At 42.9% G+C, this 58,429-nt stretch overlaps 1 protein-coding gene and 2 long non-coding RNA genes across 5 annotated transcripts in view; 2 read left to right on the plus strand and 1 right to left on the minus strand.

The window, feature by feature from the left end:
* Positions 1–1,533: 1,533 nt before the first annotated feature.
* LOC133480058 (uncharacterized) lies at positions 1,534–41,043 on the plus strand. Its single transcript, XR_009789164.1, has 2 exons — positions 1,534–3,038; positions 36,052–41,043. It is a non-coding gene; the product is annotated as an uncharacterized LOC133480058 (long non-coding RNA).
* A 9,400-nt stretch (positions 41,044–50,443) lies between these two features.
* ctps1b (CTP synthase 1b) overlaps positions 50,444–58,429 on the plus strand; it is a 37,153-nt gene continuing 29,167 nt past the window's right edge. The window contains exon 1 of the mRNA XM_061777030.1: positions 50,444–50,510. The gene's annotated coding sequence lies outside the window, so the exon portion shown is untranslated. The remainder of the gene's footprint in view (positions 50,511–58,429) is intronic.
* The window catches only part of LOC133479712 (uncharacterized), a 3,166-nt gene continuing 1,420 nt past the window's right edge, over positions 56,684–58,429 (minus strand). For 2 of the 3 annotated variants that reach the window (XR_009789045.1, XR_009789047.1), the window contains exons 2-3: positions 57,960–58,030; positions 56,685–57,877 (exon numbers count right to left, since the gene is read on the minus strand). This is a non-coding gene — a long non-coding RNA (uncharacterized LOC133479712). Of the gene's footprint in view, positions 57,878–57,959; positions 58,031–58,150; positions 58,225–58,429 lie in introns of those variants that run through there. The other variant, XR_009789046.1, reaches the window with a different exon arrangement.

Below are 58,429 nucleotides of genomic sequence, written 5' to 3' on the forward strand. Positions count from 1 at the left end.
AGTGATTTGAAATTCATAGATCACAGCTTCTGTTGTCTTTCGGAGGCATTACCAACAATCCTGCAGATGTAATTTGATTGAAATATTCCCCCATGGCTTGCCATGTTCATGTATATCTTTATCTGTTCCATGGCGATGTGTGACAATAAAACTCATTCAGCCATCCAGTTGAAGAAAGACAACGAAAACGAGCACATAAAAAGGAAAAAATATTCTTCACTAACACAACATGACCTTTGGCAATATTGCATCATCGTGTATTGTGGCAAAAGTCAGAGAGAGAAAAAAACAATCTCTGCTCATTTTTTCCATTGATTAGTCACAGTGCAACGCTGCCTCCCAGAAATAACTCAACAACATAAATTACAAACCACAAATGAAAACATCATTCTCTATTTAGCGATTGTTTGTCCGCTGAGGTGCAATATGTTACGCAAAAGGGGAAGTGCGCCTGTTTTCCCTCCATGATCCAGTGTAGCGGCCACTCTGAGCAAGCCAAGCATGATTAACATCCACATAAACATGACAGCCATGTCTAAGCACTCGCTTCATTTGTATGCACGCAAGGTAAAGGTCACTGCTTTTGGAAATATATAATAAGTCAGCCCCTGCAGTTTGTAAGCATGCATGCATTATTTAAAACCTTTTCACTTCACCCAAAGCGCTGTTTTAATTTTTGTTATGCCACATTTTGGTTCTTAGGCGTGCATGAAAATAAATAGTCAATAGATTTACAGTACTTGATTCAATTATATCCTGTCATTAAGCTTGTAACAGCCATGTTGTTGTTGTGGAAGGATGTGTAGAATTTCCACTATTAGCCAAGCCTGTCGGGTACCTTGTTAACCACGTCCTGTTATTTTCTATAACAGGAGCTAGATGGTCATTGCACTGCAGGAGTTCAATGACAGACTGTCAAATGTCCTCTCTCTATGTGTTCACATTCTGCAATGGATCAGCGTAAATGACCACTCAAGAAGCCGTGGGAAAAATAAGAGCACTTAGCCGAGCATAGACCTCTGTCAAGGCTGAACCGTAATTCCAAATAATGGTAGATTTCCCCGCTAGTTTAGTGACTAATGTAATGTACATGAGACAAACGCAGCAAGAAGCAGCACAGTACTTTATGTAGAAGACATTCAAGTCATTTGTAAAACTGTTCCACCTCATGCTGTTATAATAGTTGTTGCTGTTCTACTCCAGTCCTTTAAGTGAAAACAATGTGCACTGTGGTTAACAAATGCCAAACCAAATAAGAAGTCAAGAAAATCCATCCATCCATCCGTTTTCTGAGCCGCTTCTCCTCACTAGGGTCGCGGGCGTGCTGGAGCCTATCCCAGCTATCATCGGGCAGGAGGCGGGGTATACCCTGAACTGGTTGCCAGCCAATCGCAGGGCACATACAAACAAACAACCATTCGCACTCACATTCACACCTACGGGCAATTTAGAGTTGTCAATTAACCTACCACGCATGCTTTTTAGGATGTGGGAGGAAACCGGAGTGCCCAGAGAAAACCCACGCAGGGACGGGCAGAACATGCAAACTCCACACAGGTGGGACTGGGATTGAACCCCGGTCCTCATAACTTTGAGGCAGACGCTCTAACCAGTCATCCACCGTGCCGCGTCAAGAAAATCATCATGTCCAATTCAAGGTCTTCCTTTGAGCTCTAGATCGCTGCTATTTCTGTTCAAATATGTGATGTTTCTTATGCCGATGAAAAGTGCAAGCCATTAGGTAGCTCGTGAACTAATGGCGAATTCTCTAAGCTGAGAGACGGACAGCAGGTAAGTCTGCTGCGTCACCTCCCTGCTTGGTGTTATGTCAGTGTGTAGGTCCACATAAGACACACTTTAGGGCAACCATGCCCAAAGTCCGGCCCCCGGGCCAAATCCGACCCCTGTGCAAATTTCTTCCAGCCCAAAGCATCTTGTCATAAAATCAATAATATGTGGCCCGCCAGCACAGTTTCCCACAGTAAACAATACACATTCAAAAAAAGCAATTTTATATTTTACCAGCGCGTGGCAGTAGACCTGTGGCCGCACTCCCGCCACGTGACCCCTGTGTGAACTTTTACCCCTGTGGTATATTTTTAGCCAATTTCTAAAATGGCAACTGAAACTAAAAAGAGTAAAGTTGACAACAAGGGCCACAGTTTCCAGGACAAGTGGAAATCGGAGTATTTTTTTCCACTGACATACGAAACAACTGTTTCTGCCTAATTTGCCAAGAGACTGTGGCTGTTTTCAAAGAATTCAATATTAAGAGGCACTACCAGACGTAACATGCTAACTACGACAAGCTAACGGCGAAGGAACGCGCCGAAAAACGGAAGCAACTGGAAGCTGTTTTGATAGCACAGCAGCGTTTTTTTCCACAAGAGCCCGTGACTCAAATGAAAATTCTACAAAGGCGAGCTACGAGCTGGCAATGCTGATTGCCAAGCACTGCAAACCTTTTACTGAGGGTAAATTTATCAAAGACTGCGTGATGAAAATGGTGGAGAAAATTGAGCCTGAGAAAAAGCAAGAGTTTGCCAATGTTAGCCTGGGTCGTAGCACTGTGGCACGGAGGATTGGAGAAATTTCATCTGATATCAAGAGACAGTTAGAGGCAAAAGGAGTGGAGTTCGACTTTTTCCGTTAGCCTGCGACGAAAGCACGGATGCATCTGACACCGCTCAGTTACGGATTTGTTTTTGAGAGGAGTGGACAATGAAATGAACGTGTGTGAAGACCTGCTCGACCTTCAGAGCCTTAAGAACCAAACGAGAGGAATATATTTGTTTGCTTCTGTTTGTTCCACTGTAGATGACATGAAACTACAATGGAATAAAATCACTGGGATTATTACGGACAGCGCACCGGACAATTCTTGGCACGGTTATGAACATTAACAAGAACCGCGTGAGGACAAGACTAAGTGACTCTCACCTGCATGACATCTTGCGCATCAAAACCACTGCTTTTGAGCCAGACCTGGCCTGTTTACTGCAGTCGAAACACCAGTATCAGCCTTCACATTAATGCAGGTAAAAAAAAATTCTCAGTGAATTGATTTTTTTGTGATGATCAAACCACAGTTTTGTCAAATTTCTGTCATCTGATTTGACAATAGTATAGTTAAATCAGATGACAGAATAGTATAGTCACTATACTATTATTTGTCAAAATGTACTGGCATGTCAAGTTTCATAAAATGGTTTATTTGTATTTAATTTATTATTACTTTAACCACGGCACGGTGGACGACCGGTCTGCCTCAAGAGTTCTGAGGACTGGGATTCAAATCCCGGCCCCGCCTGTGTGGAATTTGCATGTCCTCCCCGTGCCTGGAATTTGCATGTCCTCCCCGTGCCTGCGTGGGTTTTCTCCGGGCACTCCGGTTTCCTCCCACATCTCAAAAAATGCGTGGTAGGTTGATTGAAGACTCTAAATTGCCCTTAGGTGTGAATGGTTGTTTGTTTATATGTGCCCTGCGATTGGCTGGCAACCAGTTCAGGGTGTACCCCGCCTCTCGCTCGAAGATGGCTGGGATAGGCTCTAGCATGCCTGCGACCCGAGTGAGGATAAGGCAGTACGGAAGATGGATGGATGGATGGATGGATTATTTTAACCTTTAACTATCCTGCTAATGCAATTGACAACAGATTCTCATTTGCAATATCGACCAAGCTGCAGACAGCAAAGTGCTATAGTAACATATTTACATGTTAATTTGCAATGGTAATGCTTCGAGGAATGTAAGGCCGAATGGTCGGCCCCCATACATTTTCATCGGACCAAATCTGGCCCTCTTTGCAAAACGTTTGGACACCCCTGCTTTAGGGAAAGTCTTTTTAAACGATGTATTAAACACAGCGGCACATGACATGCAGCCTGTGACTCACACTACATGACAGATGTTTGAGTACATGCTTCCTGCGAGTTACATACCCACAATACTTTACGTTTCAACATATTACAGTAGCCTGAGTAACAAAAAATACTTACTGGAGAATTAACAACACCAAGCCATTCTGTAAATTGTGGGATTCAGGTAAGATGCATTTTCAGGGTGTAGGCAAATGTAGTTAGCTACCTGCGCACTGTAGAGGTAGAAACGGGTTATGCTCGACACCCAAGTGCATCACTGGGCACTGTTTTAGCCACGCCCCCCAAAATGTGCTGAAAGTGAAATGGTGAAAAATAGTTTAATGCTATATCTCCACAACACAGAAATAAATTGTTCCTAGTAATTGCTTGTTTTCAGCAATTATCTTCAAACATGTATAATGTACTGTATTTAGAAACAAATCTGAATTCAATTTACAAGCTCTTTAAACAAGCATCGAAGCAACTTTCAAAGGCGGCAAGGGAGCATCGACAAGGTTCTCTGACAGAACAATGCTAATGGTTGCTAACATAATTAATGGCAAAAACAGTTACTTTGTTGGTCTATAGCACCACCCTCCTTTTTTCCCGTGGAAATCCAGAAGTATATTATGTGTTATTCTGGTAACAAACATACAAAGGCAGGGAGAAACAACTCCTATTGCCTTAAATTATAAAAGACCACAACAAAAACAATCATAACATGCATGATTGTAAACTATAATTGAAACGTTTTGTGAGACATGGTCGGGGTTAATATCATTAGTCAAAGGCCTCTAATGTTGTACAAGTTAGGATTCAACCTAAGTTTTCATGAGTGTCTCCAAAGTGGCACAAAACTCAGAGCCAAAACTTTCCTCAGTAGGGGTTTAACAGTACATTTCTGCATGGAACATTCAGTACATTACAGAGGGGTATCGAGTTCTCACACAAAACACTTTCGGTATAGTAAGAGACAGAAAGTACAACTGCCTCACGCTCTGGCTACACACCTGCTCCATAACCAAATACAGTGCAGCTCAGCAGTATGTCAATTTTGTTAACTTGTTTAAAATGGCATTACATGAATGTGAACATCAGTGCAGCACGAAAAAAACAGCCAAAGTAACAATCAGAATCATCTTTATTTGCCAAGTATGTCCAAAAAACACACAAGGAATTTGTCTCCGGTAATTGGAGCCGCTCTAGTACGACAACAGTCAATTGACAGAGAACACTTTTGAGACAAAGACATTGAGAAAAACAGTCACTGAGCAATAAAGGGTTGCTAGTTATCTGGTAATGCCGGTAAATTTATTTTTTATTTTTTGACAATTGTGCAAAAAGATGCAGAGTCCTCTAGCACTTAGAGCAGTTCGAATGACGAATATTACAATAGTCCGGTGCAATGACCCTTGTGCAAAGGGTGCTGAGACTTCAAGCGCGTAGTACGATAGTCTGGGACAATGTTGATTGTGCAAATGTTGCAGATACTCCTCAGTAAGTGTGCAAATGGGGCAGATGCTACTCTGGCATGAGTGGGCAGTATTGGTCAACAACAGATATGCAAATAGTGCAGCATGGTGAGACTACTACAGTGAGTGCACGAGTAATATATAATTGGCCCGACAGAAATGTGACAACAAACTCAAGACAAAAAATTGCCAGCATGTTGCAATGGAATTGTAGGTTAGGTGTTTAAGAAGTTGATTGCAAGAGGGAAGACGCTGTTGGAATGTCTGCTAGTTCTAGTTTGCATTGATCGGTAGCGCCTACCCGAGGGAAGGAGCTAGAAGAGCTGGTGACCGGGATGTGGAGGGTCCGAGAGGATTTTGCACGCTCTTGTCTTAGTTCTGGCAGCGTACAAGTCCTCAAGGGTGGGTAGGGGGGTACCGACAATCCTTTCAGTAGTTTTGATTGTCCGTTGCAGTCGGAGTTTGTCCTTTTTTGTAGCAGCACCAAACCAGACTGTGATGGAAGAATACAGGACTGATTGGATTTTATTTTATAGATTATTTTAAATTTGATATTAATGTATTGATTGGCGACTTTACTGCTTACTGTTTGGAGTTTTTATTTTTTTATTTTGTTGTTTTATTAAATCTGTTTCTGTTGATAGAAAAGCAGCTTTGTTTTACATTTTGCACTTATGGGCCTATCTCACTGGCAGAGATGTCGCCGAGACTGCCAAAGCTGTTCTGTCATGGCGATTCTGGGACCCGGGAAATCAAAATATTCCTTGCACTCTCACCAGGACGATGTCTGGGATATGTCCCCAGACAATGTGACAACCAATTCACCGGGGAAGTAGCTGATATAGGCCTATATACAGTATATATGTTCTTTAAATGAATATATAACATATATTGTGTGTGTTTGTGTGTGTGTGCTGCGCACTCAGCTGGCGGACCACGGACACCGGGACAGTCCTCTAATGAGGAGAATGCTTTAGGGTCCATAAAATCCCAAATATTGGGGCAATCATTCTGATATTTTCAGAGGCTAAAGTGGGTATAAGTAGAGATGTTAACTTATATTTTGGTGACAATTGATTGCAGTTTTGTGACATTACACTACGGTACACTACTCTGATAGGTTTTTCTGTATCATGAGCAGACAGAGGAGTTGCCAAAAGGTCCCCAATAAACCTGAACATGTTCAATTTCACCGCAACTCCTTGGCTCGTCTCCAGGAGACGTCAAAGAGACATCTCCACAACCATCAGAGACTCAAGTCGCCATCATGTCGGCAACTAGTCTGCAGGCCAATGGGGTAGATCTTATCGTACCTAATATGAACCAAACTGGGACCTTGAAAGCAGCGTATGTACCGAACCATGATTTTTAAGCGTACCTTTTAACCGTTAGCGTGACGTCACATGAAATGTTACTACTGATGTTCGTAAATAAGGATAAGGTGTGTATGAAGTGTTTTATTTACTTTTAGCTTTACTATTAACAGTCAGTAACTTGTAAGCTCACTTGTACGACTGTTAAAGACTGTTAAATGTAACTTTCACATTGTCTGTACAGATAGAACCTGGAACACATTATTTCAATTTCCACATTTCCCATGGGACAGACAGTTTAGTAAATTCTAACAAATAACTAAATCCCATCTACCCAGAACGGATTATGTTCAACCTTAGAGGTTCCACTGTATGAATTATTTTTCCTTACAGTGTTGCAAAAGAAAAGTAATGCAGCAGGATTAAAAGCACCTGACATGGCCTCGCCAAGTTGCAAGTTGTTGAATTCATTAAAACAGTTAGTTTTAGTATTGTGCATCAGTAGGGACAATCCTCTGGGTGTTTGCCGATTAAGTGCTGCACAAAAAAAAGCCAAAAGCGAAAAACAAGAGAAGCATTTGACCGGAGCGCAAGGAACAGAGATGAGAAATCATGATAAAAGCCAGCAGGGATGCGATTAAACTGGATCAAGGCACCTTTTATGTACAAAACAGTGATGAAAATCTACAAAGCATTTCTAACAAAAGAACACGTTGGTCAAGGTGACAATAAAGTTTGAGCAAGTCACCTGCATCTCATTAAAGAGACGACATTGCTGCTAAAATGCCGCATGCAATGGGACGTTTAAACAAATCAAATCAGTATGAATGATTTATGATTCAGTCGGAAACCAATTCTTCACTTTATGGCTCACCTGCCAAGGGGAGGATAGGTACAGGCTTTTTTTGCTTTCTAGTTTCAGGAAAGGCGGTAGCGTGTAATTAGAGGCAAACACAACCAGCAACGTAGCGAAAGCACTAAATCATATCTCGTGGGCTTTTTTTTTTCTCCCGTTGCATCACAATCTGCAAGTTTATAACGCGTGCCCACCACCTTAATATTTGGTGTAACAACGCAAGCTTGAGCGCTGATGCAACTGAATGAAACTGTCCAATTTCCCACTCTCGGCATGCTCTCGCTTTGTCCTAAATCCACATTGTTTTTTGTTTGTTTGTTTGAGTTATAATCCAAGCCAATCATCATGTTGGTATTGATTGTATTCCCCTCCATCACACTATTATTAGGGCTTGAGCACCAGGCGGTACCAAGGCCTTCTTGGAATTGCTGTGTATACTGTATTATGAATTACCTTTTTGGCGGCCTCAACCTACTCGCAAACTCACCCCTTTTTGCAAGCAAAAATGTATGTATGTATGTATGCATGTATTTTAGGGGTCCGCCCACCCCAAAGTTGTTTGCAATCTATGTACTGTATCATTGAGTCAAAAATGTAATAAAATGGCTAGTCGAAAAGTCGTAATTGGTGTTCTTACAGGTTGCGAATTGTTGCCAGTCCTTGCACTAATAATTCTATGCACTAATTCTATATAAGCAGTTTCGCTAATGTCACTCAATCAAAACTAATGGGCGCGAGGAAAAAAAATGTTTTTAATATTTTCGGAATTCTGCACATTTTGCGTTTTTCACCCGATAGTTTAGTGTTTGACAGAAAAAAAATCTTTAGTATTGACAGCTGAATTAGGCAAGGGTTGACTAAATTCTTAAATTAAGAATTATTATTTCAATTATTAGTCAAGCCACAGTGCAGCTTGAGGTAGACAGAGAGGGAGACGAAGGAAAACATTTGTTGGTAAAGAGGATAGGGAGTTGGCTGATGTAATTGAGATAGAATTAGATAGTATCAGCACCGGGGTCGCCATGAATAAACAGAGGGAGGGCATAGAGGACAATTGAGTGTGTGAAGGAGAAAAAGGCGTCCTCCTGTCGGTGTGTCTGTGTGTGCGTGCATGTCATATGCCTTCAAGCATATGTGTAGCTTGCATGAATGTGTGTGTGTGAGAGAGCGAGAGTGTGTTGATCATTGTTGTGTTGTGTGTGTGTGTGTGGGGGGGGGGGGGGGGGGGGGGGGGACTTCAACATAAGCCTCAGAACTGACAGACTGCTGCTTTCCCCAGTGGACTTTTGCCTGTTTGTGCTGCACAGAATAAAAGACATCGCTGGCGGGAGGGGGCGGGGTTAATACCTGAGGGACACTCACCTACACAAAACACCATCACACAACAACGTTTGCCTCTCTTTGTCTCACCCATATGTCTCTCAGTCTCCCCCAACAAACTCAAACTCAAACATGCACACTTATCGCTGCATCATCCCCATCAACAATCAGCAGCCAGTGCACAGTAAAGACTGACAGCACACGGCAGTGATTATAAGAACAAAAAATTATTTATGAATATGGAAAGCAGGTGCCAATCAACAAGTATTTGCAAGTAAACAACAGCATTTTTCGCGATGTGTTAAGAGGTACCACATGGGGCAACGTAACACTAATTAGTTATAATGTTCTCAACATCGTATTTTAGGCCAAACAACAATTGCTGAAGGAAGGCTTATACTGGAAGCTAACTGTCACAGGATGTCAGGTTGTTTGTTTCTTTAGCAGCACAATAAATATGTGGCATTTAGCTATAAAAGGATATACTCTGTTAGCGGATATAAGAGAAAAATAATGTTAGCTGTTCTCCCTCCACTGTTGCATTAGGATTTACATTGAATAGCTACTAGCTTTAGTGGTCGCTTTTGTTCACCTCAGAGACTTTGAACATTGTACTTGAACAAAAGAAAAGCCTGCGACACAAAGACTTATAACAACACTTGCACCAGCTCAAATGATCCCAAGAAGTTGGCTTACAACAAAGGCAAACGAACATTAGCAGTCAACTGCCGCTAAAGTTGTGTAACAATTTGTTTTCATTATTAGCTCTCGTTCAGTCTGCACTTTCTCATTCATTTACCAAGCCACCAATAGTAATTGTAAAAATGCTTTAAATTTTTCATATGAAGACAAGGTTATGCTACAAATAATGTGTTATGAAAGCAGCGTGAATTTAATCATATTTAGCATGCACTTATAAAGGTCAAGTAGATTTCTTGTCACACATGTCAGAACATGTAAAGGCAGTTGTATTTAACAATTTCAGTACGAGCCTGGCTTTCACCAGATTTAAGACAAACATGATGGCTCACATATTAAATGCTGAAGCTGTTTTTTAATTAGAGTATTTGGTAGGGGTAGTAATAGCAGAAAAAGTCAATATTATTATATTATAATAATATAATAATATACAATATTATTGCCATACAGTATTTTGTTGATGATGGCAACGACACAGTGATAATCCATATAGAATACTATCCACACTACTCATCTTATATTTAGCTTTTGGTCCAGCAGCCAGGTGGTCAAAACTTAATTTGAGAATGAATTGCTCTCCTCTTACAGCTGCAGCATGACCCGAATTTGGACATAAATTGGAACGTGCTGTAGTCTCTATCACTAAGCCATGCTGTCGCATTAGTAAAGTCATAATGACAGTAAGCAGCACGTTGGACGACTGGTTAGCACATCTGCCTCACAGTTCTGAGGACCCGGGATCAATCCGGGCTCGCCTGTGTAGAGTTTGCATGTTCTCCCCGTGCCTGCGTGGGTTTTCTCTGGGTACTCTGGTTTCCTCCCATCCTGTAGGTGCGAATGGTTGTTTATTTATATGTGCAGTGTTGAAAATGGATGGATGGATTTTGCGTTTCTGTAGCAGAAAATAATCATACAATAATTACTGTGTCAACAAAAACAATCTTAATGATAACAATTGCCACGAATGAACAAAAACTCTTTCCAAGGATCTCTAAGCTGCCAAACAAAGTGCCTGACGTAAAATACACGCACTGGACAATGCAAGAACAAATGCAGTAATAATAGGGAATGACTCACTCGGATATTTCTGTCTGATATCTTCATCACAAATGCAGACAGGGTCCAATGATAAAAGAAAAAATAACAGCTGTCTGCCGTGACTGAAAGCCCTACATCTTCCCGAGGACCCATTAGCTGTCCAACAAGTTGCCTGACATTAAATAAAGTTCAGCAACAAGCCAGTAGTGCATGCACAAAACAGCATAGTGAACTTACAACAATTGCCTCTTCTGAAGAATGCATCTTTTTTCCCCACTGGCTGTCCTTCAAAACATAATAAAAATGTTGTGGAACATTGTAGAATCATCACATACAAGGGGCGGCCACGTCATATCGAAGAGACGGTTTCTGTTGTTGTAATACTGAATTCCAGCCTAGGGAGCAACAGCGCTTCCATATCATAGCTTTAATATTAGAAGAGAATTATTAGAATATGTGATAAAATACATTTTCATTGGGTGTTTAGGTGCAATATTCAAAGCACGTAAAAATTCCCATCATATTAAAGGTAGGGCTGGGGGAGACAGTATATCTAATACACTCGATATATCACGGCTTGTTGCACGTGAGCCATATGAAATGACAATATTGTGAGTACAAATCTTCACGTAATGTTTTCTTCTTTCACTCTCTGCTGGTGGCCCTCTCACAGTAAGCAGCACACTATCCCCCCATCCAGAAAACTGCACGGACGGACGTGTTTTTGGATCAGCTTAAAGCTGAAAATATTTAATGTTCATGTTTAAAATCCAACTTTGGTGTCTTGAATCATTATACTGGTGTCATTTTTATGAGTGGAAGGGTTAATTTTAACATTTATATAGTGATTTACATGAGAAATCAAAATCTCTCTCTCTCTCTCTCTCTCTCTCTCTCTCTCTCTCTCTCTCTCTCTCTCTCTCTCTCTCTCTCTCTCTATATATATATATATATACACACACACACCCCCGCGCACACACACACACGGGGTCTCCTATCTCTGGGGTTGAGGTCACCGAGGTGGTTAATAAGCTCCTTGGTGTCAAGGCCCCAGGGGTGGATGAGATGCAGAGTTCCTAAAGGCTCTGGATGTTGTAGGGCTGTCCTGGTTGACATGGCTCTGCAACATCGCGTGGACATCGGGCACAGTGCCTCTGGATTGGCAGACTGGGGTGGTGGTCCCCCTTTTTAAGAAGGGTGTGTTCCAACTACAGGGGGATCACACTCCTCAGCCTCCCTGCTAAGATCTATAAAGGGGTGCTGCAGACGAGGGTCCGTCAGGAAGTCGAATCTCAGATTCAGGAGGAGCAGTGTGGTTTTCGTCCTGGCCGTGGAACAGTGACCAATTCTTTACCCTCGGCAGGGTCCTCAAGGGTGCATGGGAGTTCGCCCAATTAGTCAACGTGTTTTGTGGACTTGGAGAAGGCGTTCGACCATGTCCCTGTGGGGGGTGCTTTGAGAGTATGGGGTACCGAACCCCCTGATATGGGCTGTTTGGACCCTGTACGTCCGGTGTCAGAATTTGGTCCGCATTGCTGGCAGTAAGTTGGACTCGTTTCCGGTGAAGGTTGGACTCCGCCAAGGCTGCCCTTTGTCACCGATTCTGTTCATAACTTTTATGAAGAATTTCTACGCGCAGCTGAGGCATAGAGGGGGTCCGGTTTGGTGGCCTCACTATTGCGTCTCTGCTTTTTGCAGATGATGTGGTTCTGTTGGCTTCATCAAGCCATGATCTCCAACTCTCACTGGAACGGTTCGCAGCTGAGTGTGAAGCGGCTGGGATGAAAATTAGCACCTCCAAATCAGAAACCATGGTCCTCAGTCAGAAAAGGATGGAATGCCCTCTCCAGGTCGGGGATGAGATCCTGCCCCAAGTGGAGGAGTTCAAGTATCTTGGGGTCTTGTTCACGAGGAGGGAAGAATGGAACGGGAGATCAACAGGCGGATCGGTGTAGCGTCTGCAGTGATGCAGACTTTGTATCGGTTTGTTGTGGTGAAGAAGGAGCGGAGCCGAAAGGTGAAGCTCTCAATTTGCCGGTCAATCTACATTCCCACCCTCACCTATGATCACGAGCTGTGGATCGTGACCGAAAGAACAAGACCGGCTGAAATGAGTTTCCTCCGCAGGGTGTCCGGGCTCTCCCTTAGAGATAGGGTGAGAAGCTCAGTCATCCGCGAGGGGTAGAGCTGCTGCTCCTCCACATTGAGAGTAGCCAGATGAGGTGGCTCGGGCATGAGGATGCCTCCTGGACGCCTCCCTGGTGAGGTGTTCCGGGCACGTCCCACCGGGAGGAGACCCCAGGGACGACCCAGGACACGCTGGAAAGACTATGTCTCCCGGCTGGCCTGGGAATGCCTCGGGATCCCCCCGGAGGAGCTGAATGAAGTGGCTGGTAAAAGGGAAGTCTGGGCTTCCCTGCTAAAGCTATTGCCCCCGCGACCCGACCTCCGATAAGCGGAAAAAAAATGGATGGATATATATATATATATATATTTATATAGTGTATCGCGATATAGCCTAAAAATATCGAGATATTGGTTTTGGGCCATATCATGCAGCCCTAATTAAAGGGCCAAAATCATCATGAAGTACAGTTGGCTGTTTAGACACAATATTCATAGTACATACAAATTCACATAGAGTAGTAAAGGGCCAAAATCATCATGAAGTACAGTTGACATCCATATTTGGCACTAATGTATCGATAGTAAAAGAAATTGATATTGATATTTTGCCCTAAACCTAATATTTAGCATGAGCAATAATTTTTAAAAGTAGCAAGTGTTTTTTTTAGTGTTGTGATTGTTCTGGGTTCATGCAACAAGTTATGGCACTGACCTACTATTTTTCATACATGTTTCTTGATGAGTACGTTGATACTTGATCTTGGGTATCTGCTAAATATGGGGCTTCAGCATCAGAAGCTTAGCATAGCCACGTGATGGGAATAGAACATACGCTTCCAAGCTGATGGTAGAGGGTACACATGCACACTAGCTTGTCCCGAACAGCGATAGACATGTCTGTGTTGAATGAGAGCATGTCCTGGCTAGTCTCCCTAGAAGCAGCCCTTGAGGAGCCACAATGAATCCCCCCCCTCCTTTTGAGTGGTGGCCGGTGAGGGGCAGATCCATTGTTAAGGACAGCTGGGCCTCCTTGTTTCTTGGATACTCTCTGGGGGTAATGTGCACCCAATATGAGGGGATTGGGTTTCTACCACCCACACTCCCTCTATCCTTCCATGCTTCCCAACCCCCAACACATCTGCAGCAGCAGCAGAATTGGCTGTGACTGTGCTTCCAGTTTAGGACATCTCAGGATGAAAAAGCTATCATAAATAAATGTGCACCCAGTACCCTCCTGAGACCTAAGCCTTTTAATATAGCCTTGCTCGTTGAGATTAGAAGGATAATGATAAGTATTCATTGTACAAGTAACTACCACTTGTAATACCAGTCGTATGGCTATGATAATAATATTTTCATTTGTATGATTCTGTTTTAATTCAGATCTTATTCGATCCTGATTTCAATCTAGCTCTGGAATCGTATCCCATATAATTTTTGGAGCACAAAGGATTTTGATTAAATTTACTGTATGTTTCAAAATAGCAGTAGTATGGCTATGATAATCATATTTTCATTTGTTTGAGTGTCTTTTAATTCAGATCTTATTTGATCCTGATTTCGATCTAGCTCTGGAATCGTAATTCATGTAATTTTTGGAACACAAAGGATTTTGATGAAATTTACTCTCTAAGTTTTCCCACATGGTTGATGTAACAGGGGACAAGTTACAGACTTTGTCAATGCCGGTTTAAGTGACAACTACTTTTGGACACATGAACTGTCCAGACGGTCTGTTACTTCCGATATCAGTTAAATCGGGGTCTGTTAAATTGAGGTTCCACTGTACTCCCATGTTAAAAAACAGACATGCAAACACCAAATGCATGAAAAAGGTGACCAAAAAAAACATTGTAGGGAGAGTCTGGGGGGGATCCCGGGGCCCCCCGCAGAGAATTTACTTTGATTTGAACATAAATTAAGCAATCTGGAAGACTCTGAACAGTACAATAAGGCCAAATAATAATAATAATAAACCTGCGTGGGTTTTCTCCGGGCGCTCTGCTTTCTTTCCACTTCCCAAAAACACACAGGGTAGGTTAAGTGAAGGCTCTAAATTGCCCGTAGGTGGGAATGTGAGTGTGAATATGTGCCCTGCGATTGGCTGGCCTCAGCATTGCATCTCTGCTTTTTGGAGATGATGATGTTCTGTTGGCCTCATCAAGCCGTGACCTCCAACTCTCACTGGAGCGGTTTGCAGCATAGTGTGACGCGGCTGGGATGAAAATCAGCGCCTCCAAATCTGAGACCATGGTCTTCAGTCAAAAAAGGGTGGCGTGCCCTCTCTAGGTCGGGGATGAGATCCTGCCCCAAGTGGAGTCTTTCTCCACGGCCTCACCTAACTCCTTCCACACCTGAGTTTTTGCTTCAGCAACCACCAAAGCTGCTTTCGCTTGGCCAGCCGGTACCCATCAGCTGCCTTAGGAGTCCCACAGGACAAAAAGGCCCAATAGGACTCCTTCTTCAGCTTGACAGCTTGTCCACCAACGGGTTCTGGAATTGCGGCCACAACAGGCACCGACCGCCTTATGGCCAGAGCTCCGGTCGGCCGCCTCAGCAATGGAGGCGCGGAACATGGTCCACTCGGACTCAATGTCCCCCGCCTCCCCCCGGAACATGAGCAAAGTTTTGTCTGAGGTGGGAGTTGAAACTCCTTCTGACAAGCGATTCTCCCAGACGTTCCCAGCAGACCCTCACAATACGTTTGGGCCTGTCAGGTCGGACCGGCATCTTCCCCCAGCATCGGACCCAACTCACCACAAGGTGGTGATCGATTCACAGCTCCGCCCCTCTCTTCACCCGAGTGTTCAAGACATGCGGCCGCAAGTCCAATGACACAATCACAAATTCGATCATCGAACTGCGACCTAGGGTGTCCTGGTGCCAAGTACACGTGTTGACACCCTTATGCTTGAACATGGTGTTCGTTATGGACAATCTGTGGTGAGCACAGAAGTCCAATAGCTGAACACTGCTCTGGTTCTGATCGGGGGATGGGGCCATTCCTCCCAATCATGCCCTTCCAGGTCTCACTGTCATTGCACACGTAAGCATTGAATTCTCCTTGCAGAACAATGGAATCGCCAGCGGGAGCACTCTCCAGCACCCCCTCAAAGGACTCCAAAAAGGCTGGGTATTCTGAACAGCTGTTTGGTGCATAGGCACAAACAACAGTCAGGACCTGTCCCCCAACCCGAAGGCGGAGGGAGGCTAACTTCTCGTCCACCGGGGTGAACCTCAATGTACAGGCGCCGAGCCAGGGGGCAATAAGTATACACACACCTGCTCGGCGCCTCTCACCTTGGCCAACTCCAGAGCGAAAGAGAGTCCAACCCCTCTCAAGAGTGGAACTCGGGTTCCTTCCCTGCCAGAGAGGTGACATTCCACGTCCCGAGAGCCAGCTTCTGTAGCCGGGGATCGGATTGCCAAGGTCCCTGCCTTCGGCCACCACCCAGCTTACACTGCAACCAACCCCTATGGCCCCTCCCACAGCCCATCTTTTCATCTTTTCTCAGCCACCATGTCTCAAATCCATACAACACGATAGTGCGGATCATGGCTTGGTTTGTGCTCAAGGAGGGCCAATCTAGTGAGGTTTATCGAATTGTCGATCTCTGCAGCGCCTTGTCCATTTTCCACGAAACAGGAGCCGAGGCACTTGAAAGAGTCGATGTCTTCCAGCATCATGCCATCATAGTAGCAGTGCAGGTCGTTCAGCTGGCAGTCCTTAGTCTTCGCAGTATCAATGCGCTGGCCCTCAGCTAGTGTGGTGATGTACCCTGTCGAGTACGAATTGGATGACAGTCACTCACCAGGAGAAAGATGTTCTCTCCATATGCCAGACCAGTGAAGATGTGTGCCCCCAGCGCAGATTAGCCAGTCTACAATATAGATGGACAGGGTGGGAGACAATTTACAGCCTTAACCAACACCAGAGCACTCAGAGTCGTATGCCTCGATGAGCCGGAGTACGTTGGGCGGGTTGCAGTCGGCTTCCATAATCTTCCAAGTGGAACCTTGGTTAACAGAGTCAAAGGGTGTGGCGAATTCGACATAACACAGCCCTGTCGTCCTTTGATAGCACCATTTGTTGGCGTGTCGATACATCACTAAATACTCTCTGTATAACAGTTTGTTCTGTAAAATATGTTTTAAAAGTGATCAACGCTGCCAAAAAAAGAGAACATTTGTTGTTAAAGACTGCTGACTGCTAGTCGAATGATATATACAAAAACAGACTTCTTGTAGCTGTCAGCCATGTTTTTTGTTTACGATTGACTGAAACATTTTGAGGTCAGGCCTCGTAAACTTCCAATGGGATATCAGAATCTCCAAGCGGTTTTGATTGAGCCCAGCCATAGTTAATATGTCCAAAATGGTCTCGCATGAATGATCACACAAAGACATATGGTACAGCAGCAGAACTATTTTGTTATCAAACAACTCAGCTCGGCGCTTATCCTTGTAACCATTTTTCTGTTCACCCTACCATTACCCACCTCCATTGTTCCACCGCCCCTCCTTTTTTCCCACACTCCCCTTCTTCCCTCACGGCCTTAGGGAACACAGTGATTGGGTGAATGGAGCTGCTCTCAGCGGAGTATGCGCCGTCTGTCACTATCCTTGTGGCAGCAGAGTGGGATGGAATAAAGCTCCCCAAACGGAGCTATTAAAGGCTATTTTCATCCCTGCACGTCTGTTTCTGTGGGCTTGTGCTCCATATATAGAGCTGCCACCGGTGATGCTAATGAAACGCGTCCCCGTTTTCACCAGTTTAAATCCACTTATGTAATCCTCTTCCTTGCATCAACAGGAGTCAGCTCTACCTGACCATCTGGGCTTAAGTCCTGTGGTTGTCTTACTTACAAAAAACAGTAACGTGCTCTCTTGGACACTAGCTGGTGTCGGAAATGATGGCCCAAAAGAATCTAAGAAAAACACAATGGGTGTGACCTCCAAAACAAAGCCCCAGCCTGGGTCCTGTCATTCCAGTGCACAATGCAGGGAGGTGACACATCCCTTAACCACTTTGTGTCGAAAGCCGGACACAAACAGAGCCCACGTCCATGTGACAGATGCTGCACACGCCGATATTAGAACAATCAATTAGATCAATGACGCCGCTATTCACCTTGTCTCGCTGAATGGAATGAACAAAACCCATGAAAGGGGAAGGTCTGTATGATCTGGAGTTTACATAATCGCTTAAAAGACAAAACTGTGAAGGGATTAGAGTGTTGTGCAACCTGTTCCTTTATACAGCATTTTCTAAACCACAAACTCCAATTCCAATGAAGTTAAGAGGTTGTGTAAAATGTAAATAAAAACAGAATATGATGATTTGCCAATCCTTTTCAGCCTCTATTAAATTGAATACACTATAAAGACATGTTTAAACTGATGACAGTTATTGTTTTTGTTTTGCAAATATTCTCATTTTGAATTTGCAGCGCCTTCCAAAAAAGCTGGGACAGGGGCAACAAAAGATTGGAAAGTTGAGGAATACTCAAAAACACCTGTTTGGAACATTCAGGTGAACTGGTCAATTGGAAACAAGTGATTGTCATGATTGGGTATAAAAGAAGCATCCCCGAAAGGCTCAGTTGTTCGGAACCAAGCATGGAGCGAGGTTTACCACTTTGTGAACAATTGCATGAGAAAATAGTTCAACAGTTTAAGAACAATGCTTTTCAATGTAAAATTCCAAGGAGTTTAGGGATTTCATCATCAACGGTCCATAATATCATCAAAAGATTAAGAGGATTTGTAGAAATCTCTGCACGTATACTATATTGCCAAAAGTATTCACTCACCCATCCAAATAATCGGAATCAGGTGTTCCGAACACTTCCATGGCCACAGGTGTCTAAAGTCAAGCACCTAGGCATGCAGACTGTTTTTACAAACATTCTTAAAAGAATGGGTCGCTCTCAGGAGCTCAGTGAATTCCAGCGTGGAATTGTGATAGGATGCCACCTGTGCAACAAGTCCAGTTGTGAAATTTTCTTGCTCCTAAATATTCCACAGTCTATTGTCAGCTGTATTATAAGAACGTGGAAGCGTTTGGAAACGACAGCAACACAGCCGCAAAGTGATCGGCCACATAAACTGACGGAGCGGGGTCAGCAGATGCTGAGGCGCAAAGAAGTTCCTAGCTTTCTGCCGAGTCAATCGCTACAGACCTCCAAACTTCCTGTGGCCTTCAGATTAGCTCAAGAACATTGCGCAGAGAGCTTCATGGAATGGGGTTTCATGGCCAAGCAGCCTCAACCTAGCCATAAATCACCAAGTGCAATGGAAAGCGTTGGCTCCAGTGGTGTCAAGCACGCTGCCACAGGACTCAAGAGCAGTCGAGACACATTCCATGGAGTGATGAATCACACTTCGCAATCTGATGGACGAGTCTGGGTTTGGCAGTTGCCAGGAGAACAGTACTTGTCTGACTGCATTGTGCCAAGTGTAAAGTTTGGTGGAGGGCAGATTATGGTTTGAGGTTGTTCGTCTCCCAACATGACTGTGCACTCGCGCAGAAACCAAGGTCCATAAAGACATGGATGACAGAGTCTGATGTGGATGAACTTGACTGGCCTACACAGAGTCCTGACCTCAACCCGACAGAACACATTTGGGATGAATTAAAGCGGAGACTGGAAGCCAGGCCTTTTCGTCCAACATCAGTGTGTGACCTCGCAAATGCCCTTCTGGAATGGGATGCCACTTAAGTTCATATGTGAGTCAAGGCAGGTAAGCGAATAGTTTTGGCAATACAGTGGAAGCGGCAAGGCTGAAAACCAAAATTGCCTTCGATCCCTGAGGCAGCACTGCATTAAAAACCAGCATTGTTGTGTACAGGATATTGCCACATGGGTTCACCAACACTACAGAAAACTATTGTCAGTTAACACAATTCGTTGTTACATCTACAAATGCAAATTAAAGCTCTACCATGCAAAGCAAAGTGATATATCAACCAAACCCATAATCGCCACTTGCTTCTCTGAGCCTGAGCTCATCTGATATGGCCTGACACAAAGTGGAAGTGTGCTGTGGTCTGACGAGTCCACATTTCAAATTGCTTTTGGAAATCCTGGACATCTTGTCCTCCAGGCCAAAGAAGAAAAGGACCATCTGGATTTTTATTAATGCAAAGTTGAAAAGACAGCATCTATGATGGTAAGGGGGTGTGTTAGTGCCAATGACATGGGTAACTTGCACATCTGTGAAGGCACCATTAACGCTGAAATGTACATACAGGTTTTGGAGCAACATATGCTGCCATCCAAGCAATGTCTTTTTCAGGAATGTCCCTGCTTATTTCAGCAAGACAATGCCAAGCCACATTCTGCACGTGTTACAACAGCTTCGTAGTAAAAGAGTTAGAGTACTAGACTGGCCTGCCAGCAGTACAGACCTGTCTCCCATTGAAAATGTGTGGCGCATTATGAAGTGCAAAATATGACAACAGAGACCGTAGAATGATGAGCAACTCAAGTTGTACATCAAAGAAGAATGGGAAGAATTCCTCCTACAAAGCTTCAACAGTTTGTGTCGTCAGTTCCCAAACACTTATTGAGTGTTGTTAAAAGGAAAAGTGATCTATCATAGTGGTAAACATGCCCCTGTCCTAGCTTTTTGGGAACGTGTTGCAGGCATCAATATGGTGCCAGGGAAGTGTAAAACAATATAACAAATTGTGAAACGCTTTGCATTTCAGAAAACATCCATCCATCCATTTTCTGTACCGCTTTATCCTCACAAGGGTCGCGGGCGTGCTGGAGCCTATCCCAGCTATCTTCGGGCGAGAGGCAGGGTACACCCTGAACCGGTCGCCAGCCCATCGCAGCATTTCAGAAAACAAATTAACAAAACACGGAACAAATTTACATTTCAGAAAACAAATTAACAAGCAACAAAAGCCGAAGCAAATTACAAGTGACACAAACCGGAAAGAGAATATACCATAACAGAGATTGACACGTTATTAGGAATCACTTTCTTGGCAAGACGTGTCCCGCTTCAACATGATTGGCTCCTGCATTGCGGAGTGGGTAGGCGACGCAAATGTAACGAGATGACCATCCCAATATCATCATAACATATAATGTGCCTGTGGAAGAAAAAGCAGAGTTTGTGACCAGAATGTATGTTCAAATGAATGGAGCCAGCGAGCTTCCTTTCAAATATCCACACTTTCACTTTAATTCATCTCTCTTTAGCAACCTGCTTCTTCCTTAAGTATTAATCTGTCTTTTTATGGTTAAAGAAATGTGATCAAGTACAATATGTTGTATGTACAGCATCAAACGCCTATACAGGCTCGGTGTTCAGGGCGTCCATATACACAATAGCTCCATGTGCGGGGTTGCGTCGGTAACTCTCTTTTTTATGCGATGGTCCAGTCCAATCGGGTTCGACCACGTTGCGCAGTATGCGGCAGGCTTTAGGGTTAATGGAATTTATATTAACGCCGCCACACTTAATAAGTCACATACTTCCTTCACCGTCTGGAAGCAGCAGGGCGTGTTCAACCAGGATACAGCAGCCGATCGTAGTGCAGCGACCTATGCCAGTAATATTGGCGCAGTCACTTGTAATTGTAATTGGTTTCGGCTTCTGTTAATTTGTTTCGTGTTTTGTTCATTTGTTTTATGAAATGTAAAAGTGTTTAGTTTGTGTTTATTTGTTTTCTGAAATGGAAATTTGTTTCAACTTTTGTTAATTTGTTTTCTGAAATGTAAACGTGTCTCACAATTTGTTATAATGTTTTGCACTTCCCAGCCACTGTGCATCAAATTCAAAATGAGTGAATATTTGCAAAAAACCAAACATGTTTATGTGTTTGAACATCAAATATCTTGTCTTTGTCCTGTATTCAATTGAATATAGGGTGAAAAGGATTTGCAAATTATTGCATTTTCTTATTTACGTTTTACACAATGTCGCAACTTCATTGGAATTGGGGTTTGTCATTGTCAGGACCCAAATAAAGGATGTAAGCATTTTATTGATCCCCTAGCAGGCACATGATTTTTTATTCATGTTTGTTGTAAATAATTAATGTAAAGTACTATGCAAAAACACTACAATTGCTGTTTTAATACTAAAACAGACAATATTACATAACAGGTGTCCTCAGTTTACGGCAGAAGGCATGCTCAGTTACCACTGTACTTAACTGTTTTTCATTTGATTGCTTTATTTTTATGGCTGAAAAGTGTTTTTCATACAAAAGTCATTTTGACTTCTACCGCATTAGCGTAGGTAGTGATAGACTAAGGCACATTCCTACATCGCCACGGTAATCCATCATAAAACGCTGAACCCCTGTAAATAGAAAAAAACATTTCCATGATATTTTGGTAAGGATCTGGATCAAGGTGCATAGAGAGGAACTTATTTTCAGTTTGGCATCAACGGAACCATCCAGATCCCAGAAAATGATGTCACCGCTGGTCACTTTGTCCACCTCCATCAACCAGGAAGTAGCCTGCTACCTAGCTTCACTCTTGTTAACAGTTTTGCCTTGGCAAAGGTCTGTACTTTACGATGCAACTCTGAGATGGAGATTCTAGTTATATAAAATGATTACAAGAGGTCCTCGGTTTACAACGGAATTTCATTCTTACGGTGGCAATATAACCCCAATTTTTATATAAGCTGGCACGTATCATACTCTATTACTAACCAATGCTAACGCAGTACTAACGTCACAATTAAAGCAACTCTTTGTATGAAAAACACATCACACACATCAACAGATCAAGAACAGTAAGTCTGTAACTGAGTGTTCCTTCTTGTGTCGCATGACCACGTATTATTAAATTTCTGTACAAATTAGTTCATTGCTCTTAGTTCATAACCCCAAAACCTCAAAACCCTGTATGTCATTACTGTCATAAACCGAAATCCCCCTGTATCACATTGCTAAAATTACAAGTCCAAAACCACATTTCCACTGCAGACCATCTATTCACGTCGACCTTCCACTTTGAAATACTGTAGCATCACAAGGAAATAGTGAAAACCGCGGTGCATTGAACTCACAAGTTAGAACAAGATACGCTAACAAACATTAACGATGGAGAACGAGCACTTACTTTTAAGGAAGTCTTATTTCATTCACAATGAGAAAAGGGCAGGAGGAAAAACAAAGCGCTACAGCAAAGTGGAGACTGTGGAGGGTAATAATACTGCAACATCCAGCGTAAGGCACATCCGGAGGGTAAACTAACTTTGCTCATACCTTGATATTTATTTTTTGTAATTTCTAGCATTATATCCTAAAATGACAGATTTCCTCAACCAATGAGCAACAAGTAGCGTTTTACATCACCCATATGGTGTGAGACCCTGGCTGACCAAATACTAGAACTGTCCATCCATCTACTATGGGCTAATCCCCATTAGAGTCATGGGTGAGCTGGAGCCTATTCCAGCTGCTGCACCTGGACTGGTCTCCAGTCAATCACAGGACACTTCATTCAAATGAACATTCACATCTATGGGCAATTTAGAGTGTTCAGTTAACCTTACATGCATGTTTTTGGGAATGTGGGAGGAGCCAAGAGTACCTGGAGAAAACCCATGGAAGCACGGCGAGAACATGCAAATTCCACACAGGAAGGCCGAAGCTGATATTCGAACCCAAAACCTCAGAACTGTAAGGCAGATGCTATAACCACTAGACCACAGTGATAGTTTTGGGACCCAGTTATTTGTAATTTGGGTTTTGAGCAGAAAACATTTGGAAAACCTTGCCTTTTACTGTCAGACTCGCATACAATCAAGTAGCAAATTGAGTGAATAAAAAGGGAATAGGAACACAGTGTTCCTAAATGAGTGTTCTGATAACATAATCAATGGTAGCAAATGAGATTGATGAGAGCGGAGCTCCTCAGATGGCGCGCACGTGGCAGCACCGCTGTGTGCTGTGCTGAATAGGGGTTCTATGGGTCAGTGGAGCAGCTGGTGACTGGGAGGAAGAACTTAACCAGCCCCTCTTTTGTGGATCAGCTGTGTCTGGCTGAGCTTTGTCATTCCAAATTGGGTTCCTTGCATCCAGAGCCCAGGGAGGTTTTGACATGTAAATGGAGGATTGAGAGCTGCAAATCCCAATGATTACTCGCTAAAATGCTACAGGAGCCCCCTAAAAAAATGATAATAAAATTCTCAGAGATGCTCAGTTGGTTTTAGTGTGTGTGTGTGTGTGCGTGTGTGTGTGTGTGTGCGTGTGTGCGTGCTTGGTGGGTGGTTGAGGAGGACACATGCAGGCTCACCACAGACTGGAGTGTGCCTCATAGTCTGGAATTATGTTAATGCTTGAGCTTCCGTCTGGTCACCAAACAGTCTCCACCCTAATTGAATTACTTATGGATGATATGGGAAGTCGCTGTGTGGGCAGTGGCATTGAGAGTAAAAGTAAAATGTACATTGAGATTCTGTGGGTCGTGATAGCCTATTAACATTACAAATTTGCACTAGAGTTGGTTAATTTAAGAGATTGTTTTTACCTAAAACCACTGCCTTACAATTAGGATGTAGTTAGTGTTGTTGTTTTTTTAGTTAGGTATTCTTGCAACGTTTCCAATGTGTGGGAATAGCAGAGGAATTCATGCTAGGATATCATTGCGTTATTTTGCCAATACCGCAACAATCGATATGCAATATTGGAAAACTGGCCTGTATGTAAGTAAAGAAGGGATGCCTTTTGATTTAAAAAAAAAAAAAAAAAAAAAAAAAAAAAGTTGTCATGGGCCGCAAGCATACTTAACGTTTCTGAATATAAAAATACACCTAAATACTGTAATAATAATAATATATATTATATATTAATATATATAATATAATAATATAAATCTGATATATCCAGTAATTAAACATGTTTTCATTGGTCTTTCCTTTATGCAGTTATGACACTACATGGAAACAAAGTGTCATGTTCATACGTGGGACAGACATGATATTGACATTTGACACTTGTTTATCCCTATTGTATTATAACTGAAACAATGCGATAGATACACTGTAGTACCTTTCCACCACTAGTAAACTTTTTTTTTTTACATCATAAGATCTTAAAAAATTATACATTTTCATTTATAAAGGGCAAAACATCTGTGTGTCCATGATTGTGGAAAGAAATTCACTTAAATGATTTTAGCAAATGGCTTCAATATAAAAAAAGTGTGAAACATTTAAGGGGGTCTTGAATACTTTCTATACCTACTGTATGTGAACAACATGCATCGAACCCTCTGAATCATTGTAGAAATCAATTAAATGAACATATTTTTAAAATCATCCAAAGCACTGACAAGCACGCAGCTATGCGTTGGGGTTGTAGAAACGAACGATCGTTCAATGACGATCAATGAAGTCTGCGAACATATTAAAGTCACCAGTGGGTTTTCACCATCTCATTCTGTATATAATAAGGGTATAGCGCTGATGCTGAGCTCAAAATGCTTTTCTTGTCGTTCACAATGGTCGCTATGTCAGATTACAAAACATGGTTTCATAAATTCGTTATGTGTCTTGCCAAGAGGCCACACCAGTATGACATCGACCAGACCTCGCCCGTCACGGGCGTTTGGACACTTCATCACACTATTGGTCAATGTCTAGGAACAATCGTAGGACCATGTAGGACATGTCACACTATGCGGAAAAAACAAAAAAAATTCTGACAGACCAGAGTTTCTGCATCGTGGTCATGAGGCGTTCTCGAGGCCAGATCGGCAATCACTGATTATGTCATACTACACGGGGTAACGACGCTTGACAGGGGACTCATAACTCAAATGATTGGCCACGAAAGGGAACATTTGTCTGAAATGTGTCTGTCGGGTCCAAATCTGGCTATGTTCGTGTAGACTGAGCTCAGCATAACGTTCAATGCTCTAGTCAAGCACGGATAACTCCGTCCTCTTCCACATATAGTGATGTCTCCATGTGAGACTATTTGTGCAGATTTGAAAGGAAATGAAATAAACCGCTTCGATTGGACAGGATTGAAGTCAGCCGTGGTGACGCCCACACCAGCGCAAACATCCCATTTTAAATGTGCTCGGGGTATGCCGGTCCCCAAAGTTAACCAAAACCGGGTCTAGCCCACCCCCTCGCAGAGTTACGCCATGCATAGCGCTGAATTTGCACTAGTCATGAAAATAGAGCACTATATCCACAATTGTGTACTCGTTTTCAGCAATTCTATTCAAGCATGTTTAATGTATTAAATCTTTGAATTCACTTTACATGGGTTTAAGTGTGCAGTTTTTCTTTATCCTTTGTGTATTTTGACCTAAGCGAGATCTTTATCAATTGTGGGGGAAAAAAACATGGTACACCATGCAAGAGGTCTGTGCTCTTGAAGCGTTCTTGTTTTAAAGCTAAAATTACAACATATATTTGCTTTAAATGTCCACGGGGAAAAAGCAACTGCTCAGTATTGTTTTTGTTGCGCTAGTGTGTAATTAACTACATTGTGTGCACCACATTGTCCACAATCTAGTGCAAAGAGGCAAATCTGTGAAATTAGATTGAGGTGCAGTAAAATGTAACTTTACAGGAAAAGTAAAGCGAGAGTTATTCTATGCAATACAAATTGCTCTTTATTCCATAATCATTGTTCCTAGTTAGCCTTTGTTCAGAGTTTAGATTTATTTTGAATTGGTTTAAAAATCTCTTGTGACCTCCTCATTGGCTGCTTACAGACAAAACATCTGCTGATGTTATTCAGGTCAAGAAATATTTGCCCACTTGGTACACTTGAGGATAAACTAAGAACTAGAACGGGACTCAGAGCACAGACCCCTGCCAAGGCCAAATAATCCTAGTTGAGATCAGTACACTGTCATAGATAACGTCATACATCTGTCTGACTTGTGACATTAAGATTTGTTGTTATTCATTGAAAAATTGAGGGAAATGTTGCAAACTAATATTAATATGAATGATTATCTGGTAATCTTGACCAAGGTAAAAACCAAACAGGCTCTGTTTTGGCCGTGCACAATTCTTCCAAAAAGTTCTGTGAAAATATTTGTTTGGATAATCCTGCTCGACCACAATCAAGCAATGATAAAAACATGACCTCCTCGGTGGAGGTATCACAGCTTTTCTCATATTATGTAGAGTATGTTGATATGTTGAATCAGAAATTAGAATTTTTTTTAGTACAGTGGAACCTCGATAAAACGGACCCTGATGTAATACACATCGGATAAAACGGACCATTGCTACTGAACAATGTGTCCAAAAATGGTTTCCATTTGTCACTTAAAATGCTGTCAACAAAGTCTGTTAGTTCCAGAATTGTCCGCTGTTGTTTGCTGGAGCTGTGGCGCAATGCAGGCAGAGAATGAGACAAACGTATTTCCGGGTCACAGATATACAATATTACTAGATCTAATTCCGAAAGACGTGCCTCGTGGTGGCCATGTTGAATTTGGGGCATTGACGTGGCGGCCATGTGACGATGGTTATAGCTATTGTCTATTGTACATAGAGCAGAGAGAGAGCAGCATGGCTGTGGCGTTAACTCTGAGTACAAAAGTCTGGAACATGCTATTTTTGGTACAGTAACAGTTTATTTTGTCAAGTCGTTCGCCTTTGGAAACATATTTGGGACTAGGAAGCACACTAATTCCTCGTGGCTCATGAAAGCGACTCGCCTATGATCAGTGGAGAGGCCAGCCCTATTTTGGGTGGGGTCAAGCCCACCCAAAACTTGACTTACCCACCCTATGAATTCCTCGTCAAATTAATTTAAAAAAAAATATATCTTTTCTTTTATTTATTTATTTATTTTTTAATTTTTAGAAAAAAATGCTTTGCCGTTGACAAAAAAAAGTAAAACTCATGAAAATCGGTTGAGAAATTAGCAAGTTATGACTTAATTTCTATGCATTGCCTTTGACAGGAACATCAACCTTCCCAACATGGCCACCACGCAGGCATGTCATATATATATATATATATATATATATATATATATATGAGTATGGGACAGAAAACGATGACATGTCCTGCAAAAACTAAAAATCTTACCAAGAATATTTTTTTTCTAGTCAAAACTAATTACAATTAGGCACATCACGTAAAGAAGAAAAAAAATGATTTAAAAAATTTAAAACAAAAACATAAAAAAACTTATTCCCCTGGCAAACCTTTTTGCTTACTTATTTCAAGTAAAAATTAATTTGAAACAAGTGAAAATTGTCTAAAAGTAAGGTAATGAGTCTTATTTTTATTTATTTTTTAAAGATTTTGAGTATTTGCAGTGTGGGTGTTTATTTTCAGTAAAAAACAAAAACGCTGGCAGTATCAGGTTGCTTTCATTGCAATAACTACATGTGCTGAATCTAGTTAAATGCTAGTTTACGACAGGACACCTTATAAAACACTTTGCAAATGTCTGCTTTTCAATAGATGGACATACGCTATTTTTTTTAAAGTCAGCCAGGTGTAGGTGAGTGACTGTAAAAAAACAAAACACATTATTGCATTATAATGAGTTTGTCTACATTTCTTTTTTTGTGTAGTTGTTATATTGTATATACTACATTTCCAACAATGTTGTCTATTACTAAAATCAAAATGTGACCTTATAAACAACTTATTTCTTCTTTAATAGAGCTAGAGAGTAGCCAACATGTTTTTAATATTTATTTCGTCTGAGACGAAATACTCATTGTATTCATACTGTTACAAAAGGTCTGTGCTTTTCTGACAATAAAACAGACTTTTATAATGTATTTAATAAATAGATATACAATAATAATAAAAATAACAATAATAATAAAAATAATTACTGTTGTACTACATTTTGATTTTATTTAGAAAATTCTATTGTTTTTGTTTTTACGTGTACTTATGTACCTATGGAGCATATTCAATGAAAAAAAAAGTTGTTATTTAACCAAATATTTTTAAATAATACATTTTAGACCTGTAATTCCAGTTCCCTGATATCATGAAACCACAATATTTTTGCTCACGGTTATAATAGAAATAAAAGAATAAAAGAGTTTGATACCAGCCTTTGCCTAATTTATAACTTTCTTATGACATTCCCTTTTCTTTGGCTTTTTGGTGACACATCACCATTCATATTTTTCGTATTGTTTTTCCTCATTAGGGCCAGGGGTGAGCCAGAAATGAACCCTACTGACTTTGGATGAGAGGTGGAGTACACCCTGAACTGGTCGCCTTCGATTGCAGGGTGCATATAGACAAACAAGAATTCACACGCTCACATTCACAATTTAGAGTCTTCAGTGAACCAATCGCATATGCATGTTCTCGGAATGTGGGAGGAGTACCCAGAGAAAACCCACGCAAACACGGGAGACCACACAAACTTCACACAGCAGTGCCCGAGCTGAGATTCAAACCCATAAGCTCTCGTTAACCTTTTGACTATGAGATAGACCTACTAACCATGATTCCAACATGGCGACCTCTAAATTTAACATAAATTGTTTTCTTATTTCATACCGTCTGGCATGTGCATAAGGCACATTTGGGTCTTGGTTGTCATTTTTCAAGGTGAAATGTCATTTTTTTTTTATTTAACAATAATATTAACAGTGTTTAACCTATTTCTACACCTGAATAACCTAAAACAATAAGCCTATGAAGCAACATTTTGAGCCTGGAACTGATCACAGGAAATCCTCGATATGCGACAAAGTTCCATTGCTATGGTGTCAAATTTGTACCCAACTTGGAATATGCTGTAGTCAATCTCTAACCTACGCTAATGCAGCAGTATAGTCCCAATTTAAGTATTTGTATGAAAACTACTTCTGGGCCATAAATATAAAACATGTAGCTTTTCTTTCTGAAGCAAACCTCTTATGATCATAATGCTGGCATGCAAAGACACAACACTCTCTTCTTGTTTGGCGACAATTCATGTCTTTAATATGGTCAAACAGAGCACTGCACAAACTAGTTATTCTATTTCTGCATAAGTAAACCCTTGGGGCATTGCTGTATCGCCGCCATTGCCAAACTAACTGTCCATTCACCTAAGACAAACAGTAGAAAACAAACACATAGAAAGCAACCACCACAACCTTTGATCACTTCGGTAGCTCAATAAAATGACGCTTATGGCCAGACAGCAACGCCCCGGAGAGAGGTCCCTGCATGCACATCTGTGTGGCACATGTGTGCAAGGGGTTGTAAAACAGCCGACACCTCCAGCATGTTCACTGAGCAGGAGACGTTGTGCCCATATGAAGCTAAAACACAGCTTTAACCGAGAGAGCAAATAAACAAGAATAACTGTGCATTCGGCCCATCGCCATGGCTCCAAACATAACACTCTTACACAAACACTGCCCTCAATAATGCAAATCACGCATGTGGAGCATATATCTGCTTCGAGACACACGCACACACACACACACACACACACGAAGTAATATTTGTTCCATTCAGGCTACTGTAGCCTGCAGGGATAAGCGCTAAGCCCCCTGGCTTGCAAGGTAGCTACTAAATGCAGCATTGTGAGAGACTCAGAAAGTCCCTCTGTTACTGTCAGCTGTCTTAGGCAAAGCACACACAAAAAGGACACGACAAGATACATGTAAACAGGGACTTACTCATGTCCTTCATATTGCATGTACAGCCTATTATCTAAGGATCCGGGCAGTGCAATAAAGCAGCAATGGCTGCCTGTGACACAGTACTTTGCTTCCAGGCTGCCCTACTTTCTGAGTGTAGTTGATGACTTGGATATGTGCTCTGAATGGCCACTTTTTTTTTATTTTTTATTTTTTGCTGGTTATGAGAGAAAATCAAGTGGCCCTACAATTGAGAACAGGGAACAGAGAAATGCTGTGTGCACATGTCAGACGGTGCAAAAAACGTATGGCAGAGAAGACAGCAGTGATTTGTTTTAATCATCAGCGGCACAACAAACAGACTAATGTTTGCACAATGTAAAGCCAGCGATCATACACATTTGATAACAATCACGCACAACTAATGGCGGTCTACATTTACTGGAAACGCACACAGTATTAGCTGTGCTACAACTATAGTTCCGCGATTGCATTTAATTGGAATTATCTTTATTATTCTTTGATAAACACCTACAGGGGTGCCTTGACTTATGAGTTTAATTTGTTCTGTGACTGAGCTAGTAACTCAAAACACTCAAATCTGAAATCATCTTTCCCCATTAAAATGACTGGAGTTACCATTAATCCGTTCTAGCCTTCCAAAAGATAGAAAACACATTTTGTAACGTGCTCCTTATCCATCCATCCATCCATTCTCTACCGCTTATCCGGGTCGGGTCGCGGGGGCAGTAGCTTCAGCAGGGACGCCCAGACTACCCTCTCCCCAGCCACTTCATCCAGTTCTTCCGGGGGGATCCCGAGGCGTTCCCAGGCCAGCCGAAGGATGTAGTCTCTCCAGCGCGTCCTGGGTCGTCCCCGGGGTCTCCTCCCGGTGGGACATGCCCGGAACACCTCACCAGGGAGGCGTCCGGGAGGCATCCGAATCAGATGCCCCAGCCACCTCATCTGGCTCCTCTCAATGCGGAGGAGCAGCGGCTCTACTCTGAGATCCTCCCGGATGACCGAGCTTCTCACCCTATCTCTAAGGGAGAGCCCGGACACCCTGCGGAGGAAACTCATTTCGGCCGCTTGTATCCGGGATCTTGTTCTTTCGGTCACGACCCACAGCTCATGACCATAGGTGAGGGTAGGAACGAAGATCGACCGGTAAATTGAGAGCTTCGCCTTTCGGCTTAGCTCTTTCTTTACCACAACGGACCGATACAAAGTCCGCATCACTGCAGACGCTGCACCGATCCGCCTGTCGATCTCCCGTTCCATTCTTCCCTCACTCGTGAACAAGACCCCAAGATACTTGAATTCCTCCACTTGGGGCAGGATCTCATCCCCGACCTGGAGATGGCATGCCACCCTTTCCCGACTGAGGACCATGGTCTCAGATTTGGAGGTGCTGATTCTCATCCCAGCCGCTTCACACTCGGCTGCGAACTGCTCCAATGAGAGTTGGAGGTCACGGCTTGATGAAGCCAACAGAACCACATCATCTGCAAAAAGCAGAGATGCAATACTGAGGCCACCAAACCGGACCCCCTCTACGCCTCGGCTGCGCCTAGAAATTCTGTCCATAAAAGTTATGAACAGAATCGGCGACAAAGGGCAGCCTTGGCGGAGTCCAACCCTCACCGGGAACGAGTCCGACTTACTGCCGGATATGCGGACCAAACTCTGACTCCGGTCGTACAGGGACCGAACAGCCCGTATCAGGGGGTTCGGTACCCCATACTCCCGAAGCACTCTCCACAGGACTCCCCGAGGGACACGGTCGAACGCCTTCTCCAAGTCCACAAAACACATGTAGACTGGTTGGGCGAACTCCCATGCACCCTCGAGGACCCTGCCGAGGGTGTAGAGCTGGTCCACTGTTCCACGGCCAGGACGAAAACCACACTGCTCCTCCTGAATCTGAGATTCGACTTCCCGACGGACCCTCCTCTCCAGCACCCCTGAATAGACCTTACCAGGGAGGCTGAGCAGTGTGATCCCCCTGTAGTTGGAACACACCCTCCGGTCCCCCTTCTTAAAAAGGGGGACCACCACCCCAGTCTGCCAATCCAGAGGCACTGTCCCCGATGTCCACGCGATGTTGCAGAGGCGTGTCAACCAGGACAGCCCCACAACATCCAGAGCCTTTAGGAACTCCGGGCGAATCTCATCCACCCCCGGGGCCCTGCCACCGAGGAGCTTTTTAACTACCTTGGTGACCTCAAACCCAGAGATAGGAGAGCCCGCCTCAGAGAACCCACACTCTGCTTCCCCATGGGAAGGCGTGTCGGTGGAATTGAGGAGGTCTTCGAAGTATTCTCCCCACCGACTCACAACGTCCCGAGTCGAGGTCAGCAGCGCCCCATCCCCACTATACACAGTGTTGGTGGTGCACTGCTTTCCTCTCCTGAGACGTCGGATGGTGGACCAGAATTTCCTCGAAGCCGTCCGGAAGTCTTTCTCCATGGCCTCACCGAACTCCTCCCATGCCCGGGTTTTTGCTTCAGCGACCACCAGAGCTGCATTCCGCTTGGCCAGCCGGTACCCATCAGCTACCTCAGGAGTCCCACAGGCCAAAAAGGCCCGATAGGACTCCTTCTTCAGCTTGACGGCATCCCTCACCGTTGGTGTCCACCAACGGGTTCGGGGATTGCCGCCACGACAGGCACCGACCACCTTACGGCCACAGCTCCGGTCGGCCGCCTCAGCAATGGAGGCGCGGAACATGGTCCACTCGGACTCGATGTCCCCCGCCTCCCCCGGAACATGAGCAAAGTTCTGTCGGAGGTGGGAGTTGAAACTCCTTCTGACAGGGGATTCTGCCAGACGTTCCCAGCAGACCCTCACAATACGTTTGGGCCTGCCACGTCGGACCGGCATCTTCCCCCACCATCGGAGCCAACTCACCACCAGGTGGTGATCAGTTGACAGCTCCGCCCCTCTCTTCACCCGAGTGTCCAAGACATGCGGCCGCAAGTCCGATGATACGACAACAAAGTCGATCATCGAACTGCGACCTAGGGTGTCCTGGTGCCAAGTGCACGTGTGGACACCCTTATGCTTGAACATGGTGTTCGTTATGGACAATCCGTGACGAGCACAGAAGTCCAATAACAGAACACCGCTTGGGTTCTGATCGGGGGGGCCGTTCCTCCCAATCGCGTCCTTCCAGGTCTCACTGTCATTGCCCACGTGAGCATTGAAGTCCCCCAACAGAACAATGGAGTCCCCAGCGGGAGCGCTCTCCAGCACCCCCTCCAAGGACTCCAAAAAGGGTGGGTACTCTGAACTGCTGTTTGGTGCATAGGCACAAACAACAGTCAGGACCCATCCCCCCACCCGAAGGCGGAGGGAGGCTACCCTCTCGTCCACCGGGGTGAACCCCAACGTACAGGCGCCGAGCCGGGGGGCAATAAGTATACCCACACCTGCTCGGCGCCTCTCACCATGGGCAACTCCAGAGTGGAAGAGAGTCCAACCCCTCTCGAGAGGACTGGTACCAGAGCCCCAGGTGTGTGTGGAGGAGAGTCCGACTATATCGAGTCGGAACTTCTCGACCTCACACACCAGCTCGGGCTCCTTCCCTGCCAGAGAGGTGACATTCCACGTCCCTAGAGCCAGCTTCTGTAGCCGGGGATCGGATCGCCAAGGTCCCCGCCTTCGGCCACCGCCCAGCTCACACTGCACCCGACCCCTATGGCCCCTCCCACAGGTGGTGAGCCCATGGGAAGGGGGACCCACGTTACCCTTTCGGGCTGTGCCCGGCCGGGCCCCATGGGTGCAGGCCCGGCCACCAGGCGCTCGCCTTCGAGCCCCACCACCAGGCCTGGCTCCAGTGGGGGGCCCCGGTGGCCCGCGTCCGGGCAAGGGAAAACGAAGTCCATTGTTTGTCGTCATCATTAGGGGTCTTTGAGCCGTGCTTTGTCTGGTCCCTCACCTAGGACCTGTTTGTCATGGGTGACCCTGCCAGGGGCATAAAGCCCCAGACAACTTAGCTCCTAGGATCACTGGGACACACAAACCCCTCCACCACGACAAGGTGACGGCTCAAGGAGGGGACGTGCTCCTTATTTAGAAAAATCGCACTAGGGGAGTAGGGGAGTTTAGTTAGAGTAGAGGGACATAGCTGCTGTGATGCTTAATTTTCTACCTGAGATTGTGTTTGGACTACAGTACTTTTTTTTTTGTGTTTTAATGTGTCATTAAAAAAAGACCATTCAAGCAACTGGTTTTTTCCTCATGCTTTTGAGAATGTAGGGTGAAAGCAACAGCTGGCTACTAGTGTGTACTAAACGGGTAACAACAATGGGGAAATGTCAGTATTTTGAGGGTAATAGTTTGTAGCAACCTACTGCACTGGTGGGGAAGGGGGTGTCGTTCCATTTTTGAACAGTGAATTTAGTTCAGAATTTCGAATTATGAACTTATGAACTGAATGAGTTTGTTTTTGGAACGGTGAACTGAACTTTGAAGTAGTTCGCATAGAAAATGAACTTTCCCAACACTTTCCATGCATCTAATGCATTGAAATGATTGTTGATCAGTGACAAGTAAAGAGGAGTAAAATTCTTGACAACTAACATGACAATATGACATGGTATTAATAATGTTCTGTGTTCGACTGTTATGACATGTCCATAGTTAGTTGTTTTCCTTTGTATTCATTCCTGGAAATTATTCATTTTCAATCTCAACATTATTCCCAGTTTCCAGTGGTACAACTACATTTGATGGGCTGTGATACATGCAGGGGTTCCTCGGTTTAGGACGGCCCAACATATGCGAAGTAAAGGTTTCGTACTTTGCGTAGTGAACTAATTTGCGCAGTGGCGTAAGAATAGGTCATCATGCAGCACTACAAGGTATGATCAGTTACCGGCGTACAGTGTTCACCTCCGGTATATCATTCGTGCCCTTTGCTGTACTGTTGTTTGTTAAAGCCATAATTTTTTGCATTGCAGATTGCAGTTGCTTTTCTGTTATTTATTGAAGCAGGAAGAACAGTAAAACAGTGAGCATTTACGCAGAAGCTGTTGTGGGCCACAGTTCTCGCCGGCCACTCACATGCAGATTTACTGACATCACATGTCTCCAACCACTCTTAAAGGCAAATGTATGAACTAAGACAATACAATACGTACAGTATTTTCTATACATTTTATCCATGCAATGTGTTTAACAGTATGATTTAATACGTTTAAGTGTGTTTTGATGGTTTAAATGGGTTTAAAGCATGTGGGGGGTAAAATTATAAAGATATTTACACTGTATGGTCTTTCTATAGCACAGATTTTCAACTATTGTGAGTGAGTCTGGAATGTATCCCCTGCAATAAACTGGAGTTCACTGTACTCTGTCATTTGGTTTTATATTTACAGCCTAGAAGTGTTTTGCCATGAGAACATTTTCTGTATTTATGACTTTACTACTATGTTACTGTAGGTTAGTGATAAACTACAGTGTGCCTGACCTTCGTACGAAAGGAAAAAAAGTTCTGTCTGTGAGGCTGTTATGCACCTCAAGGCACATCCTTGGTGTTTTTTTCCCACTGGTATTCAGTATTTCTGGAAATTCTTCACTTCCAGTCTCAATGTTGTGCCCATGTTTTCAGTGGTACTGCTATTTCTGGTTGGCAGAGGAATATGGATGAGCACAAAGTATGGACAGAAGGCTCCGTGCGTATTTAATGTAGAACACAAATTTGGCTCAACTCAGTGATTTTCTTTTGTGTCATGTACAGGTACTGCTTGATTCCGTAGGAGCCCGAGTAAAGGTGTTTTTTATTTTAGGTGGATGAAGATAGCGAGCAGATAATGACCTCAGCTTCCATCTGTTGGGCACCGTGGGGCGGAGACACCTTCAACCTGCCACCGGTCGCTTGCCACCACAATCTGTCGCTCCCCATCGTCCTGGTGACATCTGCTTTTGGGTGACTGAGAGATGAATGCATGCACCATCCCGCACTGGGCTTAGAACATACGTCACGCAGGCCAATAGGCGCACACACAAACACGCACGCCATCACTGCGGCACAGATGGCCACGGGCACACAACTGTGGAGATTACAATCTAAGCATTCTCCGTTCCCTCTAACCACTCAATAACATGGACATGGTTTCACAACAGATTTGTTGCACTGTTATGTTTTTTCATATTCCTGAAAAGTGGTCCTCTAGAAATGTTTCATTGTTGTGACTAACATTTGCAACACACCCACAATTTTCTGATAATAAATGACATGACAGACTCAATGACCTGCTTAAAGAAGGACGCACAAATTGCGGTTATGGCTTCACATCCAAATGCCCATTTGTTTGTGTTTACAGCACAGGGGAATTAAGTGTTGTTGCTGACTAGTACTCTGTATCTATGGCGATATCGTTTTGCTTGACTAGAGTCCCCAGCCACAGCTGTCACAGTTATTTAGTGGCTCTGCGGTAACCTTGGAAACACCCTCCCCATTTCGACATACACACATGCATGTACACCGCCGTGTTTGCACAAAGTGAAATCCTGATAAACAGGTGATGTGCAGGCAATGTGTCGAATTCACACCAAGTGACGTGACAAAAGTAACATAATGTGTCAGAAAAGGGTATCAGGGGAGAAAGAGAGGAAATAGAAAGTGGGTGGGTGCCACTGACAGGAACACTGAAGCAGAAGTCGCAGAGGACAGAAAAAAAGAGAGGAATTCAGGTCAGCATTGGGGGATTATGCATGCCAGACTGGGCATTTTGGTTCCACCTCTGGTCTGGATAGACTGCTGGGTGAGGGAAGGGCAACTGGATGACTGATGGCTGAAGAGAGGGGTGGCGAGCAGGGCAGAGGAGCAGCTAAGTGAGAAGACGATCAATTAGAATCGACTTTCATCATTCCTCAGCGGGAGCGGCCGAGTGAACACAAGGCAGTTGATTTACCTCGGTCCACCCGGATCGAGGTCCCCTTTCAAAAATCACAGTCACATGATATAAAGTGCATGTCAAAGCCACAAGTGGCACTATAACCCCTTACCGTAATGCAATTTTAGCCAAGAAAAAAATTATTTGCTTGTTTACTATCTATCCATTCTTATAGAGACAAAGTATCATTCACACTCACATTCTCAACAATGGACAATTGGACGAGTCTTAAATGCACGTAACATGCATGTTTTTCAAATGTGGGAGGAAGCACCAGTACCCCCAGAAAACCCAAATACGGGGAAAACATGAAAATTCCACACAAGCTGCCCAGAGCCAAAAATTGAACCCAGAACCTCTCAAATGTTAGGCAGACGTGCTAACCACTATTCCACATGTATTTTATTGTGGCTGTATTGTGACCAGATGTTGCCTTTCCCTTGACATGTCTTATTTTCAATATCGTCCATTACGTCATTCGGTATGCATTTTCAATTGCGTTGTGACTCCCGGTTCTCTTGTGACCCGGGCTTCTTGCATGGATTATAAATGTAAAGACTGAATACTAGGTCTTGTACTCACACTCTAAATCCCCATTTGCTATTCATGTTGGCAGCAACGAATGACTTCAGCATCAAAATCGAATCGTAACTCTGTAATATTCCGAAAAAAAGACGTCACTGTCCAATAAATGAAAAATCCAATTTGATTATTTAAAAACTATCCATTAAACCGGAAAGAGAGGATGCTGCCACGTTTTAGCTACCGGATCTCCCCGCGGGAAAGTTTTTTTTTTTATTATTTAAAATGGTTTACTTTAAGCGGGATCCCTTGCTGTACTATGGCCAATAGTAGAACCCAGGTTGATACCCTAAAATGCGTAAGGGCCTTTTCACGCTGCACTTGCTCAGTGTGAAAGGCCCGTGTGAAAGGCCCGCGTATCAAAGCGCAGTGACAAAGGCAACAGGGTTGCGGCTATCCCATATTTGGAAAGGGTGACATAACAGCCTCGAAGAAAGTCGGGAGGCTTTCCCCGCTGAGTGGACCGCAACTCGGCAATATGCATTTGTCCTAACTGTTTATTTTGAAGAGGAGGAGGTGACGCAGCAGCAAAAAAAAAAAAAAGGGGAATGGGAATATCCCATACTAATTTAACGGCAGCATCTCAGAGTTAAAACCTGTTCTTGAGATTTGTAATTACTGGAAGAGCGCTTCGAAGTGTATTTCAGACTGAGGAAGGAGCTTTGAAAGGAAGTTTAAAAGCCTCCCACAGAGATATCTTGGTATGTCATTTTTCTCCTGGCCCAAAGTTCGGCTAGTGGGACACCACAATTATTATGCCTTCCTTGATGCCCCCTAGCTGTTTACAGGACAGGTCCGCCTAAATAGCACTCAGAAATCACTCCGCCAGCCCCGCTCACACTGGAGGAGCTTTTTGACGTCACCGTGACAGTGCTCCCGAAAAGAACATATTTCTGAGCGTCAGACGCTCGGCGTCACGTCAAAACGCGCTGCCACAACCTTCTCTCATTAATTCTGCCACGGTTGTCGTATGCCAGGAACATCCTTGCAGCTCCTCGTCCGGCTATTGGACACTTCCTTCCGCGAAGATCATCGTCTCGGTTGAGACTGCTATGGCTATTTGCATCCGTGATCAATGATCAACTGCAGGAACTACACTACTGTACAACTGCACATATGTTCAGAAATTGCGCAGTAAGTCAAAATGGCATCTCCCATAAACAAAGGCTAAACGTGAAATACTTTGTATTTTTTTCAATTAATACAGCGTGCCAGCAGAATAAAGGAAGTGGTATCATATTCTAAGATTCATTCAGTGATTGCTTTTCCACGCCCATTCGAATCCCAATTCGAGTCACCACCCATTCGTGAACAGCCCTACTTGATACAGTCATTAATTGGTTACTGTTGTTGCAGTCATTGCCCAAGTTACATGTCAATCATTATAGACAACACCACTCTGTCTTTGTGCAGGCATTGGTTAGCCTACCCATCAATCATTACACGTATCAACAATTTAGCTGTTCGCACTTTATTGAATGAGATGGTTATACAAGTCAGAAACCAACACGTAAGTGGGTGCCAATTGACACACTTACTTTTTTCACATAGCTCCCTCTACTGGATCCGGTGGCTTCCAATTCAAGCAGACTGTGACATCGAAATAAAGCGAACAAATATTCCTCAATGCACACTTTCATCTAGATCTGTAACAAAATTTTTACAGGTGCTAGATCCATGCACCACATCTCTGCTGTTCTTGCATGGTTTTGCCAAGTAATGGACAGACCAACTACCGACTGTCTGACTACGGGCAAATCAAGGAGAATCACTTGTGTGGACGCACTCACTCACATGTGTAATGTTAATAAAATAAAGTACCAATAAGATCAAATCAGCTCAAATATGGAAGACGCTGAAAGCCATTCACAAGGGTTTTTCTAATGGCCAGTTTTCAGTAACCTAAAACTGAGTATGCTGTGGACTAAAGCCCGCAACATACATTTTTAAAAATACCCATGCTTGTGCAGACATGGTCTTAAGCAAAGTGTTGACAGGTAGTGCCAAGTTGGGGATGTTATACTCTGGATGGGATCCCAAATGAAAGACGACAACTGACATTTGCCAAAGTGAAAGATAACTATAGACGCTCCAAGACCACTAAATGTTAAGTTTTAACAAGTCTAAATTTAATGGTTTGATTTCCGTCCTTAAAATACCAGGCAGGCTTAGGTTATAACTTGTGATTCCTGGAATGACTTCATGTTTCCTCTTGTTAAGCAGCTCTTAGCGTTAAGAATGTCATGTTTATGGATGTTTTATAGATGAGAAAGAATAGATTTATCCAAGAAACAATGTCAGAGGTGTCAAAATACAAAAGTATAGCAATGTGCTGCGTCCTAGAGGCAGGTTTACCTTGGCCAGGACAGGAAACTCGACGTCTTTATATAACCAAATAGGTTCCAAAAGGCTTAGGGGCTGACAGGCAGGCAAAAAAAAAAAAAAAAGCAGGAAGAGGAAAGAAGAAGATCAGAGGACAATTGATTAGAAGCCAAGAAGAAGAAACGGTGACTTCACTTCAAGACTTTTTGGAAACTGAAAATAAACTCAAAATGTACAAATCACACAAGTAAAGGCGACAAGCTGAACCAATGAAACCAATCATGCAAAGACGGGAGCTGTTAATACCTAAAATAGACTAGCCGACTTTGTAGAACAGACATCGGACAGTGTATTATCTGATAGCTACCTAGCATTCATTCATTCATGCATTTATGGTGCCAATCTGTTGTACTATTTGGAATTCGACATACATAGTTGGAAGGTACGTATATGCCTCTTAAGCTGCACAATACTAGCAAATTGCCATTATGCATGACATGAGATCAGTGTCTGTATATTTTGCTTTTTATTGGCAAAACTATAACGCTGGCATACACCTTGTCACTTAGCAAAGTTAAGGCACAGTGTTTTGTCGTTTATATGTTTTACAGTAGCTGACTTATTTTTGCACAATTTGCTTTCACGCTCGGCTCTGAGGCGGCGAGGTAGACGAGTGGTTAGCACCTGTGCCTCACATCTCTGTGTGTAGTTTGCATAGTCTACCCAGGGTTTTCTCTGGGTACTTCCAGTTCCTCCCACATCACTAAAATATTCTTCTTAGGTTAATTGAAGACTCAAAATTGTCCATACGTGTGAGTGATTGTTTGTCTATATGTGCCCTGCGATTGACTAGCGACCAGTCCTGGGTGTACCCTGCTTCTCACCCAATGTCAGGACAGACTACAGCTCATCCACGACCCTAATGTGCTATAAAAACGATGAATTTGTCACTGAAATAAAGGCCCTGTTTTAATTGTTTTTGCATTTTCATTTACTGTTAATTGTCTGTACAGTTAATAAAGGGTTCATAATGGTAACAGTTTAAACCTAGAACTGATTTATTTATTTTCTGTGATTTTCAACTGAGTCACTGATTGTGTAATGGTAAATTTGACTGAATTCGGTAAAGGCAGCGTAGATTCAGTTCCCGCTTATTGGTTGTGTGAATGTGACTGTGAACAGTCACCTGTTTTCTATGCACCTAGTGATTAACTGGTGACCAGTCTAGGGTGTAGTCCGCCTTTCGCCCAAAGTCAACTGGGATAGGCTCAATTTCCCCATGGCCCTAAACAGGAAAAGCAGTAAATAAAATGTATAGAAGGATGCATGGATTTTCTACAGCAAAATATGAAAAAGTGGGATGTCAACCAGTCTCCCGTAACAGATTGTGTCTAGCCACCAGAGATTCCATTGTTTTCTAATGCAAAGGTGTACTGAAGTGCGTTTCTTTATTTATAGAAACAGCAATGAAACGGGTGTTTGGTACCAAAACATTGCTGTATAGCAACAGAGTCACAGATAACTTGCTAGTCTGTTTTTGGCTCCAAAGACTCTGCAAATTTAACATCACACTTCGAAGATTCCACTCGCTACCTCCAGCCAAGTGTCAAGGTAGCACAGTCACACACACACAAACACACACTCCTGAAAAGCACTACGGGCCTCATACTTACTAGACAAATGCATCAGTACTGACTTGCACGTACACAACGGTGCAAACCCCTGCTGCGCTTGTAAAAAAAAAAAAGATCTGCACTGCTCTCAGAAATTCCACCAACAGATCCCACCCTATGTGGTCGCACACATACATGCGCGCCCACACAATTAATGTGAAATCACATCCATCTCCTAGTCCCGGAGCCCCTCCCACCTGCTCCCCATTACAAATAGCTGAGGTTTGCAATCCCTCCTCATGGCCTAGCCCAGTGTTTTTTTTACATGTCTTTTTGTGTGCTGCTCTCACCCTCGTGCAAGCCATAAAACTGCCCATCACGAGCGCTGGTTCTCAGCGGGGGGTGATCGCATGTGGACCGTGCATTCCAAACTCATTGGTTGTGAAGGGATTAAGAGCGAGGTGAGATCCTCTGATTATCACTTTTATGGCAGCTGTGCTTCACCACCCTTATGAAGCGGAAGGAAGCAAGCTGGGGTTCCAACTCGCGAGCGCCTGCTGAGCCGCAGAGAGTCCTCAAAGTCAACAGCCTTAAGTGGATCGTTTCCTTGCAAATTCAAGCTCCGTCCCAGTGTGAGCACTGAGGATTTCCTTGATAAACATTGACCGAGAGGCAGGCCGTTAAGATACCGTTTGGCCTCTGTGAAGTCACAGCAGGCCCAGTATTGAATTCAGGACAGTAGACGGACAAGAGGAATATTATAGAGAGCCACTGTATACAGGTACTGTTTGTGAGCAATGAATCGTGAAACAGGCTCTGTGACAGGGAAGGTCGCCGGTCAGTAGCTTTTTGTTTCTCGTTGCAACAAGTCGACCTTTTCTCCACAGGAGGCTTTGAAGCTCATGCAAGACCTTGATGAACCTTTGCTCCCAATGTTACCACACTTGTTTGGCTTGTTTGCAGATGTTCACGGTTCACACAAACTGCATCGGTTCTGGCTGGTCATGCTCCTGCATTCCTCTATACATGTGATCCGATCAAGTCACCCATTGTCCCCAGCGCTCCTTCATGAGGACTTCTCACAGACAAAGCTGCGGCTGAGAAGCTGAGAAACAAATCCCCTATTGATAAGGCCACCAAAATAGGACACTGCATTGTGTAACACTGTAGCTCCTTTGTGGACATGATGCACTGACATTTGACTTATGATGTCCTGATGGGAAAATAAAATGTGTGTTTCAAGTTGGGAACATTGCAAGATAGTGAAGGACTGCAGTGCATTGAAGAACTAATAATGATAATACAGTGGCATGTCCAGTTCATAGGAATTTAAATAAGTCAATATTTTCGCACTTGCAGGGTAAAGAGTTTTGAATACATTTTGTATGATTGTCTGTCACTATCTAGCATTCAGAAAACACAGTTTCCTGTTTCCAAGCGTAAACGTTTTCCTTTGATGGGGAAAAAAAAAAGAGATGATCAAATTAGCTTATATCCTTGAGCAACAAGTTAATTTAACTGTCCGATTCCAACAACCAACATCATTAAGTTCACTATTCATTCTATGAGTAAATAAATTACTTTGATTGTGATGATTATAATATATATATATATATATATATATATATATATGCGACTCTTGCTACACTGTTGTATTCTCTATATACCTACAAGGAACTCAACGTGATGTTGGCTCATTCATTGACTGACAATTACGATAGCATTGCTCAGTGAGACTTTTTGAAAAAGCAATCCGTATTTAAAAAAACAATATGAAAATGCAAGCACAGGTTTCACAAGTTGAATATTTCATTTGGTTATGCAAGAAGGAAATCAAACAAAAATAAGATATACCTGTATATACGTTTTACTAAATAAAGTACATTACTGATGTGAAAATAAAAACCCTGACAATAAGAGGTCATGAGTGTTTGTTATTTTCATCTTAGCAGGCAGTCACAGCTCTTCGGCCTGTAAATGACGCAGCCACGGCTGAGTGGTGTAAGCGAGCACGATTCAATGCATGAAGAGGCTGAGAGTTGTCAATAAAGGGACCGCTTGTTCAGCCGGGCCCGACATCTGACTTGAGAAGGACGTGGTCGACGAGCCCTGATGCACACGGTCACAAGTCACCAGGGTCCATCCTTATCTTTGCTAGCCTCTCACTTTCCAAGGAGTTATTTCAGGGCCATAAGGATATTAATTTAGGATGGCGAGAGGTAAATGACATTATTTCCCAGTGGACTGTAATTAATCAATGCTTTATTATTCTTTCATTAATGAAAGAAAATGTGAAGTTTTCACTGAGGGAATTATGAAAAGAAAGTGCTTCTGCTTGGGTTTGACATTGATCTGTCCATCATTAAAAAACACTGAGCATTGCCAGAACATATGATAGGAGTCACTGTCAATCGTAACCTTACATACTCAAGCTTGTTTGCGCATTACGTACGTTATTTATAACAACGTATGGCTTGATAAATGAGCTCCTGTGATTTTGCTTTCAATCTCTTTTTTTGAGCTGACCTAGGCATTTTAAATTAGTGTATTTTTTGACAACAATGAAGTAAATACTGGATTATTTCTTGGTGTGTTATTTTTTTAATTTAGTATTTATGTTTCTAAAAGTGATGTTGTTAGAAATGTAAAATTTGCAGAAGTGTTGCTACTTTGGTTGTGATGTACCATACATGAAAATTGTAACACCGTTTGTTTTTGTTTTTCTTAAACTACCGTAATTTCTCGTGTATAATGCGCACTCATGTATAATACACACCCCCAAAGTTGACGTCAAAAGTATGGAAAACCCTTCTACCTATGTGTAATGTATTTTTACAATGCATGATTTTGTTTCTCCCCGTATTATCTGTATTTTGTTAGTTTTTTTTCAAAGAATTATTCTGAAGTTAAGCGCTTTATTTGAACACGTAATAATTTAATTTACTTGCTCTTATTTTGAAATTCACAGCCCTACTTTTATGTAGTAATTTAGAAAACACACAGTTGTGCTCATATGTTTGATTACCCAGGCAGAATTAAGATGGCTACAATTCTTTAAAGAAAACACGAAGGACCAGGCGAAACACAGTTAATTTTAAACGGTCAAGCATTTCAGAAAACCATTATCATTAAACAAAACATAACCGTAAAGAAATGAATGATGGTTATTTTTCAGTTATCAGTCATATTAAAAAAACAACAACAACAATATTTCACAAATTCTGCCAGTATATGTAAACTTATGAGCACAACTGTACGTATATGCAGTCATACGTAGCACTGTCATATTGGATTGAAAGTGTAGGCTACACTTTTTTTATAACCACTAGGTGGCGGTGGCATTTTGGAATGAAAGTGTACAGCTTTTTCATAACCACAAGATGGGGGCATACATTTATAAAATGTGAAAGTTTTTTTTCCATTTGCCCGTTTACCTATATATAATGCGCACTATTGACTTGGCAAATTTTTTGGGGGGGGAATTTGAATTATCCATCCATCCATCCATTTTCAACACCGCTTATCCTGGTTAAGGTCGCGGGACGCTGGAGCCTATCCCAGCTGACTTCGGGCGAAAGGCGGACTACACCCTGAACTGGTCGCCGGTCAGTCGCAGGGCACATATAGACACGGACAACCATTCGCACTCACATTCACACCGTCACTGAGTGGGAACTGAACCCACGCTGCCTGCACCAAAGTCAGGTGAGTGTACCACTACACCATCAGTGACTAATTTGAATTATACACAAGAAATTATTATATGTTATATTACATGGTTCAGGTAAAGCTGGGTACGGACACAGTTTTTAACATCTTCATTTATTTTTAAAATGTGATAGACAGCTCAGGATAATGAGAAAAATCAGTATGTGCGATCTTACTACTCATAGTGTGTGGCGTACTTGAGATGACCAACACACAACAATATCTCCTCCAAATCAGATGTTTTCCGTAGTACCATAGGACTGACCTGTCAGAGGCAACATGGTGCCCATGACATCCGGATGTAGGGGTTGAATGACTTCCGATAACAGTCGAGTCGACGTCGACTGATTAATGACGTCATTGTTTTTTTCCTCAACTTTACACCAATGTAAAAAAAAAAATAATAATAATACTAAAATAGATAAATATTGTTGTGCGCTCACACCTTCTCCCGCACGCACACACTGTCTGGCTGCAAGACACACCCCACCCCTGTCACGTTTATCCAATCACATACAGTTCTGGTACCGTCAGAATTTATACACCTCTAACAACAATTCATGAAACACAAGAGGATCGCTACTTGCTACGGTTTATAAGAATAGTATGAAGTTTAAAACAAAAGAAAAGAGGAGGTAACGGTTTTCAACAACTTATTTTAGCAAACCTTCAGTTGTGTTACAGGGAATGTTGTTGCGAGAGCTTAATAAAAATCTCCCTTTCTTTGACAGTCCCTGAATGTATCAGGGGTAGTCCTAGCCGGAGCAGTGAGCAGACACACGTACACAACCTGCGAGTGAGTTAAAACGGGAGTACAATCTTTCTTTGATACATTAAGCGTTAATCTTGACAATAAAGAAGTTATTAATCGACCATGGCGTGCGTCCATGTCATTGTGTAAGCAAACCCCACAGTATATTGTGAGGTCGTTTGGTGGTGAGAATTATACAGCTCGTCAAATAACATTCGCTTTAGTCTTTTCCGTGTCCAAAACACGTGACTGGCGAGTGGCGATTATTCGACTGCAAGCTGTTATTGCGCAGTGGCAAAGTCGATGTGCCGATTAGTTGCCTAATTGGTTCAAACCCTCTTCAGATTGCTGGAAAATACAACAAAGAAGAAATGGTAGTAGTGGTAGAAGATGAAAAAAAAATAGCTCGCCTAACTGGTAATATATTGTTGTTGCAATTTCTCATTGTCATTTTTATTGTGGCAAATGACTTGTGAGACACATTATACAAAGAGTCAACACAAACAGTCGCTCTTCTATTTGTGTCCAGAAACAGTGCAAGCTTCCTGATTGGCTAATGCTGCATTTCATGTAATAATCACACAGTCCGTGGCTCGGCCAAAGTTGATGTTTGCCAGATGCGTAAAGATTTGCCATTGTAAACTAAATATTGAACAGGTTTAACAGTTATGATTGCCGGTGCCGACTGTGTTCTCAGCAAATCAGGGAGGAGAAAATCAATTTTAACACACCCCGCACCACAATATAATCCATCCATCCATCCATTTTCTGAGCCGCTTATCCTCCCAAGGGTCGCGGGAGTGCTGGAACCTATCCCAGCTATCTTCGAGCAAGAGGCGGGGTACACCCTGAACTGGTTGCCAGCCAATCGCAGGGCACATACAAACAAACAACCATCCACACTCACATTCACACCTAAGGGCAATTTAGAGTTTTCAATTAACGTACCATGCACGTTTTTGGGATGTGGGAGGAAACCGGAGTGCCCGGAGAAAACCCACGCAGGCACAGGGAGAACATGCAAACTCCACACAGGCGGGGCCGGGGATTGAACCCCGGTCCTCAGAACTGTGAGGCAGACGCTCTAACCAGTCGCTCACCGTGCCGCCCACAAAATAATCACTCAGGATATTTTTTTAGAGACATCTGACAATCAACAATCTATCTTTGCTGACTTTAATTAGAAGGAAGCGTAAATGGTCAAATTCGGGACGATTATCGGCATGTGTGTAAAGTAATCCCCCAATATCCACTGGGGCTAGGAATAGATTATTTCTGCAAACTGCGAAAAACTGTGAATAATTGATGCTGCCCCATAAATGTGTAGAATTGCGTATATTAAAAGTGTAAATGGTAAATTACCAGAAAATATGACCCCAAAACAGTTTAATATCATTTTAAACTCATGTAACAACATTAATCTTAAAAATAAATGGATTACATATGATTTGAGGAAAAAAATGCACCGGAAGTGTACATACAGTACATGCGGTGAAGACTCTCTGTAACCTCCACTAACAACCCAGGCCAAACTGTCTCTCAGGTAGGATCTATCGCTTCACACCAATTACGGTACCACTTTACCATTTTGACAGGGCTATGACGGCATCTTTCGGGACTTTCTGAACGAGCACAAAAATGAGGGATTACTGTACTTTGCTTCAAGCCGATCTTTTTTCACGTTTGTATTTTTAGGCTCCAAAATGCTGCTGTCGTGTAAATGTCTAGCTAAAACTACACCATTTTTCTGTTTTCAGTTAAAACATTCCTGTGTAAACAGGCCTTTGGGTGCAGGAGTTATGAAACACATATTAAATGGGAGGCTAAGAGTTTGGTGCTGATAAAAGCCATGGGATCAGTTGGTCTCTGTATGAGTGCACCAGCGTACCAGGCACCCAATCTCATACACCTCCCCTGGGGAAATCTCTCTTTCACTCCATCTTTCCTGACCTATTTGTCTTAAAGCCAGTCACTTTGTAATTCTGGTCATTGTCATGGATGCCCCCTCCCCACAATCGAGTATTGAACAAGCTCCATTCCTCAATGCTTTACTTCCCTGGCGCTTGTGATCAAATTAGACTTGCCGCAAGTCACGGGAGGAGCAAAGAAAGACTTAAGTCTGAGCACACACAACAAACAGGCAACGCCCTTCAACTGACATTGGTTTTCTCAATATCTTGCGGCTTATGTAACAGGAAGACAATGGTGGGTGTCTCACTCTGAAATGATGCATGCAAACACATACTGTAGCACTGGAAAGTATACAAAGCACTGTCAATTATGGAGGTATTCTCAACATGCTACTTGGAACTTGTAAACATTTTTGTAACTGGGATTTGATTGCCTGTCAATCAAATGAAAATGAAAAAAGTAGAGAGCAGAGCGTACACATTGTATATGTAAAGTGTATGTATACTGTATATACAGGTTCATATCAATAAATTTGAATACACTATTGTGGAAAACGTAGTTCATTTCAGTCGATTAAAAAAGTGAAACTCATGTAGATTCGCTACACACATTACATGATTAAATTATTTTTTTAATTTTAATGATTTTAGCTTATAAGTAACCATAAACAAGTTAGAATACCACATAAGAAATAGGACTGTAACGATAAACCTATGTCACCGATAAACTGATCGATTTCTGACCCACTGTTCAATATAAAATTTGATTTTTAGAGTCTCCAATTAATGCATGTTTTGGGATGTGGGAGGAAACCGGAGTGCCCGGAGAAAACCCACGCAGGCACGGGGAGAACATGCAAACTCCACACAGGTGGGGCCGGGGATTGAACCCGGGTCCTCAGAACTGTGAGGCTGACGCTCTAACCAGTCGTCCACCGTGCCGCCACAATACTGTATATAATTTATTATTATCATAAATACATTTATCTGAGTAGCCTGTACCTGTGTTTTATTACGTGTCCCGCCTAATTGAATTTCGGCATGCTGTCTTTGAAGATGCATTAAAATGTTTGATGTGATTCAGGGAAGTTTTTTGAAGCACTTAATTGCAAATAGTCTGGGTCTTGTCGACTACGCAATTTCCATCGTTGTTCTCAATAGGCGACAAGGTTAGAGCGTCAGCCTCACAGTTCTGAGGACCCGGGTTCAATCCCTGGCCCCGCCCGTGTGGAGTTTGCATGTTCTCCCCGTGCCCGAGTGGGTTTTCTCCGGGCACTCCGGTTTCCTCCCACATCCCAAAAACATGCATGAATTGGAGACTCGAAATTGCCCGTAGGTGTGAATGTGAGTGCGGATGGTTGTTTGTTTGTATGTGCCCTGCGATTGGCTGGCAACCAGTTCAGGGTGTACCCCGCCTCCTGCCCGATGACAGCTGGGATAGGCTCCAGGAGAAGCGCCTCAGAAAATGGATGGATGGATGGATGTTCTCAATAGGATCGCAAAATGCTCCCATACCAAAATGAGGCTGGGGGGCCCGCAATTTTAGTGTTATTTGTAGTATTAGCATTTATTTTGCTGTCTGCTATTGTGTGACTACAAAATGGCTGCCTCATCCTGGCACTTCAGCTCACAGATCCCTCTGGTGTATTGCAACAAAATACTGAGGTTCTCTCCAGTGACATTAACGGTAAAGACAGCTTGAGTGACAAGAAGAACCGTTTGTAAAAGAACCAAAAACAGGAACTTTGAAGACACTAAGATGCATTTGTGTTAGTTTTAATGGAAAAGGCATATTAAGCAATAGGATAAAAATCCTACATATCCAAAAATTTAACTACCATCTTCAGAAAACAATGACGGAAATCATGAAACTTGATTAATGGTAAAGACATTTTGGCTTTAAAAGTTTGGAGAATCTTATTTTTTTTTCCTCCCCCAGAAACAATTGGAACCAACATGACCTTTTGATGGATAACAAGTGCCAAAAACTCAAACATTCATATCAGTAAAATTGATTTTCAAAAGGAAATTCAGTGCGCCATATATTTACCATTATTGATCAAATCCCATGAAAATTACTCATATAAACATTCATTAATATCTTTAACAGTTGTTAATTGTCCTTAGGTGTGAATGTGAGTGTGAATGCTTGTTTTTCTATATATGCCCTGTGATTGCCTGGCCACCACTCTCGGGTGTACCCCACCTCTCGCCTGAAGTCAGCTGGGATAGTGAAGATAAGTGTTATAGAATGAAGCATAATGTGTCATGGGTGTGTGTTCCGGTTGTTGTCTTCCCCCTGTCTCAGACACACCTGCTCCTGAGAGCATCTTCACCACCTGTGCCTCGTTCACCCTAATTACCGCTTGCATTTAACCTCGTGTCTCATTCTTTCTAGTCGCCAGTTCGTTGTACCTTGTCGTCGCGTTCCAGCATTCCTTGTTTCCACGACACAGACTCACAGTAAGACTAGACCCTGTTCCGATTATCGACCTCACCTTTTTGCCTCAAGTTTTTGGGATATTGTTGCCTTTTTTTTGGATTGCCTACCTGTGTACCGACCTCTGCTCGTTGGTTAAACCGCTCTCTTTTTGAAACTGTCAATTTGTTTTGGAGTCGTGCATTTTTGGGTCCTATCCTCTGTTCCGTTCATGACATAATGGATGGATGATCTGTAATGAATACTGTAGACTCGCTGTTGTCATTCAGTTGTTCTTCTTCAGGCTACAAATGAGTTGAGACTAACTAACAGTAGCAATGTGACAAGATTAGCCCAAATGACATTCTGAATGGCCACTTCAACCTGAGTACAACGCAGCAAGAATTTTTAAAATCGGATGATGAATTCCAGAGAAATATTTAAAAAAAAATTTGTGATGGAGAAAATTGCCTTTTTGGAGAACGTTTTTGTGTGATATCGCCTATAGAAAATCTGGTCAAACGACACCTTCAAATTTAAGTAAAACATAATTATTTGTCAACATATCTCTTCGACCGTCTCACTTTGCTTGTTTCATTTAAAATATCCACCAATCGCTCGTACAGGCCAAAATTCTCTCGCAATTTTCACAAACTGGCTCATGTTAAAGGTCCCACATTTTGGCTTTTTAGACCTCCCTATAGAGTGACTCTCTAATATGGACTAAGTATAAAAGTGTCTATTTCATTTTTAAAAAAACACCATGGTTTTGTCATAAGATTGTCCAGAAAATACCCCTCTGGCAACTACTTCTGACCCAGTTTTGTATCCACTTTGTCCATATTTGGCAAATACCGCCCCCTTTCCGCTGGTTGCCTCCGTGGAGAAGACCCACTTGTGAGAACACACGTGTTTATGTTGACAGCGCTGGCTCGGGAGCGGAGAGGTAGGCGGAGGGCTTCGCTAGTGTCGCAGATAAGCTCGAGAACTTCAAATGACCTAATTCAGCCCACTCGGCAGAAAAACATCTGGAACTCAGGAATGCGTGGATGATTTTAATTCATATTTCACGTTTACTGAGGCACCATAGAGCCAATATTATGTCCCAAATACTAGAAAAAAAATGGTTTGGTAAAATATGGCACCTTGAAGGACATATTGTATAATATGTGTGTGGGTGTGTGAGCACTGGAATTACAACGCAGCATTAGGGGCAAGGGAGGTAGTGCCCCACGACATCAATCAGAGGACACAGTTGAATCCAATTGTACAATTCCAATGAAGTTGGGACGTTGTGTTAAACAGAATACAATGATTTGCAAACCATGTTCAACCTATATTTAATTGAATACACTACAAAGATATTTAATGTTCACACTGATAAACTTTGTTTTTAGCAAATAATCATTAACTTAGAATTTTATGGCTGCAACCTGTTCCAAAAAAAGCTGGGAGAGGTGGCAAAAAAGAAAAAAAAGAAAGTTGAGGAATGCTCATCAAACACCTGTTTGGAACATCGAACAGGTGGGTGCCATGATTGGGTATAAAAGGAGCTTCCCTAAATTGCTCAGTCATTCACAAGCAAACATGGGGTGAGGTTCAGCTCTTTGTGAACAAGTGCTTGAGAAAATAGTCGAACAGTTTAAGGACAATGTTCCTCAACGTACAATTGCAAGGAATTTAGGGATTTCATCATCTACGGTCCATAATATTATCCAAAGGTTCAGAGAATCTAGAGAAATCACTGCATGTAAGCGGCAAGGCCGAAAACCAGTAATGAATGCCCGTGACCTTCGATCCCTCAGGCGGCACTGCATCAAAAACCGACCTCAATGTGTAAAAGATATCACCACATGGGCTCAGGAACACATCAGAAAACCAATGTCAGTAAATACAATTCAGCGATACATCCGTAAGTGCAACTTAAAACTCTACTATGCAAAGCAAAAGCCATTTATCATCAACACCCAGAAACGCCACTGGCTTCACTGGGCCCGAGCTCATCTAAGATGGACAAGTCCACATTTCCAATTGTTTTTTTGAAATTGTGGACGTCTCGTCCTCCGGGCCAAAGAGGAAAAGAAGCATCCGGAAAGTTCAAAAGCCAGCATCTGTGATGGTATGGGGCTGTGTTAGTGCCAATGGCATGGGTAACTTACACATCTGTGAAGGCACCATTAAGGCTGAAAGGTACATACAGGTTTTGGAGAAACATATGCTGCCATCCAAGCAACGTCTTTTTTATGGACGCCACTGCTTATTTCAACAAGACAATGCCAAACCACATTCTGCACGTGTTACAACAACGTGGCTTCGTAGTAAAAGAGTGCGGGTACTAGACTGGCCTGCCTGCAGTCCAGACCTCTCTCCCATTGATAATGTGTGGCCCATTATGAAGCATAAAATACGACAAGGGAGACCCCGGACTGTTGAACAGCTGAAGCTGTACATCAAGCAAGAATGGGAAAGAATTCCACCTACAAAGCTTAAACAATTAGTGTCCTCAGTTCCCAAACGTTTATTGAATGTTGTTAAAAGAAAAGGTGATTTAACACAGTGGTAAACATGACCCTGTGCCAGCTTTTTTGGAACGTGTTGCAGCCATAAAATTCTAAGTTAATGATTATTTGCTAAAAACAGTTTATCAGTTTGAGCATTAAATGTATTCAGTTAAATATAGGTTGAACATGATTTGCAAATCATTGTATTCCGCTTGGCGGCACGGTGGACAACTGGTTAGAGCCTCAGCCTCACAGTTCTGAGGACCCGGGTTCAATCCCCGGCCGCGGCTGTGTGGAGTTTGCATGTTCTCCCCGTGCGTGCATGGGTTTTCTCCGGGCACTCCGGTTTCCTCCCACATCCCAAAAACATGCATTAATTGGAGACTCTAAATTGCCCGTAGGTGTGAATGTGAGTGCGAATGGTTGTTTGTTCGTATGTGCCCTGCGATTGGCTGGCAACCGCCTCCTGCTTGATGACAGCTGGGATAGGCTCCAGCACGCCCGCGACCCTAGTGAGGAGAAGCGGCTCAGAAAATGGATGGATGGATGTATACTGTTTTTATTTATGTTTAACACAATATCCCAACTTCATTGTAATTGGGGTTGTCAGGAGAACTGTAGAATTAAAATTCAACATCATAGCGATATAACAGTATCTTTGATTCTACATTTGATTTTCCTGAACCACGACAATTATACCCATCTACAACTGACCCAACCTGGATCCAAAGATTTTTAGTTTCCCCCAAATTCCTCCTCCAGGTCATTTGCAGTGGGCCTTCGACGAATTCAAGGCCAACTGAGGCGCACTCTGAGGCGCCCTGACGAGCGTGTCCCATCCTGGATCAAACATTTTTCAAAGTGTTTTTCCCCTCTGTCCACACCGACCGATCATGTGGGCGTGCACGCCCTCTTCTGCAGCATCGGAGGACCCCACCAGCCGGCTTCGCGCCAGTGTTCGGGCGGATGGCTTCTTTGGCCCGCGGTGTCACCTCCGATGCTGCAGAAGAGGGCGTGCACGCCCACATGGGCTCGCGCCTCCCCGGCTGGCCGGCCCGCTCGTTAGCAAGACTGAGACGGCCCAGCCAAGGAGACTGCAGCCACTCCTTGCCCGGGTTCGTCTCTGCGAGTTTCTTCGGCCTACACGGCTTGGCTATGCTGTACCCCGCTCGCAGTCGGTGGAAAAATTTTATAATCTGTAATTCGCAGTTTCACTTTCAATGTTCTTTTAAGAGGCACAAAATGCAAATTTTGACCCGCAAATTGCAATGTGAATCCATTTATTTCAAGCCATGTGTTCCTATCGTCACTTTCCAGGCCACGGCCCTGAAAGGCACACACAACGCAGTTGTTGTGACTTTAGGCATACCCAACATTCTGTATTACACTTTATAGAACCATTTTTTTCTGTGATAAATAAAAATATTCTGCTGTTTTTTTGGGGGAGCTGTAAGAGATTCATGGCATTTCAATTCATTTAATTAAATATTGATTTGATAGATATGAGTAAATTGAGTTACAAGCTTGGTCATAGAATTAATTAAACTCTTAAGTCAAGGCACCACTGTACTGATTCAGTAGCAGTCTGGTGAAGCGTGGCAGGCATATGCAAATTATTTTCATTGGCCTTTGGGGAATAAACTATTGTGCACCATAAATTCTGCTTAGCAACAAGTGACCTGAAACTTAAACCAGGCCTAAAGAATCTGAGCCATTTTGGTGATGTGCGGCAGTTAAAAATTAATACAAATGCATTTTTTAATAATGAATTATGCATATCTATTGTATGTTTGGGACATTCGGGAAGAGCTAAACGCATTTTTTTTTTAAAACACATCATCTCAGTCAGAGAAATTACACTACTTTCTTTTCTGTTGCAAATGGTTGGCACCCAGCTGCGTGATTAGGATAATGATACCTTTGTCAACAATCATGCTATGCAAATCATGTAGACCACTGCGATTTGTCTTTCTCTTCAATTTTCATGCTCTCTTTAGATGAAATGATGAAGGAAAGAATTTAATCAATGAAGAACTAAAAGGGTCAATTATGTTTTCAATCCTCTACTTGCTGACATGTTACATTGTGGTTAAAAGTGTAGTTGCCAGTTGTCAAAAGCATGTTTCTCATATCACATAGAGAAGCCACAGTCAGTGTTTATCCAGTCAGCCAAGCACACGAGCAGCCATAATAACACTAATTGGCCAAGAGCTCACTTTTCCTCTGAGATGCCGCGTCCTGCATGGGGGCCTTTAGAGCCATCTGGGGCCAACCCCCGACCCCGCGGCCCAGCCATCTTAGATCGATCCACCTCGTGCATTCCAAAACTGAAAGAGGACAGCGAGAGGCACCACTCCCATTCATAAATAATGTGTGTGGGGCGCGGGGGTTGCGGGCTACTGTTTCTTTTGTGCGTGTCTTTTTGAGCTGTGAGTTGAAGCGCTCCATCCCGCAAGGAGGTCTTGACAGAATGACGCAGCACCTGACATCTGACTTCAGCCTTATCTAACTTTGCAGCACAGAAGCAGGAAAAAAAAAGAATTTAAACACAAACTCATATTCTATTTGGCTTTATGCACCCTTGTTTTGCTCATTTACTTTTGGGGAATATGGTGTTTGGCATCAGACCGCATCATTACAAGCGTGACACATGGAGGATCCATTTATGTTCATTTAACGAGTAGCAGGAGATGAAAAAGAGAGAGAGATAAAAAAACAACAAAATTGATTTTTAGTGTATTTTATGTTGAAATTAATGTGTCGAAACAAACATGTTTATGAATACTGTTTTCAGCCACTTCCTTGGTGGGTGTCTGTCTGACTTCCTTTTTCTGCAATCTCCCTTTGTCACAATTTGCCAAGGAAATAGTTGTAAACATGAATTATTATTTTTTTTAATTCAGGCTAAGGGTGGAACTCTGCCTCTAGAAACAAGTGGTTGTATGAACTTGGTGTGATCTAGTAGTTTATTTATTATTATTATTAAAAATAACAATAACAATAATAATAATAATGGGTCACTGATGGTGTAGTGGTACACTCACCTGACTTTGGTGCGGGCAGCGTGGGTTCAGTTCCCACTCAGTGACAGTGTGAATGTGAGTGCGAACGGTTGTCCGTGTCTATATGTGCCCCGCAACTGACTGCCGACCAGTTCAGGGTATAGTCTGCCTTTCGCCCCAAGTCAGCTGGGATAGGCTCCAGCGCACCGTGACCCTAACCAGGATAAGCGGTGTTGAAAATGGATGGATGGATAATAATAATTACATAGACTTTGATTTACTTGTTTGGGGATTTACATTCCATTATATTGCAGTTGGAAGAGAAGTTTACTTTTTTTTTTTTTTTTTTTTTTTTAAAAGGCCTCTGTTACAATTTAATCAGGACTGTAACAGTACATACGCTATTTTTCTATTTTTGCTGTCCAGAATCTAGCAAAGCAGGATATTGCTGCGGAGTGTGGTACACACAGATATTTAAAATGTGAGAAGGGAAAAGTGGCATGTTTGTTCTTACTGCTCTTATTATAGTGTGTGGTGTACTTGAGATGACCAACACAGCACACCACACACATAACGATAGCTCCACCGACAATCACGTCTCCTACTCCCAACCAGATCTCTGTTACAGTACCTGAACTGACCTGTGTGAGGCAGCATGGTTACACCAGGCTTCCAGACTGATGGAAAATACAAAAAAGAAATAGTAGTAGTTGAAAAAGAAGCTAGGCTAACTGCACAACCATTAGCGCCTTTATTTATGTCTGGCAACATGATGAGCATAAGCAAGCTTCTTGATTGTCTATCATTCAGTTTCACGTCACAATCAACTCAGTGGTGACCTCACACGTACGTAAAGATTCGCGATAATACATTTTTAACATGTTCAACCGTTACGATTGTCAGCCTAAACTGTTTTCTAAGCAGTTAGGGGTGGAAAAAATACTCTTATCGCACCCTACAGCACCAGATCTCTCAGGATACTCTTTCAGAGACATCTGAAAATCAGGCCTTTGCTGATTTTGATCAAATTATATTTGGCCAGATTATCAGTATGTGTGTACCTTGCTTTAGTTAACGTAGTAGTGTTAGGAGATGAATCCCGACAGGGAACATTAGGAAACATCAATTTTCTTCAGATTTATGCTGCAGCTACTCTGCATCAGACCATGTGAAGACGAATGCCATTTCACTTTTAATTTGGTCTATTTTAATATCTCCATAAACCTCGCTGAGCGTAGCTGTCACTGGTGTGATCACATTACGACGGCCCGGTGTCCGTTTTAATAGTGGCAAAGTCAATCAATTTTATATGCGCTTCAACGTGAAATAGGTGCAAGAAATAGGTCACGTCTCCCGTAGCCCGCAGTCATTTGAGGCGGATCATCATCCCATTTCTGAGGTCTTGTCAGTCTTGTTGTTCTCTCTTGCAGGAAGCTTGGAGACATCACATGGCAAACATGCATCGACAATAATTAACACCCCAGCACGAGCCCTCACTGCTGACTTTGCCAGCAGTGGGCCATGTGACCAAAACATATTGCAAAACATAGCATGAAAAAGCACTGTCTTATCAGATTCCAAAGAGGTGGAATTGCCTTTGGATTGGCCACTATGTTATTGCAGAGAGAGATGGTGGGCAGCCAGAGGAGCTCTTCATGTAGGAGGTTAATGTGCGTCGGTTCTCACTTGTCATCAGTAATTGAAGGGAGTGACTTTTTAAAATGAGGTGGCGAGGATGAGGCCTTTAATTAGATCGAGACTGGTGAAGGATTAGAAAACTGGAGCATGCATCACAGTACCATATACATGAAGGGAGACTCTTAATGTCTCAATCTGTGTGGCATGAGTGGCATTTTGAGAAGCACCAGTTGATTTTATTAGGCCTCACTTAACCACAGAGATTACCTCCTGGAAAAAAAATAATACAAATCCCTGTGTCAGACAAATTTATGTCTCATTTCCCCTCCATTATATGTGTGAATAAACTTACCCATGTTGTTGTTGGCTCAGCTTGGTCAGCAGCACAACGTGAGGCAACGTATCGTAGAAGCTCTACGCCATCTAGTGGTGAATATTCGATAAAAAAACACATGAATACAAATACAGAGGAATATCAGGTGTTTCACCCATAACATCAAAACAGTCCATTAATTTTAAATATGTCTACAATTATGAACCTACACTAGCCTGGAAACCCTCCATTTACTCTAATAAAATGATGGATAAACTGGGCCCATAATTTTCCATTCCGGAAGACTTTCTTTGTTTTGAGCCAAAACCTCCGCTCTTGATTGGTCAATCCTGAAAGGGGCGGTAAAAAGGGCAATGGACAACTCCATATCTGGAGTTGCCTATGTCCACCTCCTTTTTCGTACGTCAGAGCTGCCGCCATATTGTGGCAGTCATTACCGTCCTGTCAGGCAGTCCAAGTCGGTGCGACAGTATAGCGTTCACGTTTAT

This window comes from Phyllopteryx taeniolatus, chromosome 6 (genome assembly GCF_024500385.1).
Source record: "Phyllopteryx taeniolatus isolate TA_2022b chromosome 6, UOR_Ptae_1.2, whole genome shotgun sequence".
NCBI classification, from domain to species: Eukaryota; Metazoa; Chordata; class Actinopteri; order Syngnathiformes; family Syngnathidae; genus Phyllopteryx; species Phyllopteryx taeniolatus.